Here is a 69,508-nt window from a genome sequence, read left to right as displayed (position 1 = left end):
CAGTGTCACTCATTAGCATACTAATTAAAATACCATCATCTCCCACAGCATACAGATCCTCCCAGTCCTCCCACTCACTTACACGGCTCCCTCTGGTCTCTCGCTGACCTCTGACCCCTCCACGCTGCCACTATGACACTGATTTCATTAATCCTCGCTGCGCTCAGATGTAATTAACAAGCTGGCGGAGCGGCTGGAGGTGAATATCAATCACTGAAGTGTTGACGATGTGGGCGGCAGCTCCTTCATCCTCCCACATGTTCAGACGTGTCCGTCAGACGCAGCAGCAGCAGCAGGAAGCTGCAGGGTGTTCACGTTAAAAATGAACTGCCAACTAAATCTGAGCTGGTTTTATGATGTTGACGTTAATGATGAACAGAGTCTCCTCCTTCTGTTTATGATGAATAAAGTCATTTTATTTAAGTGCTTTTAATATTTAGCCTTTTTCTAAAGAAACTGCTGCTTCCCTGAGATGAACATCGACATGTAAAGATGACTGAAAACTAAAGTTAGTCATAGTTTTGATATTAAAGGACGAGTTCACAATTTTTTAAACAAGTGTGTCTATAACCAGCAGTCAGGTTTCCATAGTAACAGTAATGTAATCATTCCTCCTGTTCATACTGGATATTAAAGATCCTTCAAATGTGCTTTAATGGAAGTGATGGAGGATAAAATCCACAGTGTGTCCACACAGTCATTTAAAAGTCTGTGTGAAGCTTCTATTCAGCTTCATCAGTCTGAGTTAGTCATATCAAGTGGATATCTGACACATTTACAGTCTTTTTAAGCATCACAGTGATTTTTCCCTCTAAACTTCTCACATGCTTTCATTTCAATAAATGTTCAAATGATCCAATATTTCAGCAAAAATCAAAGATTAGAGAAAAAGTCCCAAAACTGAAAACAGATTTGTGTATCAGAACTTTGTTTTTTCTTCTTTCCTCTCCCATTAATCATCTCACCACCCCTCAGATTTATCTGCTGACCCTTTGGAGGGGCCCCAACCCCTAGGTTGGGAACCACTGGACTAAACTAGCTAACTGTATATAAAGTAGTGTAAACTAGCTCCACCTCCAGCAGCTACAACAGTAACATGCTGCTCTAACACTGATGCTTCACTATTAATAATCTAATGATGTCATATATAATAATATATCAGTCAGAGGGACCAAACCACTACTTTTACTGCAATACTTTAACTACATCAAGCTCATAATACTTATGTACTTTTACTGCAATACTTTAACTACATCAAGCTCATAATACTTATGTACTTTTACTGCAATACTTTAACTACATCAAGCTCATAATACTTATGTACTTTTACTGCAATACTTTAACTACATCAAGCTCATAATACTTATGTACTTTTACTGCAATACTTTAACTACATCAAGCTCATAGTACTTATGTACTTTTACTGCAATACTTTAACTACATCAAGCTCATAATACTTATGTACTTTTACTGCAATACTTTAACTACATCAAGCTCATAATACTTATGTACTTTTACTGCTATACTTTAACTACATCAAGCTCATAATACTTATGTACTTTTACTGCAATACTTTAACTACATCAAGCTCATAATACTTATGTACTTTTACTGCAATACTTTAACTACATCAAGCTCATAATACTTATGTACTTTTACTGTAGTAGGATTTTTCATGCAGGACTTTTACAGTACTGTGTTGGTACTTTTACTGCAGTAGAGGATCTGAGTTCTTCTTCCTCCACTGATGATGATGATGATGACAGAAGTCCTTCAGCAGCAGAATAAAGAGTCTTTGCTTGTGAACAGAGTTCAGTGAGTCTGCTTCACCGTCTCACCTCTGAATCATCTTCGGTTCGACCTTCGCCGACATGAACGTGATATTTTGACAGATCGTGAACGCGGCGCGGCTCGGTTTGGCCTCAGAGGAAAACAGCTCCGGCTTCATCCGACTTCCTGCCGCTCGCTGCGTTAAAACGTCAGGAAGTCGACAGGAAGCTCTTTGTTTCCTCTTATTACCCGTCGGCAGAGTATCGCTCTCTGTTTCTTTGCGGCCGAGCAGCAGTACATCCTCTTCTCGTGGCACCTTTTGGGAAATTAATTCATTTTTTGCTAAAGTGTCTTAATAATTACAGTGACATTGAGGTTAATTGCCTAATCTCTATTGCCATGGAGGCATCCCGTTGAAATCCCCACGCAATCTGTTCCAGAAACAGCAGCCAGAAGATCCTCTGTTACCAGAGGGGACGCTCTGACCTAAATAAAGTTTTTTTTCTCTCCAAAAAAAAAAAAAAAAAAAGCTCCAGCAGGTAGCGAGCAGGGAGCTCAGGTACGCTGTCGACTGTCATTAATTTCCCACTTTGATTTAACGCTGGAAACTTGTTCTGGAGCAGAGGGAGGGAGGCTGTCGGAGGTTTCTAAAATATGGAGGTCCGGTGTAACAAAGTCAGCCAAGGACTCCTGTTAGCAGAAGCAGAAATCAATTTCTGATAACGATGGATTATTCATTTAATAACCAAACTAGTTTTTAGACCTTGAACAGACAAACTCAGAGCAGGTTTCTGTTTCTGAGCCGTTTAGATTACAGTCAGTTATTATTCCTCCTGTTCATACAGCTGGATCTCTGACCTCAGAGTACCAACCAGCTGCTCGGAGGTCTGAAACTAAAGGGGACAGAGTGTTTGCAGTCGGGGCCCTGAGGGGCCCAAGACTCTGGACCGATCTGCCCCAGGACGTCAGGACTGTCTTTTATTTCTTGTTTTTATTTCTTGTTTTATCTGTTTGTTAAAACTTAATGATTTTATGTCTGTTTTATTTTGCTGCCTTTGTAAAGTGGATTTTGAAAAGTGCTCTATAAATAAAGACTATTATTATTATTATTATTATTATTATTATTATTATAATAATAATAATAATAATAATAATAATAATAATAATAAGAGATCCCTTCATGATGCACTTATGACACTATTAGCAGTCGGATCAGTTCATCATTCCAAACATCATTTTTATGTTATTATGTTCAAAGAAATTGTAAAAAACAATCCAAAATTTTCCAGAACTTGTTAGTTTGTTTTGGATGAAATATTTTATCTTTTCAAGTCGTTAAACTGCTTTAAATTACAAAATCATCTGGCTAAATATTCCAAATACATCATTTAGGATCAATAATCTGACTGATCAGAGACATACGTTAAACAGAAAACCTTTCTGGTGGTTTTATTAATGCTTCAAGTGATGCAGCCTGGTTGGACTGATGTGAAGTCTAAGTTTGAACTAAGGATTAAGTTTCTGAACTTTCCTCTTCTGTTACGAGACTTTTTAAAACATCGTAACGTCATCAAAGTTGTTCCCTTTGTCCAGTTAAAGTCCGACTGTAACGGACTCTGTACTGGATGGAAACACACACTCAGGGTCGACATTAGATATTCAGATGACAGGTCAATATGTCTCACACACACACACACACACACACACACCTGACACCCAGAGGGGCGGGGCCGTACCGTCACCGTGGCGCCGAAGCTCCACTGCTGATGAATGCGACCTGCATCCAGAGGTGATGGATGTTGGTTCTCACGGCGAGCAGCAGACCCAGGGTGGAGAGGGGGGCGGGGTCATGGTGGACATTGGCTGGTACTCTGTCCAGGTACTGTGACAGGAAGTCGCCCGCCCCCCCCCCCCCCCCCCCCCCCCCCTTCCCCTCGGGACAGTCCAGCGGGCGTGTCCCCGCCAGGAGTGAAAGGTCAGTAATCTGTGATTAATAAGCTGCTGAGGACGACACTGACCTGACAAACACACACGACTGAACGCTGCACTTGTGAGGACACTCGCTGATATTTCCACAACTAACACACAAACAAAATGTCCTCACTGATCACAATTTCATAAAAATGTCACCAAGCTTCCGGAAATGTTTCCACTTTTCAAAACAGCTGTCAAATAAATGTTGTGGAGTAGAAAGTACAATATTTCCCTCTGAAATGTAGAAAGTAGCATCACATGGAAATACTCAAGTAAAGTACAAGTACCTCTAAACTGTATTTGAGTAAATGTACTTAGTTACTTCAGAGCAGTAACAGTCTCACTCAGCTGTCCGTCATGTGGTCGAACACAAACGGCGGCCGCTGACAGCTGGAGTGTGATGTCATCGCCGGCGAACACTTGCTTACAGTCGGTGACATTTCATTTTTCACAGCTGATCAGTCGGCCCTTCACCCGCTGACACCGCGGCATTCTGGGTTGTCAAGAGTCACACTGTCTACCTCCGTGCTGACGGGCCATTTATCTCCGTTTGAAACGGTTGGCGCTGATGGTGGCGTCGGCCCCTTCGGCGCTCTGACGGCGGGAAAAAGAAGGTGAACAAACAGCTTTTTCAGAATGGAAACGTCGAACGTTCAGCAAAACGTCCTCCGGGGCAAACAACGCATTTAATTTAGTGTTTAATAGGTTGTCATAACATGGCAGACGGTTTGTGACAGTGATTGAATAAACCATTACCTCCCCTCCTGCTGTGGCGGTGTGGATGGGAGGGGGGCGAGGGGGGGGGGGGGGTCGGACTCATGAATACTAAATGTGTCTTTGAATAAAACAGCAGCGTTTCACACCTGCAGGAAAATAAACTGTCACCAGTCTGAATGCATTAAGCTTCATTGATGTTAAACTAACATACAGAGATAATGTCTGAGAGTTACATGTTGCCTTCAGATCAACTCACCTTCAAACAAGGAAATATAAAGATTCAACAAATCTCTCTCTGCTATTGTTCCAATAACTTATACAGTTTACAGGATACATTATAATAAACTAACTTGTACTATTAGTTATTTTAGGAAATGATTAACTCTCAATATTCACAGTTTGGTAGGTTATCAGTGCAGCAGAGAAAACAAAGACATTTGGTCCTTTATTCTGAATTTGAATTGTATTTTATTTCTTTTACTGTTCTATTACCGAAACTGCAGTGGAAAAGGAAACAAGCCTCTGTTTATGCAGGAAGTCAAGACACCTGCTGGCAGCTGTTCTGGAGGGGGGAGAGGGGGAGAGGGGGGGGAGAGATAACGGAGCATGTTTTAATAACAATGTTGCACTCGGTCAGTGTTATGGGAGGATCGTCCAGCTCTGGTCTCTCATTTGTCATTCTGATGGCAGCAGCACTACATGAGCATGGGTAACCAGGGTAACCAGGGTAACCAGGGTAACCACAGTAACCAGGGTAACCAGAGTAGCCACAGTAACCAGGGTAACCAGAGTAGCCAGAGTAGCCACAGTAACCAGGGTAACTAGGGTAGCCACAGTAACCAGGGTAACCAGGGTGACCAGAGTAACCACGGTAACCAGGGTAACCAGAGTAGCCACCGTAACCAGGGTAACCAGAGTAGCCACAGTAACCAGGGTAACTTGGTTAAGCCAGCTAGCATACATCCATGAGCTACAGCTAAGTGGAGAACAAAACATTCCAGGTGGAACTTGCGCTCTAGAATTATTGTTCAGGATTATTAAAGTGGATTATTAACCCTTTCATGCATAGTGGTCACTACAGTGGACAGCTATTCAAAAGCCGTTTTCTTCTATATGCATGGGGTTTTAATGGTATAGTTGCACATCAGCCAACACAGTGGACTCTAGTGTGTCATCCGATATGCTGCCATCCACTGGCCAGCCTTTGTGAGTGCAATACAAATTTCTCAAAACCAAGATGGCCGCCTGCCGGCCAGAAATGCTCATTCCTAAAGAGGAATAAAAACATGACTGAGGTTATCATAATTCATGCATGAAAGGGTTAAACTATTCTGACCGTCATTGTTTGGGTCACAGAGTGCACCGAACCGAACATCCCTATGGTTCAGGATGAACACGTGGACCGTTACGGCCCTGTCAGAGCCAGTGTTGGGCAAGTTACTTGAAAACTGTAATTAACTCATGATCACACATTACTCACTGTAAAAGTAACTTTACTTATTACACAGCAGCAAAAGCAACGCGCCATATTACTCATTACTTTACTTTTGTTACTTACGCTGCATCTTTTGTATTTAACACATGAAACAGAAAATGAGACGTTTGTTTACTGACCATCCAACAGCTAGCGTTAGCGTAGCCGCAGTGATACACGCAGCACTGCAGACGTCCTGACCTCAGCTGCACGATTCACACACCTGAACTCTGAACTAAACCAGCGTCAGGTGACTGCTGAATGTAAGCGTAGCTGTGGCTAACGTTAGCAAGAACACACAACATGTGAATAAGACATTTCTCCTCCGGATCGTCTGTCAGCTGATCTCAGAGACATCAACCCTCCATTCCTGGTGTAAAAGTAACAGCATGTTAATGGGATTAGTAACTGTAATGTGATTAATACATTTCAACTATTGATACTACAAAACACTGACCAGAGATCATAATATCCTTAGAAAGTCAGATGGAATCTAAAAATATGTTAATCGTGTCTGTAAGTTCAGATTTGTGACCCTGATAAGAAGCCAAAGTACAATAATTAACCTTCTGTTGTTTTGTGAACAAGCATCTTTTAGCTCCGTCCCCAACATGGAGCATCAACTGATGAAGATGATGACTACCTGATGTCTACCTGGGACCTGTCAGCCTTCTCTTAACCTTTGACCTCTGAACTCTGTGGATCCATCTGTGTTCAGTAGGTGTAAACTGCGTTGGGAGCAGGAACTCGCTCACTGGCTCGTTCCCACAAATTAGCGGCGACCTCTGAGGTCGACTAACAAGGTCACCGGCGATTGATTTGTTCCCATATTTACTTACATTAACCGATCATGAGCTCAGAAGATGAATTACGCCACAAACTGTTTCAGACAAGCCTGCTGGATATTAATTTATAAGCTCTGATTCATATATTTATAACTGCAGTGAGTTATTAGGCGGCTGCTGAGAGCAAGAAGAGGAAACATGGAGGAGAATGTAAAAGTGGAGCAACGAGGGCGGACGACTCGATGCAGCTCTGAGATTAGATGGAAACTATATACAGTATTTTTTTTATCATACCAAAAATACAAAGTGATGATAACAATCTATATTTAGTTGTTTGTAGGCAGTACATAAAATACATAACTGTGTATTATTATTTTTACATTTGTATAAGAACAAGTATATAGCATGAATTTAATGCTTTAAAATACATAAAACTCAACATTTAAATTGATATGAAGCTGCTCAACAATACATATGCATACACTTTTATTTTCTCATTAAAGTTAAACAATACAGAGAGTTTGTGACCATTAAATTGGATTTAATACATATCAGACTCACACTGTCTTTATTGTCAACCCATATACATAAATATACATACAGGAGCCTTTGGTGCAACAGTTTAACACGTAGACATAAAACGTAAAGACATAAACTGAACAAATCTGTGCCTAATAGTGCAAGAGAGGAAGACTGTAGAGACTGTAACACAGGACAGTAGACAACACAACACAACAACTCACAATCAAACACACCATAAACGTTACATAAGACAAGAAGAACCAGATCATCACTATAATACACTTTAATGTAGTTTCACACAGATATTCTGACATTATGAAGTATTTGTTGATGTATTTGTCAACAACATGTAAAGAATGATTATATGTTTATGGTGATAAACCAGTAGTGTGTCACCAGTATAGAGAATATACTCTGTACTGAATACATGTTAGTGTTTGAACATAAACTGAAGAGTTTGGAAGTGAGGATGTAAACATGAAGGCTGCAGTCACTGAACGCTGTCGCTGTCACAGTTTGATCCAGAGTTGTTGCTGTTGTGTCGACAGTTTTGAAGAAATTATATTTTTTTGTGGGTTTTTTTTTCATAACCTGGCAACCAAAAAAATGATCCTTTTATTAATGCATTACTACATTATGTATTAAAGGGTGCCTTATCAGAAAATGCTTAAAAAACATTGATAAAGTTCAAATATATAAAGTTCCAGTATTTGCCATTGTGTTTTATGTAAATATTGACCTCGATGAAATGCTGAAGGAGTCCAGCAGACTATTGACAAGCTGCATACAAACACACCTGATGACTCCATCTACACTTCCTTTACTACATTTATATATTTAATATAATTCTAACACAGGGGGGTCCAGATATCAGATCTGCAGAACTGGTCTTCTCCATCTCTCACAGCGTGGCCGTTGGGATTGACACTGGCCAGACAAGCCAGCGGTGCTCTCAACCCCGGAGAGACGATGCTTCAACCAGATAAATAAATTAACACTTAATGACCTCTGTGGGTCGTCTGAGCTGTAGCTCCACTGAAAGGACACAAGTTAAGAAGAAATACGTTCACGTCACAACAAAGAAAGATCACCAGAATTAAAAAAATAACCTTCAGTCACACACACCCTGAGTAGCCTGAGATAAGATAATAAGATATTCATAAATTGTGGAGCCTAAGTGTCCAACTATTCAGTAATCCAGCTAATGTTACTCAGCAGGTGTTTTCATGAGAAATAGTTTCATATCTGTACGATATAAACTGAATAACTTATTCAAATTCAGATTTAATGAATTGTTTGCTGTGTGACCACAGACAGCTGATCTCTGTAATACTTAGTATAGAGTTATTGTGTAAGACTGTATTTTATTATATTGTGTGATCAAATTAGTTGTTTAACTTTCTGTTCATCTATTAGCAGTACAGGAAGTCATCCCACCATCTGTTCTGTGTCAATGTTTGACTTAAAGAAATTGTCTCAGTTAATGTGTATTAGAGCTGGCGGGCCGGGGGGGGGGTTAAGGGTCGGGGTCTTCCCAACAGATAAATCTGATCTGAGGGGTCATCAGATTAGTAAACGGATAAAGAAAAATACATGTAACCGATTATTAGCATTAAGTGACTTTAAGGTATGTGTCCTTTGATCCTTCAGATACCAGATAAGGCATCACTGGCTCATTAACATCTTGCCTGATGTCAGTGAACCAGTAGATGCAAAATAACGTCTTCTTAAAACTAAATTATTTTTATTAGTAAGCTTTATTTATGCAGGAAATTATTATTGAGATCAAGATGTCTTTATCCAGAGAGACCTGAGAGGTTCCATACACACAAGAAGACAACAGTCATCAAACAAACTGAAAACCATCACAAACACGATGAAGAACAGCAGCTAGTTAAACTTTAAAATCTCTCAGAGGAACAAGTGTCTCTAACTTTAAGCTGTGTCGCAGTTCATCTCAGTAGTGAGGTGCATATTACTGGAAACCAGTCTCCCCCAGTCCAGAGTTTATTCTCTATTTAGAGCACAGATAGGTGTTAGAACATCAATAGTTAGTTTTTTTTAGTTTAGAACAAGTTTTAAATCAGTCATTCAGGTCACATGTGTCAGCACCTTTATGCAGTGAAGCACCTGAGCTGTTTTCCTTATTCAGGGGATTTTGCCTGAATTAAAGGTTAATTAAATGTGTGAAAGAGGTGCAGTAATAAAATGATCTTCACCAGGAGACTCTCTTGTGTTTCACTTTATCATTACATCATATACTTCTGAGTATGTGGCGGGTCTGAGTTGAAATTTGCTAACATGGTTCATGTCTTTGCCAGTGTGTGTAGACGGGTTATCAAACAGGTTACATGATGCAATGAAATGGCTTTTAGTAACAACGGGCTCAGTTTCAACATGAATTACTGGTGGGAGCAGTGTGGCGACAGAGTGTGGTTCAGTTACTGCTGCACTTTGAGAAGGCAGATAGGTAACATTAATATTAATATTCATATTCATATTCATATTCATATTCATATTAGTAGTAATAGTAATAGTAATATTAACAGTAATAGTAATAGTAATTTAATAGTAATAGTAATATTAATAGTAATAGTCAGATTTAGCTTTTCTTATGAAAGTGATGACAGGGTTCCTCTGCCGTCTAAGTCTCTGCCAGAATCTCTTTAGTTTATTTCTATAGTGAGAGCAGGTTCAGGAGAAAACTGAAGCTTTGATGTATTTTTTATTCTAAACATTTTGTGAAGGGCATGACTGTCAGCAGGGTGAATACTGTAGGTTTGAAAAATAATGCAGCGCTGAGTCTGGCTCTTGAAAACAACATGTTTTTCCAATAAATCATTGAGGAAATTCTGTGTTGAAATGCTCGAAGTTTCTCTTATTAATAAATACGGATTGGTTTTCTTTATTTGTGTGTTTCTGACACAAACTACTGGTCACTGATATTCAGAGCAAGAACGCCAGAGGCAGAGTAACATGCCAAGAGAGGATGTTGAGAGAAACGATTCTTTACATAAATTAATACACCACCTCCTTTACTTCTCCCATCACATCTAAACAAGTTACTGTAGAGAGACCCAACGTTCTTCCATGAGCAGCACCTGGTGACAGCAGCCAGGAAAAACTGCCATTTAACAGGAAGAAACCTCAAGCAGAACCAGACTCTGGGTGGACGCCATCTGCTTTGACTGGTCGGGTTGAGAGAGAAAGAAAAGCAGAATAACAACTAATAATAATAATAATAATAATAATAATAATAATAGCAGGCGTTGGCAGTAATGGTTAACTCCACATTAGGAACCTTGGTACTCAGCCAGGTTTCTGGAAGAATAAAATGTCTGGTGTGGTTTCATTTAATACTTTTACAAAGTCCTGATATTTAAGTGCAGAAGGCAAAATCCATGACAATTTTTAAAAATCATTTCAGTAACATTAGACGTGTTAGCAGAGGCGGTGAGTACTGATATATGTTAGATTCTCCAGTGTAGCACTATCAGGTCTGTAGTTGTGGTGGGACAGTTGTACAGAGCTGTGGATAGTAGGATGGATATATTCAGGTGAATAACTGTAGTCATTTGCTGGATATCACAGTAAGATGCATGTTGAGAGAAAGTAGTCCGGCTCCGTTCCTGTTTGGGTGAAGTCCATCTCTGCAAAACAGGTCCACACGAGGCCCAGCGAAGCCACATGTGAAACTGTTTTCTCTTTAACAGAGGGCAGGTAAAAACAACACAGCTCCTACTGAGTCCAGGACAGTGTTGGCCAGAGACATGTAATCCAATTTTAATTTGTCTGATTGTTGCAGTGAACTCTCATTTGATCCACATGCAGGATAACAGACGATGCACTGGGACGGTCAGTTCAAGATTCAGTACTTTATTGACATAGAACTTAGTTATTAGGAATTTGCATCAGTTTGCTCATAACAGAACAACAAACTATCACAACATAACAGTTAAGACAAACAATAAGAGCATAACCCCCCCCCCCCCCACCCCCATGAAACATTACATACATCTGTGGATGTAAGATATTAACAGTCCAACAGGAGAGTCTAGAGCAGAACAGGAATAAAACATCAGGTGCTTTGCTTTCGTAAAGTGCTGATGCAGAACTGGGGAGCCATTTAGTAATTGAATGGTTCTTCAGTAAGTGCTGTTGAGGAAACAGGATGTCTTAGTTTCAATGTCTTTTTCCTGAGGGGAGAGTTATTAAGAGGGGTTTGGCAGAGTGCGTTGAGTCCTGTAGTATTTTTAGACCGTTGCGCTGAATGCGGGTCCCGTAGATGTCAGAGATGGGGGTGAGTTTGTAGCTGATGATTGATTGATGAACTGCAGCATCTCCTCTCTGGACACCCCAAACTTTCTGAGCTGACGCAGGAAAAAAAAAAAAAAAAAGAGTATTTGGTGGACTTTCTTTGATCATCCCATTTCAGAGAGCAGGAGATTGTTGTTCTGAGAAACTTAAGGCTGTCCACTCTTTCCACCTCCAGGTTGTGATGGTCAGTAGCAGGAGAGCCTTCACATCCTGCTGAAAGTCGACCACCAGCTCTTTAGTTTTGGAGACGTTCAGTTCCAAGTTGTAGAGACAGTCAACCAGAGACAAGACCTCATTTCTGTATGCTGATTCACTGTCGCATGAAATCAGCCCTACCACTGCTGTGTCATCAGCAAATTTAAACATTTTGACAGAGACACGATGTGAATGCAGTCATTTGTGTACAATGAATACAGGAGAGGTGATAGTACACAACCCTGAGGGGCACCAGTGTGTTTATGTGCTGGGCTTTAGAGAGCCTGTTGTTAATTTTGACTACCTGTGTTCTATGCTGTAGAAAGTCAAAAATCCAATGACATAAAGAGTGATGAACTCCTAGTTGCCATATCTTATTTAAACATTTTGTAGGTAAGATTGTATTAACAGCAGAGCTATAGTCCACAAAGAGAAACGGTGCATAAGTAGCTCGAGCTTCTGTGCTGCAGGATGGAAACAGAGCGACACGTCTTCCTCTGAGTTTTCCATTTCCATGATGTGGGCTGATAGCTGCTGGGCTGCATCAGTCACTGCTGCTTGCAGAGGTATGTAATGAGCGACTAATATGATAGAAGTGACATCTCTTGGCAGGTAGAATGACTGTATTTAACAGTAAGTGTCTCCAACACCGATGAGACAATGAAGTAGGGCAGGCTATCAGCAGCAGTTTGACAGCTGTAGAGCAAAGGAAGTCGACAGATGATTTGTTTTTTCTCTCCATGCATCTCTTACCACCAATTCAGTCCAAGGAGTTTCAGTAGTTGAGTTGATCAGATGGCAGAGCCATATCGCGCTGATGGGTTCCAGAGAATAGTGTCTGAGCCTGAGAGTTTAATCAGTGATAGTTGTTTGGCTTTAGCCGCTGCAGTGTCCATAAAACCAGAGAGAAGTTTATCTTTCATGTGAGTTCAGCAGACAGCTGTTTGATATCGTCCCTCAGGGTCTGAGTCTACCGGTTAACCTTCTTGAATCTGCTGCAATCCAAGCAAGGCATCCTGTTGCTGTTAGCTTAGAGGCTAGTTTGGCTAGGCTAGCGAGGTGGCTAACAGCTGGTGTTTGTTTATGTTAGCGGCTGATTGGTAGCGCTAGCAAGCAGTTCCCAACACCAGTTTCATACCAAAACAATGTAATCCAATGTGCAATCTCAGAACCCATCAGCTATGTGTAACGATGATATTTCGGGGGTTCCAGTATTGCAAGTGGATAACCAGATATCGGATATCCAGGCCAAGACTTCCTCTCCCGTGTGCTGGTCGTTATTTACAGTCCAATTAGCAACTTGAGATGGTCCAGACGACATTTCAGTTAATCCCCATAAACAGATGTTTACCGTCTACACTTGTTCTGTCTTATTAACGGCTCTTAAATTGCACCAACCTGGATGAAAGGTGCTATACAAATAAAGAAATTTAAACTTAGTTGCTGCTCGGTCGTAAGACACGTTTTAAAGATATTTATTAGTTTTATGCAAGACAGCCTCAGTGTGTGTTAGAAACCTTGTATAACCTTATATATATATATATATATATATATATATATATATATATATATATATATATATATATATATATATATATTCTGTCTGAAAGTTGATCGTCTGTCAGTCTGTTGTCAGCGACGTCTCAGGAGGAAACATTTTTATTTCAGATGTTAAAGCAGCAGGACAGACTTTTTCTCTCCTGAACTCTGACTGACAGATAAATGCTTCTATAACCTCCACCTCTCTCCTCCATCCTGGGCGGCTGGTGATTGAGCGGGGCGGCTGCAGGGGTCAGAGGTCAGGTGTCTTATCAGTCTGAGCAGAGAGGATGAAGCCAGAGATCAGAGTCCCAACAGAGACAAATCTATTAGAAGGAGAGAGATGGAGGGAGGAGGAGGTAATACCATCTCTTAACTCTGACTGCATTGACCGAGTGTGAGGTGAATTTTACAGGCGGTGCGACTGCAAACGCACTGGACGTTCTCTGTAGCCGCTGTAGATCAAGACAAAGACAAGTCAAGTTCAAAACGTTTCAGTGTTTGGAGAGAGCGCTCACTGGAAGATTCAACTACGATTCTTTCTGCCAGGCGATCACATCTTCTCATTTCCCTTCATTCATTCATTCAGACAACAGGCCTCCTGCTAGAAGCGCTCGTACGAACAGATTCATTCTTAAGAGGCTTTTACGAGTGATTTAAGAACATTTCATTCAAGCGGTCCAGATCTGTCAGACGAGACATGAACAGATAGTTTCTGTGTCTCTTCAGAGGGGGAGAAACACTTGTTTGATTGAGTTTAAATATGATGCCAAAATAAACTAAAATATTAATATTAACTAAAACAAACATGCAAAATGTATACTCTGTTCACCTTATTATCATCTTCATGGCTGCCAGTTTACTTTACTTACTAGAGTTTGTTTTTTTTAAGGTGAGTGTTAGTGGCATATTTTGACAGTGTAACATCAGCTACTGTAGGCTGTAATATTCTCTCCTCTAATATCTCTAATATATGACGCCTCTCATATTAGTCATGGAGCGCTTTGCTTTAGAAAGACGTTTGAAGCATCTAACCTCATGTTTCATGTCGTCTAATGACTGCTGATTCTCCTAAATAAACTTAACTTGAAGCTCTGCAGTGTGAAAAACATTTTTGTGAATGAAACTCGCTCACAAACGGAGCAGAACACGGAGACATTTTAGGGCCGTCAATGATGCGAATGATCAGTTCTCATGAACAGGTGACGTTCATCAGGCTGAAATGAACAATTTATGACAAGTTCAGGCAGTTCAGGCAGAGAGTTTGTTGAATCCGACTGGGAACACGTACGAGTTTTAGGACAAAAATATGAAAATGTTCATGAGTTTAAAATGGTAATTATACTTTTTTGTGGAAAAAACATATCAGACATTATTGGTCCAAGCAGAGTGTTTTTATATGTCTTGATACATGTCTGGAGGGGATCTTTAAACACCTTGTCATTGATTGATTGTTATATTTTGTTTCCTTGTAAAGCACTTTTGGCAGGACTTGCTGTGTTTAAATGTGCTCTTCATATAAACTGTCTTGCATTTTTTTGTTTCATCAGACTTTTATTAATAAAAGTCTCTCTGAGTTTATGAGTCTGCTGATTTCTGGGAGACAGAAAAAGACAACAACAGATGCATCAAACTGAGAACTGAGAATGTCAACTTATATTAAAGTACGATATCTGAAGTAATGAACGGGATGGTCGTTATTTACTCCTCAGTTTTGAGAGGCCAGATGAACATTTGACAGGCGGCTGAAAGGAAATTATGAACAGAGGGTTGGAGGAGGAGGAGGAGGAGGAGGAGGAGGGAAGAGGTGAAAGATGGAGAATTGACAGAGAGAGTGTTGCACAAACAATAATCAGTGAAGGTCAGTCTGAGGCCGAGCAGCTGACAGAAGCTTTTTAAATGATGAAAGAAAATGAAAAATTGAAAACGAGCAACTTGATTATCCTCTCGTCAGCGGCCTCAGTGATGCATGGAGAGGACGGACGGCCTGTTTGCTTTTCATTTCATTACAGAGGGAAAAAAAAACCCTAAACCAGCTAAAGTGAGCAGGTTCATGATTGAATATCGAGAAGATGACATGACTCTGGATCTGACCTTGAGTTTTTTTCAGACGTCAAAAAGAAGTAAAGTTAAGTGGGACGTTTTGATGGAGGAGCAATCAGTGGATCAAACCTGCGAGAAGATTCAAACTGAGAGATAATCTCCATTTATAGAGAAAGAAAACATGAGAATACTCGGTCGCCGTGCAGCCATGTTAGTACATCTGACACTCATCAAAGAATTAATACAACTTCACTTATTACCATAGTAACCAAAGTTACATGTTGTAACTTGTTTAAGTTGCATACAAACAGACATGTTAACTCCCAGAAGAAGTACTCAGATCCTTTACTCAAGTAAAAGTACCAATACAACAATGTAGAATACTCCATTACAAGTAAAAGTACATAAGTATTATGAGCTTGATGTAGTTAAAGTATTGCAGTAAAAGTACATAAGTAGGAGTCTGTGTTTAGTCTGGTGTCAGAATCGGTCCTGACTGTTTTCACAACATCAATTAACAGCCACATCGTCAACCTCTCCAGCGTAACACCTCCCTCCTTCACCTCAGAGCTCGGTTGGCATGACGGCGGCGGCGGCGGCGGCAGCAGAGATGGTGTCAGGCTTTCAGCAGCCTGCCTTACAGTCATATGTCACCCATAGGTGTCCAGCACGGGTAGGGGAGTGGGGGAGGGGATGGGGGGGGGGGGGGGGGGGGGGGGGGGTTGGGGTCTTGGTTAACAGGCTGTCTCGGCTCTGGATGGATTTCTCTGCCCCCGTTTCTGAAGTCACAACACATCCGTCTGTCACGCAGGAAATGGATGCAGCCGGGTGTTGATGTTGTGTTTGTTGGTTGTTGCTGTAAAACAGATTCATGTTTGTGTGTTATTGTCTGTTTTGGACAGAAAGCCCATAATGCAGATTTAATGATACATGAAATACTGACACAATAGAGTGAGAGAAACCTTTTCATGATAACAACAAGATATTCACATGATGAGAATGTTCAGAGATGAGAAGAGAAAAGAAACTGATGGAGTTATGAAGAACAGATTATAAGAATAAAACTAAATTCTGTTCATAAAGTGATATTTCTTTTGCATGTGGACTGCATTTATACAGCGCTTTATCAAAAGTGCTTTACATTTGTGCCTCTTTATTCACCATTAATGCCCAGGGACCCCAGAGGCCAATGTTTACTCATCATTTAGGTCATCTAATCTAATCTGATTAATTGTAAATTAGTCAGAAAATTGCACCACTGGAGAAATTAACATTTGTTTTAAGACTTGAACAAGACAAGTTTGAAAGCTGCTGGGAATCCTGGACTGAGTATGTATCACCATTGAACTATTGAACTATGTAGTACTGAACTGTGCAGATTAGTGCATTAAACTGTGTTTGGGTCTGAAAGAACAGCTCAACATGACACAGAAGAGAAGCTAATTCAGGCCTCTGGATCTGACAGGAGCCCAAAAAGCATTTTTCCTGCACACAATCATGGGAAAAGGAGCAGATACGTTTATTTGAGCATCACAACCTCTGCAGAATGACTTGTTGCACTATCAGAATTTGATCCGTTCAATCTGATCTCATTTGGAAAGTCTAGAAGAGCTGCATGATTGAATTGTTTTATCACCATTCAAGTTAGCCGGAGGGCTAAATTGGAAGTTAGTCGTCTCAGTCGGTGGAAGTCTCTAGTGAGCATGCTCCACACAGTGAGCCCATTGAGCGTGCTCAGTATGTTTTCATGCGGGTAATTTCTTTACAGCAGGAAGTGGCTTTTTTGGCTTCATGCTCTGCCTCTGATGTCGTGTCCAGTTCTCTTCATACGTCCATGAGGTGGAGTCGTCCAAACACAGGAAACAGTGGAAACTGCATTCTTCAAAATAAGGCTGTGCTTCGATCCATATTAGATTTTACTGAGATGTACAGTTCGCTGTTCATAATATAGCAAAACAACACACTGCTATGCTAACAACTCAGCAAGCTAGCTGACTAGCATGGTAGCTAAAATCTGCTTTTCACTGAGTTCAAACAAGATAAAAACTGACTTTAATTGGTGTTTGTATCAGTATCATTCATAATTGTTCTGATAAAATAATCAATTTGAATGTTTCATTTTGACATTTGATGATCTTTCAGCTCCTTTGACTTCAGTCACAGAGCAACAAGTTTCAGACTGATTTTTGAAATCAAACCTTTTCTTAAATTTTAGGGCCAATAATACAAAAATTCAAGAAATAAATCTAAACAAAATGTTAACATCTGAAAGAATAGTTTCATGTTAATTTTTGACAAAAGGGTCAGATAAACCGGATCATTCCGAGGTAAGTAAAGTAAGTAAGTAAAGTTTATTTATATAGAACTTTTCACAGACGATCAAGTGTTTTACATGAACATGATGCCACAAAGAAATACAGAGAAAAAACAATCTGTAATAAAAAATAGTTAAAAAAAACCCCAAAAAAACCAGAGAAAGTGAACAGAAAAATACACAATAAAAGATGAAAATATAAAATGTCAACTACTACTACAACAGGAAACTCTCAAGTGCCTGTCTGAAAAGGTGCGTTTTAAGCTGCTTTTTAAATGAATAAGCAGAATCAGCAGACCTTACAGCTGCAGGCAGAGCGTTACACAGCTTAGGAGCCACGGCCTCATAAGCTCGACCACCACGAGTCTTAAAGCGAGTGCGTGGAACAGAGAGCAGATTATGATTGTTTGACCGAAGAGAGCGAGCAGATGTGTACGGGTATAGTACAGAAATCACAAAATATCCCCAAAAAACATTATAAAACCCTTCAAACCTTCACTGTCAAAGCTTCACTTGGTTCAACTGTCATTTTCTCACTGAATCAGCTGCTTTACATGTTACCTGACTGCAATCACACACACACACACACACACACACACACACACACACACACACACACAGACAGCCGGTAACCTTGTACAAAGATTTATTTTTTGCAAGCTCAGTAGCCAATCATGTCAGAGCTAATTAAAGGTGTGAAATATGCTAATGAGCCCGCGTGCCAGCTGACAGATATTCAATGTTCATTCCATCATGCAAATGTGATGCAGCTGCATATTCTCCTGCTGTGTTTATGAATCAGCTGATCGATAAGTCGATTCGATGCTGCGTGTGTTTGATTGACAGCTCTGTTGAAAGATGACTTTGGCGTTAATAACAGAAAAGCATCTTAAGCATCTTATCAACTTTCTTAAGCCAACGAGATGTTTTCAAAAAGCATCGTAACTCTTTTAGAAATGATCATAAATTAATAGCAGTGCTGGAAACTAACGAAGTACATTTTAATGTTGCAGTTCATCAATGTGGAGCCAAATTTAGATACTTTGGGTAGATTAATATTAATATATATGATGCAGTACTGTTACTATTAATGCAATTTATTAGTGTATTTAATTAGTGTATCATGTTTTTATAATAATAAACTTTATTTAATAGTGTGTCATGAATCTCCAAATCAATGATTCAATTCAATTTTTGATTGAAAACTTTTTTTTTTTTCAGCTTTGCTGCTGTTAGACCATCAAGTCTTGATTTGTAAAGAACAGATTATTGGTTTTATGCCTTATAAACTGTCATTTACATTTTCAAATTCTTCTTTAAAAATACAGGCTACATGGTATCAGGTTTGATATAAACTGGGAATGTATCACACTGAGGCCATATGGTCAAATTTAAATTATTTATTTAAATGTAAGAACAATAATTTATTTCAGCAGCCAATCGGGAACCAAATGTTCAACACAAAAACAAAGAGAAGAGCCAGAAGATGGCAGAAGGATCATTTACAACAACAGCTTGAGTTAATCCTGGTGGGTTTAAGTCGTGTTGCACTTCGCAGACGAACCCTGAGGACACGTCTCCCAGACGTCATCAGTCCGGCGGGGACGACGTCTCGTTGTGGTGAAGATCAGGTTGTAGCTCGTTGTCTTCCTCACTACGGTAGGAAAGAGATGTCGTTTGTGTTTTAACTTATGAGTTATTGATCCGGGCAGTTTGAATCTGTATCAATATATTTCCAACTTTAGTTTTTCTGTTTGTTGTTTATACAACTCACAGGAAGGCAAAACGTTGCCACACCAGGAGGATTTCAAACTTCTGTTGTTTCTCCATCATCTCCGACTCCGGCAGCGGCCATGTTGTCCCGAAAAGTCGCACAAGCAGGCGGCGGGAGATTACAGGGAGAATCTCTGATCCTATTTTTGATGTCGAAGGTTGAAATCGAACGTCCGTTTCAATCAATTTTCAACTTATAATTGAGATCATGACACACCTTTAACACCTTTCACACAAAGTGCATAACACATTTTTAAAAAAGAGCAGACAATTTAAACAAGTAGAAAGTACAATATTTCCCTCTGAAATGTAGAAAGTAGCATCACATGGAAATACTCCAGTAAAGTACAAGTACCTCAAAACTGTACTTAAGTGCAGTACTTGAGTAAATGTATTTATCTACCGTCCAGGGCAGGATGGGAAACTGGGAGCCGACAGCTGAGCGTCGCTCTGATCTGCAGAGACACATCGATCGATCAGGCCGCCTGCAGGTTCGGACAGAACTGACTCAGGTAATTGCTGATTGAAAAGCACCTCCAGTCTCCCGCCTGTTTAAAGGTTATGTTGTCATAAAGTCACACTGGGCTTCACTGTGTGACTGTAGTTTAGTTGCTCGATCCATAAAATGTCTGAAAATAGTGAAAAACGTCAATCAGTGTTTGTCAAAGACCAAGACGACGTCCTCAGATGTCTTGTTCTGTCCACAACACAAAGATACTCAGTTTACTGTCACAGAGACTGAAGAAAGCAGGAAATATTCACATTTAAGAAGCTGCAATCAGAGAGATTTGACTTTTTTTTCTTAAAACAATTAATTATCAAAACAGTTGCTGATTACTTTAATAGTTGACAATCGATTCATCGACTCTATGTTGACTGATGTTCGTTCTGAGGCTCATTAAACATGAAAACAGTTAACATGAAGTTACAGCAGTTAGCTATAACACTGAGCTGACTGCAACAACATGCTAACATTTAGAAATATTATATCTACCATGTTTACAGGAACTTGGTTATAAACAAAAGTATCGGACAAATCAGGATTTTGATCTCCAACATTACTACAACTCATCCTGAGATGGACACGAACACGTGCACCAAATTTAACAGCGATCCATCCAATAATATGAACCTCGTGGTGCTACAGGCATCACCAAAATGATTAAGATCCAAACTCTTAGAAACATGAATGTCTGAGCAAAATATCATCACAATCCATCCAGTCGTTGTTGAGATCGACTGACTGGCTGTACACGTAATTAATTAATAATTCATGCTCTCAAATGACTCTTTCATGCTCTTGAATCAATCAATCAGTTTTTTCTAATTAGTAATTAGTGGGGAGGCCTCTGAGGAAAGACGGTTTGTGGTTTGTGCTCTTGAATTAGTAACTCTTTGCTTTCAAACTCTCAAATTACTTAATTTGTGCCCTAAAGTGACTTAATTCATGTTCTTGAATTTATAATTTGTTTTTCAATTAGTAATACAAATTCATTCATAATTTACTTGATCCTGAATCACTAAACTTTGCTTTCAAATTAAGAAATTAGACTCCATGAATTAATTAAAATAAAATAGCAGTAATAGTCCAGACACGTGTTCACATCCTCAGATAGTTTTTCTGTTAACATTGAGACACTAAAACAAGAAACCTGAGAGATTTCTTCATATTCTGCTTCTTTTATCGGCAGTAAAAACAAAATGAGAACTTGGGGAACTTTCTTCTGTAGTTTTTTTATGCTTTGAATTAAAAACTCTTCACACATCTCGAGACATTAAGCTCTTACTCTCTGCTGTCCCATCCATCTATTGACGCCTCAGCAGCTGTTTCCATCACTGCGAGTGCTTATTAAGAGCCTCTGGGTGACTCTGTGATTTGGCAATATCAGCACCGATCGACCTCATCGCTGGCAGGAGGAAGAGTAATGGAGCATCAAAAGTTTGGACATTTAGAGACGGGGGACCAACGAGGTCGGAGCATCTCAGCTGAAACCTGCAGGAAGTTTGACTGCAGATCCCGTTTTCCTCTTCGCGCTACAGTCTGAAGGTTCGGTCCGTGTCTGCTGTGATGTAATATGTAAATGTTTTTAGATTGTGATTATTCTGTTTGCTGCCATTTTACAGGAGAACTACCAGTCCTCCTTCAGCGTAACCCTCCACTTGGGCATCTTCCTCCTCCTCCTCCTCTTCCTCCTGTTTCTCCCTGTCGAGAGGATTCTGATGATGAGAATATGATGGATATGCAATTTATTGATGTTAATATTGGACAGAAGAAGTCGACTGAAGCTGTGGTCATTATTTTCAAAATAAAGTTCTTGTTTGTTCTGAATTATGGGTGTTTGTGTGTGACGGGCAAATCCTGAGTTACTCCAAAAAAGGAGTAAAGAGCCGTTATCTTTGTCGTCTTGAAAATTTCGCTCCCACAAAGTGATATTATGTATCTCGAAGGGATGAGCAGAGAATCCAGTATCTGTATTTGTATTCAAATAAAAGTGGAAAGAGGCTTAAAAATCCTGTTTTTGTTTTTATTTCGCTTTTAATTTTAGAAAATTGAAATTAAAATAAGTGTTCATGAAGCGTGTGTCAGTAGTTCAGCTTTATCTCTGTAACACTCCCAACTCCAGGACTGATGTCTAAATCAGGAAATGTGCGTCATGTAGCAGGTGGATGTGACTCCCCTCACTGAGACCTGCTGATAGACGTCACAGCGTAGCAGAGGAGAGACACTGAGATAGTGATGTAACAGACCTGCTCGCTGGTATTTGACATGGTTTGTTTTTCTTCCTGAAAACAAATAACTTTTGAAATATTTGTATGAAACAAATGTTCATAAAAACCCCACTAATTGTGCTTTGCTGAATAACGTGTTTGTATTCAGGCACACCCCTAGTATCTCGCCTACTGATGGTCTGGTTGATTTCTAAATGCTTCATAGTTGCTTGAAGGCCCCCCCCCCCTCCATCCTCCTCCTCTCTAATGAACTGCATGTCATCACCACAGTATGAAGGGTCGCTCTAAAGACTTAGTTCTACATTGTTCTACATTGCAGGTTTTTTTCGGTTTTAACAACACAACCTGGGAGCTCGTCCTCAGTCTCTAGTTGATCGAAGCGTTTAGAGACTAAACTGTGAGTCTCGTGTGTTCATGACCTTGAAATATAAACTCAAGGTCCAGTTTTTATCTGAGCTTTTATCTGTATTTCACTGTCTCGGCTCACGTGAAGACACTATTCACTGAAGGAGACATGACACGCAGTCGAAACCTCAGAAATCCAACAAGGGGACCTTTGAGGTGAGATTATTCGTCACACTGTGTTACTGAATCACTCTTCTGTTGGAAATCTGAGTGGAAAAACTTCCCAGATGAGTAAGAAGAGAATAATTTAATTCAATAAAAATATAATAAAGACTAATTTAATTATGCCGCTGTGTCTTTTCATCATAAATGAGCCGAGAGGTGATTGTAACTGGGATAATACGGCTGGTGTTTCTCCAGGAAATAGGTCCCTGCGTGCCCACTGATGATGCAAATCTCGTCTCATGAATCATCGATGTGAAGCGGCTTCAAGGTAAAAATACCCTCAGCTGACTCTCAGCCCCTCTGGAAACATTTCAGCTATGGAGCTTTTTTAATCTTTATTCAAGAACGTTGTCTTTCAATTTGAGAGCATGATTTATTGATTTCACGTTCTTTCCCTCAAAACCGTAACGTTCGCTCTCAAACAGCCTGTTTGAGCTTCGATTTGCTCAAACTGTGCGTTTCTGTCAGACATGTTGTTTCCTGCTCCAGCTTCAGCTCTTCTCTTCACACACAGATTTTTTTGTGCAATAATCCTGTCAAGTCCTCGACCAACAGAATGCCGTGTAGTGATGTAGTGTTGACCAATCAGATGATCTCCTGCCGCCTTGTGGATGCGTTTGCTTTACTTCTTAGAGGCAGGCAGTTACTCTCCGACAGGTCCATCTTTATTAAACACTTTCTTGTACGACTTTTGGAATAAAAGAACAGTTAATGTTTATACCAACGTCTGTTCTTTTTACTGCAATAGCAAGCGAGCAAAGTTTATTTATATAGCACCTTCACAGTCAAAGAAATAAAATAAAGATAAAGTGAAATAAAAAATAAAATCAGAATAAAGAAAAGCAAAGACACCAGATAAAATACACAAGTAGAGCAGTTAAGATAAAATAGCACATGCTACCCAAACGCCCGTCTGAACAAACATGTTTTTAGCTGCTTTTTAAAGGAGTCTATATTATCCAAGGACCTTAAGCTGGTTGGGGGCTGCTGACTGGAAGGCGTGATCCCCCTCAGGTCTTAGAGAGCCCTGCATGGAGGATCTAACAGCTGGACTGGTGCTGTAGGGATGCAGAAGGTCACTAATGTACTGTGGAGCCATGTAGGACTCTCTATAAGTGAGCACCAACATTTTAAAATGAATTCTAAAATTTACTGGAAGCCAGTGCAGTGAGGTTAAAATAGGAGTTATATGTGACCATCTGTTGGATCGTGTTAGAAGCCGAGCAGCAGCAGCAGCGTTCGGACAGTTTGTAAATGTTGTATGAAAGATTTATTAAGACAAATAAGATAAAATCATGTATTAACATCTCCATTTCATTTCTTGACACCACAGACCAGAGTTTGACTGTTTCTCAGGTGAAAGAAACATGATTTAGTCAGCGTCTTAACATCCGCTTCAAAACTCATTGATTGGTCGAAATATTACACCAAGATGGCGCAGACAAGACCGGGAGGATGAAGATGAGGCACCGAGGTTGCTGACTGAAGATCGTCAGGGCCAAAGATCAGGACTTCAGTTTTGTTTGCCATCCAATTCCTTCATAATAATAACAGCTAAATAATAATAAATATAATAGCAGCTGTGTAGCAGACTGGACAGAGTCAACTTCCCTCCACACCTGCCCTGCATTCAGGCTCGTCAGCCCCGCTCTGCTCCCGGTGTCTCCTCAGCCAATCAGCTCCCAGCATTGCCCTCGTGTCTCACCACCTGTTCCTTGTTGTTTCATTAGTTCAGTTTTTATTTAAGTCCTGGTTTTCAGTTCAGTCTTGTTGGATCTTCGGCTCCGTTTGTCCGGAATAAAGATGTTAATCTTCAGCTTTGTTCTGCCTTCGGTCTCGTGTGTTTGGGTCGAACTGCTCTGCTTCTCCTCACAGATATTCAGTTTACTGTCACAGGATCAATAAATCACTATCCTAAAATCTAACTCTAACTAAACAAACATGCATAAAACAGCAGCTGTGTACAGAGATCTGGTGTGATGACCAGAACCACAGCAGTCTTTAACGTGATGGAGGATTCTCTGTTGTTTCCAGTGTGTTTTGCAAAACGGGCATCAGATAATCAAACTTAAGAGGTTAAAGGATAAAGCTGATGATTTTCTATATTTATTTTTAGTGTGTGTGTGTTCAAAGCCTGATATCTTATTCCTCTGAGCTGGAGACCTCCTGTTGTCCAAAAACTATTAAAAACACAAACTATGAAGTCACAGTGCTGCACTGGGTGACATGTTCCTTTGGTCACTGCAACGTTTAGAAACAGCGATCAGATCGTAACTCTCAGGAGGTTCTTTGTACAGCAGACGCCACTGAGCGTGTGCAGGAACACGTAACACAACCTCTGCACTTTTTTACTACATTTATACATTTCTCAAAGAACTTCAGTACCAGATTTTAAAATAATAATCAGAATCTCGGCTGGATTTGTGGTTTTTCAGAGCGGTCGAGTTTGAGCAGGTAAGAGAACCTGTTGGGAGATGAAGAGGATGTGAGAGGAAGATGGAGGCAGCAGCTTTTCTTGCCTCATCGCTGGTAATTTCTTGTCACGGTTAATGTTCGCTGCAGTCTGCTGTCATTTAGCGGCGGGGTGGAGGTTATTGTCGGAGCTTTCCCACAATCCACCGGTCCAGAAATAGTCACCAAACAATTGAATCAAAATGAAGTTTTACTCTTTTTTTTTTTTTTCCCTCCGCTGCTGCTGCTGCTCGCCGTGTCGTCGTCTTCCATCCCTTCCTGTTTTGAATCAGTTAACCTTTCTGTTCGGGGCAGCGCGGCGGGGTCCTGCTCCGCAGATTAGCTGCTGACGCATTTATCAAGGGATGACAAATGAGCTGTCCTTCCAGATGCCTGATTACTTGACCTTTATTCTGCAGGAGCGGGGCGGTTAGCAGGGAGGGGCGGGGGGTCCTGATGGAGCTAAGTGGTGCCAGTCTCGTATTCGCCGGCCCGTTGTGAGGGGGAAACGCCTGGATGCAACACCTCAACGCCGACGTGAACACGAATTAAGAAAGAAGTTATTAAGATTGGCCGCCGCTGCGGCGAGGTAATTGAAAATCTCACATTCCCCTGAAACAGGCAGAGACCCGACACATCAGTTTCTATTTGAGGCAGAGAGGCTGATGAGTATCACACATTAAAGTCTGGGCAGGAAAATTGTCCATTTAGTCGCCTCTGATTGGAGATCATTACAGCGGTAGAACTGCGACGGGTCCCTGAATGTGGCATTTCTTCTTTTTTTTCTTCTCCAGCTCATTTCTGGTTTTGTCGGGCAGCAGATTGTCATTTACAGCTCTAATTGTGTTTTTTCCCCCCGTTTCTGCACACAGTGAGCAGGCCTGCTGGTTATCATGGAGCCAAACCACAGATAGATTCATTAATGTCTACGTCCACATGTGCAGGCTGCTGTTAACGCCGTCCTGCTCATCACATCAACAAACCGAACCTGCAGAGCATCACAAAACCTCCTCGACTCTGCCGTCTTTACACAATAAACATCGAGCCTCATGCAAGAACACTTCTGTATTTTTACAGTCGGATTCAACAAATATTCTAAACTGATGAATTTGTGGTAAATCGTTCGTTTCAGCCTGATGAACGTCACCTGTTCGTAGCATAAATCACGCCCCTAAAATGTCCATATAAGGCAACATGTTCCACTTCCCAAACAGTAAAAACACTGCTTCAAGTCAGTGTCCGTAGTTGAATAAGAGCTGAAACAGTTAATAAACATGAATTAGAGCAGCTGCACTGTGACAGAACTGAAGAGGGAACGTTTGACATGAAGGTAGATGCTGCAAAGCAAAACGCTCCTAATATATTCTAATATACTACTATACTAATAATACTAATAATACTAATATGAGGCGTCGTGTGGTAGATACTGAAATGTTTCTGTTGCTGCACCAACATACAAATCTAAAAAAACTGGCAGCCATGATGGTAAACAGAATATTAATCTTTCATTAAGTTTGTGTTTTTAGTTATATACTTAATTTTTGTTGATTTTGGTATCTTATTTAAACTCCAAATGAATTCAGACTGTCTTAATAATAATAATAATAATAATAATAATAAGTCAAACAAATGTTTCCTTGTGAAGGAAGTCAGACGTCTGTTCAGGACTCGATTGCTCGTACCTCAGAGAAAATTTAATATCACAAATGTTCTTAAATCATTCGTATAAACATCTTAAGAACAAATCTGTTAGTTCAAGTGTTTCTTGCAGGAAGTCCAATGTGTTAGAAAAACACAACTTTACATTTTGAAGCTACTAAAGATACCAAATCAGTCAGGCTGAGATTTGGGAACTTTTTTATTTAAAAAAACAGTTTTGTTTTTTTTATTAGCATCATAGAAGACATTCAAATCTGAAGTCAAGTTAAGTCAATTTTATTTGTCGCCTCATATTACAAATCACAAATTTACCTGAGAGGGATTTTAATCTGTGCAGCGATATAACTTCCTCTCATTAAGGTCGTTGTCCGACCACGTCGACATTCAGATGTGTTTATAGTTTGTCATCTTTATTAATTTAAAGATGTTGGTGTTTAAGCATCATTTAACAACTCTAAAGAGAGAGAGAGAAGGAACTGGAGCCCAAAATGTTCCTTCCTGAAGCATCGTGTGATGTGGCTGCATTATAAGTTTGTTTTCTTCTTTTCTCGCAGTGTTTCTATGATTTAAGTCAGATTGTGTTTCAGTGTTTTTATCTCTAAGTTTCATTTTTAAAGTCCAGCGACTTCAGAGTCACGTTTCTCATCTCAGTATAAAACTTTCTAATTTGTCTGTCGACTAACTCGAGCAGCCGTCTCCACTACGAGCAGGAGGAGTATTTTTTTTTTTAATCCTGTGGGTTCTGGAGAGCGAGGTCAGGACTTCATCAGGGGCCTCCGGGGCCCTCGGAGCCCCTCTCTCGTCTCTGCAGCAGATGAGGGGATCAGCAGGGTGTGAAATGGCCGTGGTGATTGCTCCGAGGCCACGGGGCCTCCAGCCCATTCACAGCCCTGTCAGCCCCCTAATAGAGCCGGCGGAGATTGGAGACGAGCCCGCGTCACGCCGTTAAAGGCACAGTCCAGGTGTGATGCTCCTCTGTTCCAGTGTGCAGATATAATATACTGTGTGTATATGTGCAGATGAATTAAAGGAAAACCTGGTCCAGGTCTGAATGCTGGACCCCTACAGTGAGGGGGTCTGGGGGCTCTGTTATGCTGGCATGGAAGAGTCACTGCTAATCAATACAAAGTAGTTGTGAGTGATGTCTATCCTGATGGGAGTGGTCTCTTCCAGGATGACTCAGAGATTTAGGACTGACGTGTTAGACGGCGCTCTGCATCATCATCATCATCATCATCACAACACCACATGACGAAGATCTTGATGAGCAATGATGTTCATCCCTCCAGAAGAGTTCAGAGACTGTAGGATCAATAACAAGGCTGCACTTATTCTGCTTTTTGTGGTTTTCTGTTATTTTACATCCTGTTCTGATGTCGAATGTTAAACACAGTCAAAGTTCCAAAACTTGAGGTGAACGTATGTAGAAATGCTGCCTGCAAGTCAAAACTCAGGGCTTCAACCTGCTCTCAACGCTTCGTTTACAACAGTTTGTTTTTTTTTTTTCTACCTTGCTGACGAGCTGATGTCGACTCGTCGCACATGCTGTTCTTTAGCCTTGGTTGCTGAGGCGGTTGCTAAGGTGGTTGCTAAGGTGTTTCCATGTGTTGTTCACTCTCATACTTCGGATCTGATTCAGCTCCGACATGTATGTAAGAAAAAGTGGTGAAATCCTGCTTCTATAGTTTGTTTCATGGTTTGTTGATGAAACCTCCTGAGACACAACTTGGGAGCTAAAACAGCCAATAAAATATTAATAAATAGTTTTTAACTGTAAAGATATTCCAGCAGAGCTCCAGAATATAAATATACACCTGGAAATGTGCAGAATGTGTCCTTTAATGAATCAGAAGTGTTTCAGCTGTTTCATTCCACCACATCAAAATAGTGAGGAGACATTTAATTTAACTACATTTTTATGCTTAATAGCTTAAAAGAAAAATGAAGTTCTCGATCTATGTCGATGAAGAACACATCACATCTCACATCTGCTGTGAGGTTTTTCTTGTCATTAACAAGAGGAAACTTTATCTGACAGTATTTAAAAGACTGAAATACTTATTATTATTTATTCTAATCATCATTTTCATTTCAAAGCAGATTTTCTGTGTCCTTCGCAGACAGGAGGTGAGGTGGACAGTAAAGTGGGCCAGGCAGCTTTTTGATGTGTGGAGTGTAAATATAGCCCCCCCCCCCTCTCTAATTGTGTCTGTGTTGTTTTCATATTGTTGAATCTCAGAGATGTATAATTCATCACGCAAATAATCTGGAACAAAACAAACTCTCCTCTGAGCTCCCGAGAGGCCAAGCGTCTAATGAGTTCACCCCATAAAATATTCATACCTTTGCACAAAATATACTGTCACTTTCCCTGCAGCGCGCACACACACACACACACACACACACACTCACACTCACACACACACACACAGTTGTCTAATATGCCATCAGGTCTAACGGCAGGTTGTAGGACTGTAACAGCCCGTTAATCACGGTCACCAATAAACGACTGAGAACACGGCAGACTCTGTGTGCAGAATGAGACTCTGTACACCTGGTTCGGTTTCTTTTCACACGTAAAAAAAATGTAAGTGAACCAAAATGTGTCACTACAAGCCAGGTGAGAACGTTGTGTCTGGGGAACGCCAACGCAGGAAGAAAGTCCTGAAGAAGCTCCTGATTCAAAGAGCCTCAACTTCTCTCTGGAAATACTGAGTCTGTCTTTGTTTTCAACAAGTCGTTCTGGTCTCAACCTCTAAATTCAGGTCCTCTAATAAGTGAGCTGGTGGTCATTTTGGAAATTGTTGCTCCATTAATAAGATTTGAAGACTTACAGTAGCTTTGATGTCTGCTGTGTGGACGTTGATTGACAGAGCTGCTCTCCTCGGCTCCGGGACTCACACTGAGTCGGACTATTGTCACAATATTTCACTAAGTTTAATGTGACTTAATGATGATACCTGCCCTGTTAGCACAATTCAGCTAAAGTAGCTAACGTTAGCCCAAGTGTGCCATGCTCAATATCCCCAGTAAGCTAACGTTAGCCCAAGCACGCAGTATCCCCAGTAAGCTAACGTTAGCCCAAGCGCTCAGTGTTTCCAGTAAGCTAACGTTAGCCCAAGCGCTCAGTATCCCCAGTAAGCTAACGTTAGCCCAAGCGCTCAGTATCCCCAGTAAGCTAACGTTAGCCCAAGCGCTCAGTGTTTCCAGTAAGCTAACGTTAGCCCAAGCGCTCAGTGTTTCCAGTAAGCTAACGTTAGCCCAAGCGCTCAGTGTTTCCAGTAAGCTAACGTTAGCTTGGGTTCGAGGTAGCAGGGCGTGTTTCCAGACCATGAAAGGCAACACCTCACACTCCTTATTTGGAGGATCTTGACTCCAAACAGAAAAAGACCAGAAGCTGCAACTCTGAGCTTCAAACCGGCTTCAATCAAACCAACAAGTGATGTCACACCTCGCTGCATCCATCTTTATATACAGTCTGTGAGCGCCACCTGGAAGTTGTTTTGATGTCCACCTGATCATAGTCTTCACATATGTTTTATAAGTATATAGAAGCTGCTTCGCTCTACTCTGTACACACACGTCTGTCCATCTTGAGGTTTAATGTTTTTCTCCTTATTCACATCAAATCAAAGATGGAGGATGTCGTCTCTTCTTATTCTGCAGCATCTGGAGGCAGATTTGTGATGTTGGGCAACGTAGAAAATATTGACTTGATATTGAGTTCAGGTGCTGCTGTTTAAACTGCACATAATAATGCTGTTGTAGTTCAAAAAAGATGATCCAAATTCATTAATAATCTAATGATGTCATATATAATATCAGTCAGAGGGACCAAACCACTACTTTAACTACATCAAGCTCATAATACTTATGTACTTTTACTGCAATACTTAAATAAATCAACTATTTTCTGGATATTTTGGAGATACCAGGTTTCGTCTGGCGTCCAGCAGGACAGTCAGGTGAACCCGGCGGCTTCATCCAATCACGTCCCATAATGACCTGGGGATCGAGAGATGAGAGCAGTTTTCTCATTTCGTGCTGAGAGGCAGCCGACTGGTTTCTGTCTCAGAGGAGAGAATTAAGTCCAGTGGTCTCATCAGGAAATCATCCGTCCTCTTTAATATTCACCGACGCCATGCGGCTTCTCAGCGAGCCGAAAGGTCGAGGACCGGCTTCATGATCAGCGGCCACATCATGAGGGGGGAGGGGTCGGCTGATTTTCATTATGATGGACTCTGGAGCGCTTGTCTTATTAGCGGGTCATTAGGCTCTCAGTGGCCGACAGATTGGCTGAACAGGAAGCAGGGGAGCAGGCAGAAGGTAATTGCACTCGGAGTGACCACACAGGTGCCGCGCTCGCCCCCGCCGCTCCTTGATTGGTTAATTAGTGCGTTGTCAATCAGCCCCCTCCGGCAGCTCGCTCTCACAGTAGTTAAAAGGTGAGAGAGTGTTTCTAATGAAGCCTGAAACTCTGCTCTCTTCCAACTCGTTACAACTACAATTAAAATACCAGCTCAACTAATGAGTCTGACACACACACACACACACACACACACACACACACACACACAGGCTGCAGGTTTCAACAGTCACAGGATGTTTGTTGTTGGGGTTGTTTCCAAAAAAAGAAATTCAGAAATTATAAACCTGTAAAGAAACCTGGTTCTACTTTTTTATATTTATCAAACTAAAATACAAACACAGATATCTACACTTAAATATAAATCAAAGAGCCATTTATTTTTTAATTCTATAGTGATTTTCTATGTTATTTGCAGGTACGTGGGCCTTTCAGGACATTTTGGTAGCGGAGAGTCGCCTTAAATGTAACGCGTTACAGTTGTAAAACACACGTTTTTCTCTTGCTATGTGAACGCCATCATGACCTCATCACGGCGGCATGTGGCCAGGGCAGGACCAAACATCCCTGAGAAATATCAACAGGATCTGTCCACGCAGCGGCTGAGAAACCGGTTTAGCTCAAAGGAAAGCAAAAAGATAAGATACGGTGCTACAGGAGAACGCTGAAGGTCAAACGGGTAGATCTTCATGATCTACCTGTTTGATGAGAGGGTCTAGTGGGAGGATGATGATGATGATGATGACGACGAGGGTTTTGGAAGGAATGATTGAAGGGAAACGAGGAGTGGAAAGAGAACGCATGATGTGGCTTGATGACATAACGAGGCTGAGAGGAGAAACAGTTGAAGGACCATGAAAGCCTCACAAATGATTAAAGTAAAACTAAGATCCAAGAGATATTTTTCAAATATGAAGTTGTGTTTGTATGTTGTGGAGCTGAAATCCACGCAGTTGTCTGCATGTATCTGTTCTTCATCAGTTAGCATAGTCTTCATCGTCATGCATGCTGGTTCTGGTCTGTAACGGATGCAACCAGCAGCTCGTTTCTAACATTTGTATCTGCACAGATTCATTATTTTTCTCCTTTGTTTGATTTTCCAGAAAGCCTCCGGGTAGGAAGAAGAGAAGAAGAAGAAGAAGAAGAGAGGGTTAGTGACCAGCTCACAAGAGCATTTCTGGATGACTTGTTGTTGTTGTTGTTGTTGTTGTTGATGTGTCTCATGTTATGATGTGAACACACATGATGTTAAAGCCACTGTGTGAGTTCACAGGAGCAGCTTCAAATCCAGATGAAATACTGTTTGTACGCTTTTAAATGTATTTTGTACTGTTTAATGTTCAAAGTTTTTTCATACCGTGGTCTTCTATGTCTGTTTTTCATCAATAAAACTTATATAAAACAAATATAAACGTGAGGTTATAGCATAAACTCCCAAAGATCACTGTACTGGTCAATACTCTGTGTTCATTCAGATGTTATTTTAATTATATTCTAAATCTGATTAGAGTTTTATAGTATTTTTACAACTTCCATCAATCAAATTTGCTGACTATGTAGATGTAAACAATGAACGGTAAGTTGTAATAATAATATTATGTTTTATACATTATCTGATCACATCTTTTGTATGAAATCAATGTAAAAACAATTGCTTGACTGAAATATTGTTGATTTGCCATGAAAAGTAGAAGTTGTTAAAACTGAGACTCTCAGCGCTTCAACTGTAACGTCAGACAGCGTCGACTTTCGGTTTCATTCCTCACGACTTGTTTTCTCAATTTGAAAAAGTAATATTTTCAGGCAGACGTCCTACATGCGTCTGCCTGAAAATATTACATATATAGATTTTAAAAAAATCTGAGTAAAAGAGTGAAAAATGTGACAATTTCGGCAAATCTCCCCTACAAATTATTTTAAAAGTTGTGGGTGGATATTAGCATATTAGGTTGTTTGTTCAACACTCATATAGTTTTGGTTGCCGGGGTTGTTGCTAAGGTGTTTCCATGTGTTTATTACTCAGACCTGCTCGGACTACATCAGGTCGGAGTCTCTGTGGACTCTGATGTTTTGCAGATGACATTGTGATGTGTAGTGAGAGTAGAGAGCAGGTGGAGCAGAGCCTGCAGAGGTCGAGGTCTGAACTGGACAGAAGAGGAATGAAAGTCAGGAGGAGAAAGACAGAATACATGTGTGTGTGAATGGGAGGGAGGACAGCAGAATGGTGAGGATGCAGGGAGTCGAGGTGGTGAAGGTGGATGAGTTTAAATACTTGGGTTCAACTGTTCAAAGTAACGGGGAGTGAAGAAGAGAGTGCGGGTGGAGTGGATGGACGATCTGCAACGGAAGAGACCGGCAAGAGTGAAAGGAAGGTTTATGTTGTCTGGTTTGTATCGTGGCGCTGATGAAAAGACAGGAGACGGAGCTGGAGGTGGCAACGTTGAAGGTGCTAAGATTTTTTTGTTGGGACTGAAGAGGATGGACAGGATTAGGAATGACTATATTAGAAGAACAGTTGATGTTGGATGGTTTGGAGACAAAGCGAGAGAGGTGAGATTGAGATGGTTTGATGTACAGAGGAGAGATGCTGGTTATACTGGGAGAAGGTAGAGCTGCCAGACAAGAGGAAAAGACGAAGGAGGATATATGTTGAGGGAGGACATGCGGGTGGTTGTCATGACAAAAGAGGAAGATGCTGAGGACAAGAAGAGATGGAAACAGATGAGCCGCTGTGGCGACCCCTAACAGGAACAGCCGAAAGAAGCTGTAGCACTCAGACCGCCTTAAACAAAACATCTTACCAGCAGCTCCTCCAGGCAGCCGATGTTCCCGCTCTGACTGAAACCTTTTTGTTTCCTCCAGCTGATTAACAGCAGCTGAGCGCGGCCTGAGGACACCGGTTTTCTTTTCATTACGAAGCCATAATTGCTGTGTAATTACTTCTCCATTGTGGTGTTTTCAGTAGAGAGAGCTTTGCTGGTAATGGCATTAAAACTTCAAAGGTGACGAGCCGTCATGCATTAATATTCACGAGGACGGAGACGGCGGTGAGCTGAGGCGCTCACAGAAACACGGTGAACAAGTAAACCTTGTTTGTTTTCAGCTAAACAGACATTTAACAACCACAAAGTCTCCATGAACAGAACAGAATGAAGAGTTTTTTCCTGCAGGTGAGTCTCCACAACATCAGAGTTACCAGGTTTCTGTCCACAGACCCGCCTGCTGTGGTCCAACACAGGACTGATGCTGCAACCTGTAGATGATCCTCTCCAGCGTGAGACAGCTCATGTTCTTATCTGAACTTTCTTGGATCATGTGACGCTGCATCCATGTGTTGTTCACTCTCATATTTCAGATGTGATTCAGGTCCAACATGTACGGATGGATTTGAGAAGTTGACATTTGGAGTAAAGAAGGAGAAAAAGAAGTGAAATCTTGCTTTTATAGTTTGTTTCATGTTTGCATAAAGGGTGTAAGATAAACAAGGATTTTTTAACTGTAAATCATGCAAAGATATTCCAGTATAAATATACACCTGGAAATGTGCAGAACATGTTCTCTTTAAGTTTGTGGCCACTGCTGGTCAAACGGACTCAGACTTCCTCAAATTTCTGAATGTATCGTCTCACTGATCTTAACCTTAAACGTCACATTACGTCATTAAAACTGTTAATGATTATTATTATAAGCGCAGACTGAGCGGAAGCAATGTTTAAAGCCTTTTTTAAGAGGTTTAGAAGTGTACAATTGAGGAAATATGTTTCTTTTTTTTAATAGTTAATGTTTCACTCAAAGGACATCAGAGATCTGATCATTAACAGACTGTGTGGTTTAAATGAAAAACTTCAGTTCAAAGACAGATCTGAGGCTTGTTTCTCACTGTTTCATTCACTTCCTGTTTATCTCCAGCGCTGTGAGTCTGAATCCAGGATTAAAGGACCAGTGTTTAGGATTTAGTGGCATCTAGTGGTGACGTTGCAGATTGCAACCAACTGAATACCCCCCCCCCCCCCCCCCCCCCCCCCCCCCCACACACACATACACTTGTAGTGTGTAGGAGAACCTAAAGTGGCCATGAAACTTGCAAAAATTGCAAAAGGTCCTCTCTAGAGCCAGTGTTTGGTTTGTCTCTTCTGGGCTACTGTAGAAACATGGCGGCTCTGTGGAAGAGGACCCCCTCCCTCTGTAGATATAAAGCTTCATTCTAAGGTAACAAAAACACAGAGATTCTTATTTTCAGGTGATTAAACACTAATTAAAACATACTTATGCATATTATATCAATTTCTGCCAAGTCTGTAGATGCCACTAAATTCTCAAACTGCACCTTCAAACCACGTTGTAGCACTCAGACCGCCTTAAACAAAACATCTTACCAGCAGCTCCTCGAGGCAGCCGATGTTCCCGCTCAGACTGAAACCTTTTTGTTTCCTCCAACTGATTAACAGCAGCTGAGCGCGGCCTGAGGACACCGGTTTTCTTTTCATTACGAAGCCATAATTGCTGTGTAATTACTTCTCCATTGTGGTGTTTTCAGTAGAGAGAGCTTTGCTGGTAATGGCATTAAAACTTCAAAGGTGACGAGCCGTCATGCATTAATATTCACGAGGACGGAGACGGCGGTGAGCTGAGGTGCTCACAGAAACACGGTGAACAGTAAACCTTGTTTGTTTTCAGCTAAACAGACATTTAACAACCACAAAGTCTCCATGAACAGAACAGATTGAAGAGTTTTCCTGCAGGTGAGTCTCCACAACATCAGAGTTACCAGGTTTCTGTCCACAGACCCGCCTGCTGTGGTCCAACACAGGACTGATGCTGCAACCTGTAGATGATCCTCTCCAGCATGAGACAGCTCATGTTCTTATCTGAACTTTCTTGGATCATGTGACAGATCGTATTTTGATAAAATAGAAGTTTATTCAGTTTAACTCAGTCTCGATTATCTTCGCTCACCGAAGTTTTCAACTTCAAAAGACTTTTTTTGATATTTGAACCTCATTCTGGTGATTTTTTAAATAATTTTCTTCATGTATATGTTACACCTCCCAGGCTCGGGACAGCGTTGACAGTAAAAGTATCCTGAAACAGGATTAGTGCTACCAGTCAGTGTGGCTGCTCTCGTCAGAATGACAATGTTTATTAAATGTGCTCTTCAGCACAAAGTCTGTCAGTCTCTCTTCTGTTTTACCCAAAAGGCAATTACAATCTCAGACAATAAACACGTTGATCATGAAATACACACGACAAAATCAATACAACAGACTGTGAGATGCTCATCCTCACTTTTCACTTAATGCACATGAGAAATATAACCCTTCAGTTTACTGATTTACTGTTATTAAGAGATCTGGACAGCTCTTACTGATGTAAAACAAGTTAACATCACATTGAAGACCATGAGCTCTACCATTAAAGGTTTTATAACCAGTGAGGAACCTAACTGGTCTGTAAATCTAACTCAACTGTAACACAAATAAACAAACAAAAACAAGCTCTTATTAACACTTATAATTCAGAAACCTTCAGGCTTGTAACACAAACGTACAGGAGCAGAGAATATGATTACCCGAACGTGAGTCTAAAAAATAGCAACACAACAAAAGTAGCCCTGACGTTGATTCACTTCCTTCGTAGCTAGCATAACTTCACTCGTTCGCACGTACGCAAATTTATTCACTAACACTCAGACAAGTAGTAGAACATGGTAATATGCTGATTTCATGACAGCTAATGTATTTATACACTTAAATACATGCCTGAAACAGGATTAGTGCTACCAGTCAGTGTAGCTGCTCTCGTCAGAATGAGACACAACAGCAGCTCAACACAATATAAAGTCTTAGTATCACATAGTCTCACACTGCCACCTATTGGCATCACTAGTGTAGTGCACCTAAATTAAGGAAGTCAACAGGGGCTGCCAACTGTGACTATACATGTTGTGTATGTTACATTTGGATCCAAACCAACAATGAACTGATCTACTAACGAGTGTTGCGTTTGTATCAAAGCTGATATATCTGATTAAAAACACGTCGGTGAGTCTCACCGCTGCACTGGGTCACATGTTCCTTCATCATGAAGAGTTTAGTCATGTTAGTTTAGGAAGTTATTGTGCTACGTATCTCAAAGTCTTGACTAAACTAAATGGAGATGGTTTACTGTGGAGAGAACCGCGTCCTCATGCGTGAACGGTGGCTTCTTCCTGATGGGGGCAGTCATGTAGGTGGTCACCCAGGACGCCAGATGAGTGGGAAGTGGGCTTTCTTTTTGTAATTTTCTTACCAACAGGTGTTTTTTTTTTAATACAGCTTGTGGGAATGTGTACATGTTCTCCCTTTTTCCCCCCATTGACTTTTATGGGTTTTCATCTGGTTTGATTTTCCGAAGCTTTACTGGTCGGTCAGTTTTCACTCGACAGCCATCAAACACTCACTGAATGGTGCCTTGACCCCCACTTTCCCTTTTGTCTGGAGGACTGGGAGGACTTTGTCTGGGCTGCAGGTATTATTGTAGTACTTTTTGGGGGGATCTAGGGCACCAACAAACTCAGGGCCGGTCCTGCTTCCTGACACGGAACTACTCTCCAGAGACTGAAAACGTGATGCTGTTATTAGTCTTTGGAGCCGTTTCTAAACAAACTAACGTGACCAAACTCTTCATGATGAAGGATCATGTGACCCAGTGCAGCGATGTGACTCACTGCTGTGTTTTTAATCAGATATATCAGCTTTAATACACACACAATACTGGTTAGTAGATCTGGGCTACACAGTGTGTGATGAAGCAGGAAGTGTGGTATAAACATGGATAGCAATGTGCTGACAGTCAGAGCGAACACAGTTCAGAGCTGCAGTTCTCACAGAGCAACCGTGCAAAAAAAACTGAAAACTGATTATGATTGTAAAACAGCACTTATTAAAACTGTCGGCTGTAATCCACCGATCAGCTTTCCTGCTCAAAATCTGATCAGTCTGTGTGAAATTTGAAAAAATGAGAGCGAATCAATCTTGAAATGTGATTATCCAAAGCCTTCATCGATCTGCTATTACTGACGAGTCCCAGTACAGTCATCACACACACACACACACACACACACACACACACACTAAAGCTGTTTCAGGGAGGAAAAATACAAATACACCAAGCTGAAATAGAAAACATATAAACATAAACATAACAAACACAGAAATAATGATAAAAAATAGAAGAATAACTTAATTAATATGAGCCAGGAGGGTTTGTCTGCTGCATTAACGCTGTGTGTGCAAAGGAAATGTGTTTATCTACGAGCTGGACACTAAGTTAATTACCCGTCTGCAAGGATAATTACCTCCAACTTCAAAGACATTATTAACCCTCGAGAGACCAACAGAATGTGAGAGGCTGAGCTGGACGAGCCCCCAAAAATATCTGCTGCTGCTGATTGGAAGATAACGACGAGCAAAATATTCCCAAGATAAACACGGCAGCTACGACACCAACAGCTGATACAGATTTTAGTCATGAAAACGTTCCTCAGAGGCAGAAATCATCTTATCGGTTTAACGACATGTTGAGTCTCCTGCAGGAGGAACTTTAACCTTCTTAAGAGACACGTACGAGTGATTTTAAGAATATTTGTGGCAATCATCAGTTTTCTTGTACTTAGAATTTTCTCTGAGTTATAAATGAAATTCACGAGAAGTCCAGCAACACTTCAGCATCATAACGTCTTCATCTGAATTAATGTGAAGTTTAATTAATAGAGAATTAATATAACTTCATTCTAACTTCATGTGAAAGCCTCTTTATTTCTGTCATGAGGTGTTCACAAAGCTACAAAACGGCTACAAAAAGTGTTGCCGTGATGTCGCTGAGTCACCGTTGAAGTGTTGCTAGAGCCTTGTTGACGTGGTTGTGTCGTCATGGGAACATATTAAATATGTAGGTTACATACCTGGTTCTCCTGCAATAGTTTCTGCTAAGCTGCAACAGGGATTCAGTAGAGAGAGAGAGAGAGAGAGAGAGAGAGAGAAGGGCCGTAGAAATGGTGAAACAAAAATATGTGATTGGTTGACGCTTCACTGCGTCACTGGAACGCTGCTGGACTACTGATGGATTCATACTCGCTGATAGTTTCAGGTCCTGTAATACGACCACTGACTTGAAGCTCGGCGGTCTTTCTTGTTTTGACTCTTTGGGAACATTTTTGTGAACGTGTACGAACATTTTTTTAAGGGTGTTGAAGATGCTGATGATCAGATCTGATGAACAGGTGACGTTGATCAGGCTGAAACACGTCTGAATCTGACTCTCACACTCGTACGAACAAAGCTCACAGATCAAAGTCAGATTTGGGGGAAGAATGTGAAAATATTCTTGCATGAGGCCCCAAAGTCTGACTGTAAAAATCATTCATTCATTTTTTTTTTGCTTCTTATGAAGGTCAGAGTTGACAGCAGGATAAAGGACGAGTTCACTATTTTTCACGTGTGTCTTAAACCAACAGTCAGTCATCAAATGAACATTAAAGCTGTTTTTCTTGCTGTAATTATTCCTCCTGTTCATACTGACCATTAGAAGATCCCTTCATAATGACCTTACAATGGAAGTCCACAGTCCTCCTTCTGTGCAAAAAATATTTCAAAGTTTATCTGAAGCTAATATGAAGCTTCAGCGTCCAAATGAGTCAAATCAAGTAGATATCTTTCAATGTTACAGTCTTTTTAGTGCCAAAGTCCCTCTTTTTGTTACTATACTTCCACCTGCAGCTCAACAGGGAAACACTGTCCGAGGAAACACAAAGAGGGAATTTGATGCTAAAAAGACTGTAAATGTGTCAGATATCCACTTGATATGACTAACTCAGACTGATGAAGCTGAATAGAAGCTTCACACAGACTTTTAAATGACTGTGTGGACACACTGTGGATTTTGGCCTCCATCACTTCCATTGAAAGCACATTTGAAGGATCTTTTAATATCCAGTATGAACAGGAGGAATGATTACAGACACCTGACTGCTGGTTTAACTGGAAACACTGGGAACTCGTCCTTTATTGCTCACTGCCTGACCCCTCAGATTTATCTGCTGACCCTTTGGAGGGGCCCGACCCCTAGGTTGGGAACCACTGGACTAAACTAGCTAACTGTATATAAAGTAGTGTAAACTAGCTCCACCTCCAGCAGCTACAACAGTAACATGCTGCTCTAACACTGATGCTTCACTATTAATAATCTAATGATGTCATATATAATAATATATCAGTCAGAGGGACCAAACCACTACTTTTACTGCAATACTTTAACTACATCAAGCTCATAATACTTATGTACTTTTACTGCAATACTTTAACTACATCAAGCTCATAATACTTATGTACTTTTACTGCAATACTTTAACTACATCAAGCTCATAATACTTATGTACTTTTACTTGTAATGGAGTATTTTCATGTTGCTGTTTTGATACTTTTACTGCAGTAAAGAATATTTCTTCCGCTGCAGTTTTCTGGATCATCAGTAGTTTCAGACGGAACAACGGCTCCATCTTGTGGTCAAATACTGATATACAAGTCTTGATTTTTAACATCTTCAGGTCCGTCTGGATTCGTTTGTTTTTCTTTATTATTTATCCACATCTGGAGCTCCGACCTCCTACAATCATGTGAGCTGCTGTCAGGAGAGTTTTCCCTCCTCTCAGTCCAATAATCAAAAACAACATTCATGAAGGTTTCTCAACTTTGTTTGACTTTTTCTGATTTTATTTGTATTTTATTCTTTTAGGATTGTTTCTATTAACACAATTAGATTTTTTTATTGACTTGAATGAAAAAAGAACAAAGATAATAGAAAATATAAATAATAGGGAAAAAATGAACAGTTATGAAACACTTGTTAAAATCGGTGAATAAAACCAGGACACCATCAGTCAGTGATTCAATAACATATTTTAATTTTTCAGTGTTTTAGTATAAAAATCCCACCGGCCTGCTGTCGGCTGGTTTCCGCTCCCGTTGGCTATAACTGTGGTTTTTCCCAGAGAATCAGCTAAAGTACCAAATCTATTTACACACAACATCCACATCCAGAAGGGCCGAAGAAGAAAAACAGGAAGTCTACCCACTGCTACCCTGCCAAAATAAAACATCACAACACTATCGCCTCACCGCTCAGATTTAATGCTATTAATCCAAAAATAAAAAAAAACTCATAAAAAGAGCTGAGGAAGAGGAGAGGCCTCTACGAGTGGCTCCTAGTGTGCCCATAGTATTTTCTTACAATACTCTCTCTATAAAGTAATGCATATACATTTTCTGCTTTACAATAAATTAGTACAGGCACATTCTCTTCTCTCCTACAGCTGACTGTAGTTCAGTTCAGGTGGAAAAGATGATTCTGTGACTTTAAAAGAAGACTTGAACTCATCACAGCACACACAGAAAGGCTGAAAAACACAACTGTAAAAAAAAAAAAAACATTAGTGGGAAACTTGTGGGCAGCAGAGTTTTTGGTTTTGGTGTGAATGATGCACTTCAGGCATTTTAAACTTTGAGAGCATCTATATAGATTTTATATAAATATGTACAAACAAAAAAAAAAAAAGTAGTCCTGTAAAAACATTCAGGTAATAAAAAAGATGCACGCACACAAAAAAAAATTAATGCCAAAGACGAAAGAGAACTTGAAGCTTGAGAACTCAATAACTTACAAAAAAAAACCGTAAAAAAAGGATCTGAAATCAAACTGTTGAAGACAGTATGCATGTTTGTTGTTTCTCTGTAGAGAGATAGCACCAGCAGAGAATCATCACCTCCCACTGTAGAAATATCACAACATCGTGTACCAAAACAAACTGAGGGAGTGAATAAATTAGTGTCAGGCCTTGTTACAGGATATTTACAGGAGCTGCTGCTGTGTCACACACACACGCACACACACACACACCGACGCACGCACTCACACGCACGCACACACGCACACACTGATGGACATTTTCATGGCAGTGAGATTGTTGCAGCAGTCTTGCAGCACATTTAAGGAGGTCAGAGGTCAAACTGACACATTCAACAGGTGTAGACCCGTGATTTCAGTCCTCACAGCGCAGGTTTGATTTGTTTTTTTTTTCTCTGTTCAGCTTTGTGAACCCGCTAACCAAGTCGTTTTCATTGCATAGCTCTTTGACAAAACAAGATGGCCGTCACAAGCTACAGTATTTGAGACGGGGAGGGTGGGGGGGGGTTTTCCAGTTTGCAGGAAATGGTAAACATGACACCTACAGTATATGTGTGTGTGTGTGTGCGTGTGTGTGTGTGTGTGTGTGCGTGTGTGTGTGTGTGTGTGAGGGTGTTGTGCGTATGGGCAGAAACGGAGCGTCTCTGCGGTGACGGAGTTCAGAATAAAAAGGACAAAGAGGAGAGATGGATGATGGGAGGATTTCAGAGGTGGGGAAGGGGGAGGGGGAGGGGAGGGGGGATTTCACGGACACGGTTCAGGTGGTCGACGGCTCGGTCGAAGGCGAGCTGCACAGTTTTTCGGAGGCCGGTGGAGCGAGGCTCCGTCAGCTTGACTCTGTCGAGCGCCTGGATCCCGAACGGAGCCATCTTAGATCTAGGAAGCCATTGCCTGAGAGAGGGGGGGGGGGGGGGGGGGGGGCAGGGAGAGAGAGACAGAGAGAGAAGGAGGGGGGAGAGATCATTAATATCTAAACTAGAGCTGCAACAACTAGTCGACTGTCTGAAAATTAATCTGCAACTATTTTGATAAATTTTTTGTCTTTATTTAAGAAAGAAAATCAAATATTTGATGGTTCCCTTCAGTTAACTGACATTTTAGACAAATCAAGTCATTTTCAGACGTCACTGAGAAACTGTGAATTCCATTTTTTCACGTTTTGAACATTTCAGTCTAAATAATTCATCCAGAAAATACTCGACAGATTAATGATGATGAAAATGATGATTAGTTGCAGCTCTAATTCAAACTTCATCAGACTGAAGAAAACTCAGCTTTGTCATCTACTCATGTCAACAACAACAACAACAACAACAACAACAACAACCGAGCAAATGTCCTAAACACCTAAAAATGTTTCTGACAAAATCCAATTTGATCCTTTTTATTCTAATATTTATCATATAAGAGCTGGGAGGAGACGAGATGAGAATATATAATATATAATAAATAGATGAATGGACAGAATATCAAAGCAGAGTTTTTACTATGAGCGAGACTGTGTGTGTGTGTGTGTGTGTGTGTGTATATTGTATATTTTGACGGCTCTGGTTTCATAATGTAAAGTTATTTCTTCCACTGAGAATTGCAGCTTTTGAAAAAGTATAAAAGAGAGACAGAGGTAGAGACTGAGAGCAGTCAGTCTACAGTTGATGAGCTTCATGGTTTTACGCCACTAAATACTGCAGCCAACAAGAGGTGATTAGACATGTTTGAGTTATTTTAAAAAGGACGGTTCACATGTTCCCAGTGTGTTAAAGCAGCAGTCAGGTGTCTGTAATCATTCTTCCTGTTCATACTGGATATTAAAAGATCCTTCAAATCCACAGTGTGTCCACACAGTCATTTAAAAGTCTGTGTGAAGCTTCTATTCAGCTTCATCAGTCTTGAGTTAGTCATATCAAGTGGATATCTGACACATTTACAGTCTTTGTGTTTCCTTGGACAGTGTTTCCCTGTTGAGCTGCAGGTGGAAGTATAGTAACAAAAAGAGGGACTTTGACACTAAAAAGACTGTAACGTTGAAAGATATCTACTTGATTTGACTCATTTGGACGCTGAAGCTTCATATTAGCTTCAGATAAACTTTGAAATACATTTTGTCCTCCATCACTTCCATTGTAAGGTCATTATGAAGGATCTTCTGATGGTCAGTATGAACAGGAGGAATGATTTCAGCTTTCATGTTCATTCGATGACTGACTGCTGGTTTAAGACACAGTTGAATAATTGTGAACCCGTCCTTTCACTTCAACTCACTTTAATGAGCACACAGCTGGTGATTCAGATGGATTTGATTTGTTAAGATGCTACTGAACAGTTTTCAGCCTCTTGTTTCTTTGCTAACAGTGACGTGGCTCGGTGAGTTCCTCACCAGCTGCGCTTGCTGTCGAAGAAGTGGACGAGGAAGAGTTTCTCTGCGGACCTGTACTGCATCCGCTCTCCGGCTTTGAGAACGTCCAGCGGCGGCCGGGGAAGCTCCACCCCGTTGTGCTGATACCTCATCCTCCGCACTCTGGGGTCCATGATCTGTGAACCGACAAACAGAGCGCGGTGGACACTGAGTGAGCCGGTTCTGCCTTTTGACAAAACAGCCTGGAGTAAAAAAACCTGGAGGCAGCACAGAAGAAGCCCGCACTCAAAAGAGACACAAGCATGCAAAGGCCGAGTCGAGCCACAGAAGCTCTGAGCGAAGCGGTCGACTCCACCACACACACCAAGCAGTCCACGACCGGCTGTGAGCACAAATCACGAGCTACAGCACGCACAATGACAGAGAGGCAAGATGGGTAATGAGACATCGAGGGGACTCTTTGACTAACACTCACTCACCAGGGCGGGGAAGGAGGGATATCCACTACATTTAGCCCAAACTAGTTTAAGAGGCTCCAGAACAAATGGAAAGGCAGCGGTGGGCTTCCACACCTCTACAGGAACAACGACAAGCAAGTTATGAAGGATTCACTGCAACAGACAGAGAGCACACGAGTCTGAACACACAGCCACGCACACAGGAGAGGAGGATTAAACACACACACACCACTGAAAAGATGACATTTAAACAGTTTAAGAGACTCCTGATGGCTTATAGATAGATTTAAAGGATATATTCTGCACATGTCCAGCTCTGTATTTATAAAAACTCCTTATTTATCTTCTACTGGTCCTTTATGCAGCCCCTCAGTTCAGCCTCTGTCTGAAACAGGCCGTTTTAGCTCCTGTCTCTTTAAGGCCCCGCCTCCCGATGAGCCACCTCTGTTCTGATTGGTCAGTTTTCAGGAAACTTCCTCCGGCTCCGGAGGCTACGTAAACAAACTATAGTAGCAGGATTTCACTTCTTTTTCTTGTTCTTTACTAGAAATGGAAACTTCTCAAATCCATCCGTACATGTTGGAGCTGAATCACATCTGAAATATGAGAGTGGACAACACATAGAAACACCTTAGCAACCACCTTAGCAACATGATGGATGGCCGTTTATGAGCATGTGCGAAGAGCTGACGTCAGCCCAAACGAAGCGTTCAGAGCAGGTTGAAGCCCTGAGTTTTGACTTGCAGGCAGCATTTCTTCACACGTTCACCTCAAGTTTTGGAACTTTGACCGTGTTTAACATCCGACATCAGAACAGGATGTAAATAACACTAAAAGCTGAATACGTCCCCTTTATAACCCGCTTTTGGGGGGGGGGGGGTCGATATGAACAAATAAAAAACAAGTGTTAATAATAATAATAATAATAATAATAATAATAATAACAGCAGCAACACTGCGCTACCCTGCCAGGCTAACTTGGCTAAGCCGGTATTTCCATTAGCGTGCTGCAGCTAAGTGGTGCGCTGCCAAAACGTTCCGGGTGGAACTCAAGCACTAGAATTATTGTTCCACATGTCGGAGTACACGGATTAAATCGAGGGGGCTTCGTACTAAAATATGAGCAAATATACTGATCAATTAGAAATAAAGGCGGGGGGGGGGGGCTACTATTTGAGGACTATATGTACAGAATTTCACTTTTGAAGAGTCTCTGTTTTTTATTGACTCATTTGCACATGAAGCATCTTATATATCTTGTATATCTACAACAATTAAAGTTATTATTCTCGTAACAATTTCAGACGAGTGTTTCCAGACTGAATAACTTCATGTGCCGGAGAGGAGAGTCTACCTTGCTGTGATTAATCCCAACGTGGCTGCTTCCAGTCAGTGTGAATGTGTTCAGTCTCGCTCTGACTCTGCAGTGATGGCGGCGGAGCTTTGGATCTGAAGAGGCGGGTAATTATGGACATTTAACAGCAGCGTGTCTGCTGCAGTACAATCTCAGTTACCTGTTTATATGTACAGACGTGTGTTTGTCCATGTGATATGTCTGTACCTGATGTCTGATTTACATTATTACATGAAAGTGTACAAGTTATTTTTCTCCCCGATGGACCCTGGAGGAGTCGTTGCTCTGGTAACAGCTAATGAGGATCTAAAATAAACTAGAAACACACACACACACACACACACACACACACACACACACACACACACACACACACACACTGGGCTGGGTATCATTAACACCTGAGAAGTGTCTCAGGTTGATTTTCATGGGATTTTGGAGAAAATCAATCTTTCAGCATATTCGATGGTTTAAATAAAAGGGCAGGAATGGACAGAACTTTGGATGTGTAGTTAATAATCTAAAACACACACACACACACACACACACACACACACACACACACACACACACACACAGAGAAGTAGAGGATTTTAACCAACAGACGAACCAGCAGGTTCTGGTTCAGTGTCATTTCTGACTAACTTTTAGTTTTGTTCTGGGAAAATTGATCAGTGTATCGTTTCAGTTGTTGACTGCAGGTGTGTGTGTGTATGCAGGTGTGTTGGTGTGCAGGTGTGTGTGTGTGTATGCAGGTGTGTTGGTGTGCAGGTGTGTGTGTGTATGCAGGTGTGTTGGTGTGCAGGTGTGTGTGTGTGTATGCAGGTGTGTTGGTGTGCAGGTGTGTGTGTGTGCAGGTGTGTGTGTGTGCAGGTGTGTGTGTGCGCAGGTGTGTGTATGCAGGTGTGTTGGTGTGTATGCAGGTGTGTGTGTGTGTGTGTGTGTGTGACTGAGGTGTGTTTACTGACTGGACTGAGAGTAGTAGCAGAATGAAGGCTGCTCTCATATTTCTATTATCCAGCTGATAAGTTTACGGCTCGTCTGGTGAAGACGGCAGAGAAGATTAGAAAAGACATTTTAGAGACTTTTCAGCAGGCCAACAGTGTTTCTGCCCCCCCTCATGTGTTGAGTGTGTACTGATGGATTCCCCTCATGTAAACACAATCTTTATAAATATTCATTTATTATATCACTTCAACTTATTAACAGACATGTTGTGGAGGACAGACAGACTAACTGCTGCTCTCCACTGAGCTCCTGCTTGTTTGTGAGCGTGTAAAGTGAGACGAGCCCGTCTGTAATTTATTGATGAAGGTGAAGACAATAAACGGGACCTCTTTTATTTATTCACTTAAGACTCAGAACTTCTTGGTCTGCTCAGCACTATTACCACATCCTTGTCAAATGATGTTAAATATTGTTTACTATAAAGTTCTCAGAGTCAGTCAGACATGTTTTGATTGTGACGGTTCATCAGATGAAGCTGTTCACTTGATTTCACTAACAACAGTTAAATCAAAGATAATCATCACGTCAGCCAAAAGACACACGGATGAGATGTTGTTTGTTGGGTGATATCAGCCTGATGACTCACTCTGAGCGTTACACAGTAGGAGGAGATATTTCAGGCGCTCTGTTTGTTTTTTATGTCTCTTCTGTTTGGATCAACATGAAACTCTCCTGTTGTATCATCACAAGAGAAGATGAACAACTGCGTTAGAAAATATCTGAATACTTCAGTAAAAAGCCGAAGCTACGAGACAGAGGACTTAAATACAACTCCCAAGGTGCATTTCAGCAAGAAACAGCCAATCATCAGGCTTAAAATACGGCTACGTGCAAGATCACGATTAAATCAGTTCACTTTTCATTTCTGGGTCACCATGGCGACACGCTTTGTTTACAACTTCAGTGACAAAGCGTTTTAAAATCATTACACTCTGATTTGAGCCTGTGGCTTCTTCTCCATGGCAACAGCAGCTGAGGCTCTTGGGTATTGTAGTATTCTTAGCCGTCCGGCAAAAATCAGGGTCAAATATTATGTTATTTTATCAGAAACAAAGTGTGAATAATGTAAACTGGTGTCAGAATATAAAGCTGGAGGATGGTTACATCATCAGGAGAGTCTGAGTTTCTGTGTTCAGGACTCCTCAGGAACCAGCAGCTGCTCACCCTTCACCTCCTTCAGAGATCTCATGTTTCTGAACCTCAGTTTGAGGTTTTGTGGCAAAGAAATTCAAGGATGTCTCAATCAGAAGCCTGGACGCTCAAAAGAACTTGTAGAAACAGTGATTTAAGGGAGAAATAAATCAAACCGATGCATGCTGGCACATAAACAGCTTCAGTAAACGTACAGAGAAGGAGTTTTTTTTTAAATATGTTGAGTCTTCAGCAGACAGACAGCTTGCCATGCAGTTTCATTCACATTCATCAGAAAACACTTGTTGCTGACGGACCAGTACTCACCTGAAGAGATCTTGGCGGCTTTGGTGAACTCTCCGTTCTCGATGCAGGTCATCAGATTGTTTTTGTCGTCCACGGTGCTCCGTCGAGCCGCCGCCGGCCGCCCTTTCCCGCTTTTAGACACGATGACGGTGCTGGAAGAGACGAGATGAGGAAAAGCGAGATGTTCAGAACTGGATTGATCCTGATCACCGAATCACTGGGTTCGGGTGTTCAGATGGATGTTCTGGACCTGAACCCACCTCGTGCCACAGAGGACGCTCCCGCTGGAGGAGATGCTGGACTCGGAGGCACAGCGGCGGCGAGGCTCCAGCAGGCGAGGTGAAGGCGAGGTTTCCTCTTCCTCCACCACAAAACCATTCGCTATTCCTGCAGGAAAAACACAAAACGTGTCAGTGTAGTGAAATAATCCCAGATTTAATCCCAGAACTGAAACACGACGTCTTTTCTACCTGTGCCGAGACGTTTGATCGGCGACTCCTCGTCCTCTTCGCCGTCAGCGCTGCTGCTGCGTGTTCTTTTCTTCGGTAAGAGGAGCGTCTCCAGGCGAGGGATCACCACAGACAGGAAGGTCTTGGCGCCCAGGGGTGGCGGGGACACAGCGGATGCCTCTTGGGTCTTGGGTGGTTTCTGCGGACTGGCGCTCTTGGACTTGCGGAAGAGGACGTTGTTCCGTCGGTTGCAGGCGCCGGAGGCTTCGGTGCGCAGGTCGCTGTCAGGGAGCAGCGGGTCTGGGGTGTGCCCGTTGATCGCTTCTTGGGGCACTGAGGTAGACGTGTTGGTGTCACTGTCGAGCTCCATGGGAGTGTGGTCCGCGCTGGGTTTGACTGGTTTCAGAGGGGGCGGCTCCGAGTTACTGGGCGAGGTGTCGAGCTGCGGCGGCGAAGTTAACGGCTCTAACGTCGGTGGAGGTAAAGACTTCTCCTGTGCTGTGGAGGGCTCTGTCGGGGGCTCAGGTAGTGGTTTCTCCTCGGGTTCGGCGGGGGCGGGATCAGGCTCCGGGGCGGCGGCGGGGGGCGGAGGTGGGAGCGACTTCTTTAGGCTCATCTCGCTGCGGACCTCCATGATGGTCTTCTTCAGCAGTTTGAGCCTCTTGCTGCGAGACGGACTGTGCTTCATCGCCGTACTCAGATCCAACTTCTCCAGCAGCTCCTTCAGCTGATCCTCCAGAGGGGTCAGCTTACGGTAGGCGGGGCTAAGCAGGCGGTCCACTGAGAGAGAGAGAGAGAGGGAGACAGAGAGTCACGTGACATATTCACACATTATTGATTTTATGTAGATGATTGATCTACGTACCGTCCTCCCAGGAGAAAGGGGGCGGCGCCTCCAGTTTTGGGGCTTCAGGCAGATGCAGCCCGCTGGGGAAGTCGAAGCCGATCCTCTCGGCCTCTCTGCGGGACCTGCGGAGGATGGCTCCTCCGTGGTCCTGCATCCGCTGCGCCGCCTTGTAGAAGAACGTGTCCTTGGCGTTGTACTTCATGCAGTTGGCGATGATGAGGTTGAAGTCGGCCTCGAAGTCCTCCAGGCTCCTGTAGTCGTGGCTGTCGATGCGTTTCCTCATGGTGGAGAAGTCCATGGGGTTCTTGATGTGGTCCAGGTAGTCCGGTACCTGTGGGGGGGGGGGGACAGAGGAGACACGTCAGAGGCTGCAGACTGTCTGAAGAGAACATTTACAAGGATCATAATCTTTATAAATGTCAAGAATTACATTCAACGTTTAAATCACCAGTCGGTTCACGCCTGGTCATGTGATAACAGACGAGATAAGCAGTCCCCCCCTGCAGCCAATCAGATGTAAGCTGAGTCGGGCGCTTAGACCTCTCAGGCAGCCAGAGACGCCACCAGAAATAAAACCTCTCTGATTCTCTATTACTCAAATTTCCGTTTTTCTATCCAACATTCCACAAATAGAAAATGAGAAAGACGACTCCGAAGTCTCCGTTACACACTGATCGACGGTTACAGACCTCCTTGGTGCTGACGGGCTGAGCGAAGATACTGTACTGGTCCTTCTCCTGCAGCTGACTCAGCACGGCTCTCAGCAGGATGTTGAAGGGGGTCAGCTGGACCTCCAGCACCGACTGCTGCAGCTTCATCTGACACAAGAACACACAGAGAACGATATCATGTGATCAGGATCAGACATCGTCTATAGTCTCAGGTCAGCGTTCATACTCCTGATGTGTTTACTGGTTTAACAGCTGATGTGTCTAATCTAATCTAACCGTCCCACTCAGTTTGTAGTTCTGATATCATATCTGTGACATCTGACTCTATTTGGACTTTATTTTCAATTTGTGTGTAAATCTTTAACCCCGTCAGTCCCGGGCCATAAATATCCTTTTTGTATTTATACAGTGAATTTCATATAAAGCCAATATAAACACATGAGAGGCTGTGAACAGTCAGCGGTTCATCCAGTCAGAGGCTGTTTATGACAGACGGCGGTACGATGGGCGAAATAAAAGGACTGACAGCATCACGATGAATAAATATGATTATTATGTATTAACATTATTTAATTAACTGAAACATGCACCCTTCCATAAAACTGTATGTTCAACTGTGTGTAAATAAAGCGTCTGTTTTCTTGATTAATCAATTAGTTATTTGGTTTATAAAATGTCAGAAAATGGTGAAAAATGTTTATGACTGTTCCTCAAAGCCCAAGCTGTCGTCATCAAATGTCTTGTTTTGTCCACAAAGACTAAAGAAACCAGAAAATAGTTGACAACCGATCGATTAATCTCCTGATCACTGCAGCTCTAGAGTGAGAGACGGTTGTTGTTATTTGTCTTTGAGCTGGAGAAGCAGCAGCAGCAGTAAGTGACGGTACCTCCTCCCTCTTCAGCTTCTCTCTCTTCCTGATGAGCTCCAGCAGCAGTCGAGCTCGCTCCAGGTCGTGGCGGAGGCGGTGCCACTCCTTCAGCTGCTCCTTCAGCGCCTGGTTCGTCTCCATCCGCTCCTGCAGAAATCACACGGTTCAGTAAAAACAACAGTAAGAGGTTAAACGTCCGAGGCTGTTGCGTGCGTGTGTGTGTGTGCGTGCGTGCGTGTGTGTGTGCATGCGTGTATGTGTGCGTGCGTGTATGTGTATGCGTGTATGTGTGTGCGTGTATGTGTGTGCGTGTATGTGTGTGCGTGCGTGTATGTGTATGCGTATGTGTATGCGTGCGTGTATGTGCGTGCATGTGTGTGCGTGTGTATGTGTGTGCGTGTGTATGTGTGTGCGTGTGTGTATGTGTGTGCGTGTGTGTATGTGTGTGCGTGTGTGTGTGTATGTGTGTGCGTGCGTGTATGTGTGTGCGTGCGTGTATGTGTGTGTGTGTGTGCGCGTGTGTATGTGTGTGCGTGTGTATGTGTGTGCGTGCGTGTATGTGTACGTGTGTGTGTGTGTGTGTGTGTATATGTGTGTGTATGTGTGTGTATGTGTATGTGTGTGTGTGTGTGTGTGCGTGGCGAGCGCTGACCGTCTGCTTGGATTTGGGCGGCTGAGGGTTGGCCTGCAGGCGGCGGATCAGCGGCACGTTGTTCCTCGACTGTCTCTTCAGCACCCAGTAGCTCAGCACCCGCTCGACGAAGGGACGCTTCCTCTGAACCGCCACCTGGTTCAGGATGGTGTCGTAACTGAACCACAGAGGGACAGAAAGAGACGCTGATGTTATGAAACAACATTCATTCTGTCTCTGCGTACCTGTAACAGCTTCTCAGTAGTGATTTCAGTGACTTTAATATTATTATTAATAGAAATGATGAACAAATCTACCACAGAAACATCCATCTGACTGGCACTAATGTACAGAATCACATATATAACAGATCATTGATCAGTGTCTGATCACTGATTAGCAGATTACAGTGATATCTATAGTTCTTCTATATATATTATAATCAGAATCAGTAGTTTTTGTATTGTGATTCATGTGGAGTGGCTCTGAGATGAATACCTGCCTGTCAAATAAGACCCAAGTTGTAAAAAGCCAGAATTTACCCAAAATGCAGCTGTGATTCTGTTTGTTACACATGTTGACATATTAGTGCACATAACAGATCTAAAAGGGTATAAAACTGTGGACCTGATCAAAAAAAATCCTTGTGGAAATCTTTCCTGAACACGACATAAAGAAATTAATTTTAAAAACCTCCTGGATCTGGACCCGGGTCTTGATAAACTTGTGAGGACCACTAGAGTACAGCAGGATTAAAACCTGGATCAGGATTCTTGGAAAATAAAAAGATGTGATAAACTATTTTATATTCCCTTCAAACAGATTCCACTGTTTGTTTTAAAATGATTTCTATGGATGTGATATATGTATGTATGTATAAATATTTTCCTTCTGACTGTGGATTATAAGATTCATTGATCATCTAGATCTGATCAGTTATTGATTTGAGTTCATCACCTTCAGAAACTATTATCCAGAATCAGGACTGAGAACGTTCTTACAGATGAAGACAAACACAGAACGTACAGACTGTTAATTAATAATCAAAGAGAGAGATGCATTGTGGGAGTCCCAGCTGTCCCGTCTACCTTGAAGCGGTGATACTGGGCCCAGGGTTGGTCGGGGTCTCGGGTTCCGGTTGTGGTTCAGGCTCCGCTCTTTTACTCTTCTTCTTCTGCCAGCCCTTGGCTCGGGCCTTTCCCCTTTTGTCGGCTCTCTTGTGACAGGCTCCGTTTTTCGGGTGCGGCTCCTCGTAGATGTTGAGCGGCCGGCGGTCGCAGCCTTCGGGCGTGTGGCTGCAGCAGTACGCCGTCTTTTTCACAGAGAAGGTGGTGCCGGACGCCGTCACCTCTTTGACGGGCTCCATCTTCATGTAGAGGCCGGCCTTCTGGGCGCAGCTGACGTGGAAGGCGGTGTAACAGTTGATCTTGTCGCACTGGATGCACGCTCCCGCGCACTTCTCCTTGCACAAGTAGCAAGTGAGCTTCCAGCGTGCCGGCGGAATGTTGCGGACGCCGTCGATGGGTTCGATGAAAACCGTATCGGAGAACCCCACCTCGGGCACCCACAGAGCGCACGCCACGTGGCCCCAGCGGTCGTCGTCGGTCTTCTTCAGCGCTCCGCCTCGGTTGGGGCAGAAGACGCACTCGGCGGGCCGCGACGGGGACTGCAGGCAGTGGCGGCACAGCCACTGGCCCTCCGGGATGTACGGCACGCCGTAGCACTCCTGGTGCACGGCAATGTTGCAAGAGTCGCAGAAGAGGATGACGTTGCTGTCGGCCCCGTCTCCGTCCATGCAGATGCAGCAGACGGCGTCCTCGTCCACCAGCGACTGCAGGTCGCTCTGACCCTGCGTGGCTGAGTAAGACTCCTTCTCGAAGCGGTCCATGAGGAACTCAAACAGGTTGTTGGACACCTGGCTGATGCCCTCGCTCTTCCTCTTCTCGTTGATGAGTTCGAGCCACGCGTAATCCTCTTCGTCCATGTCGTACTCCACCTCCTCGTCCAGCTCCTCTGCTGTCCTCTCTGTGTATTTGTAATACGCCACCGGCCTCCTCGGCACCACGGGCAAATTGTATTCAACCGTTCTAACTTTGGGCTCCAACAGGCCGGCGGTGCTGCCGTGGCTGCCGCCGTGAGAGGACGTCAGCGCCGCGTTCTTCTTCTGCTGACTGTTTTTAAGGCGCACGGAGCGCACCAGGACCTGCTGGGGCTTCTCGCTGTTCTCCTTGTTGCTGTTGCACTCCATGATCTCCTGAGCCGTGGGGTCGTCGTCGGTGATGACGTCCAGCTTGTCGTAGATGCTGAGCCGGTGCACGCGGCCGTCCACCTCCAGCTCCACCATTCGCTGAGCCTGCGCGTACGTCAGCGTCTCTCGGTTGGGCGACGGCTTGATGGGCGAGGACGCTCTTTTCAGCCCCGCTGGGCGTTGATGTCGACCTTTTTTCCTCATGCCGAAGCCGTAAAGACCCTGAAAAGCAAACGAATGAAACAACATGTTACAGTTTGACACCGACTGATGAACGTACATCAGTTTTTCATGTCATTAACTCTCCCTGTGAAGCAACGACCGCCACACAGAGCCGTGTGTGTTGGACCTATTGGAACCTGCAGCAATGATTAACAGCCTTTTCCCTCAGCGCTGCCTTGCAGGAACAAAGTTGGGCAGTTAATGTGATGTCACCAACTCTTCCAGCCTTCAATCAAGGAGGAGCAAAGAAATATGTAAATAATAATAAAACACACAACTTATTATCTCTGTGAAGGTGTCATTTTAGGAGTAAACAACTGAGCGTGAATGAAGATATATGAGCCCCAAAATACAACATAAAACAACCTAATCAATGTATTACCAACGCAGTGTGTCTGTCATGTGGTGCAGCCGAGTCTGATCTGCTTTCACAAGTTTTACACTCACAAGTCTTTCTCAAAATCTATTTGATGACGCATGTTTAATCCTCTTCCTCGTGCAAACAGCTGAATGCATCCGTGTTAAATACATTCAATAAGAATCCAACCAGACTCAGAATCTGACCAATGCAAACTTTTGATCCTCTGCATGTTTCACTTCTCGTGGCTACAGACACATTTCAGTGTTCAGGTTTGATACCCGGCTGTAAAGAAAACACACAATCACTGAAAATAAAAACAACTTATCTGCACCTTTCTACAGATTAAGAGTCCAGCTCTTGTCTGAAATGAGCAGCTTCATGTTTGTGTTTGTTTATCTTTGTTTATCTGTATGTTCTCTGCACTGTGTTTATGTATACTGAGAACAACAGAGACCAGAGTCAAATTCCATCTTTGTGTCAACATCAGGGTCGCAACTATTTTCATTCATTCTTGATTTTATCAACTGTGAGAATATAATGATAAACTGTCCGTCACAGTTTCCCTGAGCCCAAGTTGACATATTTAAATATGGTCCAAAAATCACAATATAATATAATAACTATGACTGATCATCTCATCTGTACGTGTTTGTATCTGGATCCTCTTGTGCATGTGTCTGAACTGTGTGTGTGTGTGTGTGTGTGTGTGTGTCTATATTAAAGGACGGGTTCACCATTTTACAAGCATGTCTTAAACCAGCAGTCAGGTTTCCATAGTAACAGTAATGTAATCATTCCTCCTGTTCATACTGGATATTAAAAGATCCTTCAAATGTGTTTTCAATGGAAGTGATGGAGGATAAAATCCACAGTGTGTCCACACAGTCATTTAAAAGTCTGTGTGAAGCTTCTATTCAGCTTCATCAGTCTGAGTTAGTCATATCAAGTGGATATCTGACACATTTACAGTCTTTGTGTTTCCTCGGACAGTGTTTCCCTGTTGAGCTGCAGGTGGAAGTATAGTAACAAAAAGACTTTGGCACTAAAAAGACTGTAACGTTGAAGCTTCATATTAGCTTAAATCTATAGTGTGATGAAATCTGATTTGAGAAGCTGCCTGAAAGTCCATGATAACCTGAACTGTTTTTATTATTCATGCACTCGTTGCAATAACACAGCCTGCACCACAGAGTTCAGGCGCCCCCCATCACTTCCATTGTAAGTGCATTATGAAGGGATCTTCCAATGGTCAGTATGAACAGGAGGAATGATTACAGCAAGAATACATGTTTCAGTGTTCATGTGGGCCCCTGACTGTTGTTTTAAGACACACTTGAAAAACTGTGAACCCGTCCTTTAAAAGCCACTGAGAGCAAATTCCTTCTACGGATCAGTAGAGTTTATTCTAAGCCTTTTCTGTCGCTCAGCTGGCTGCTGTTACTGTAAAGCTTCACTGTTTGTTTATTTGGTTTTTAATGTAACAGTTCAACATGTTTTCGGTTCGCAGCTGAGTGTAAAGCACAGCAGGCGAACACAGCCTGACCGCGATGAACCTTCACTGGATGAATGAAAGAAAGCAGCACACATCCACACCGACCACAGCGAGCCTCCGGTCGGCTCAACCAGCGGGCCTGAAGCCGATGAGAGCTGCTTGTTGGTCGGTCTCTCTCTGGATGTTCCACGGTAACTGCTGGCCGCGGCTACCGTTAGCTCCGCTTAACCGACACACAACTACATCTGTGTGCTTCATCCTATCTGCTTACCGGTTATCGACCAAACGGTAACAAGAAAGCACGGCCCGGTAGTGCCCCCCGGCAGGTGACGGCCTCTCCGGTCGCCGGATAACCGCGTTAGGACAGTCCGTCCACTAACCAGGCTAACGTTAGCCTGCTAGTAACCGAGGGGGGGAGGAAAGATGGCGACCAACACAACAAGAAGCTGCCTCGATTGAAGAAGTTGTGTTTTCCTCGGAGCACTGCGGGCTGGTTTCGGGTTTAAACCAGCTCAGACTGCAGCGGACAGACATTAAAGGAGAAGTAGACAGAGAGAAGCTGAACTCACCGCGGTGCTTCCAACAATTCAGCGGATAAATACAGCAGCAATGGCGGCGCGGCCTGCGGAGCGAAGCAGCCGTTAAATCCACATTCAGCGCGGCTCGCGCTCAACCGACTCACACCTGCACGTGTCCGGCCGGTATCCAGGGCGACGGAGCTGGGCTCAGGTGTTCCACTGTGATTGAGATAAACCGTGATCGATCAGCCCGATCGGGAGCAGTTCGGAGCGGCGGAGCTTCTCTTCCCCCAAAAACAATGCGGTTGTGTGAGCCGTTATGCCGTGACGTCACCACGTACAACTGAAACCAGGAAGTCGCTTCGACTCTTTTTTTTCTTCTTGAGCAAAAAACAGAAAGTTCAACAGAAGTCAGTTTATTATTTTTACTGGTAAAATTTCACATCCATAAAAACAAGTTCTTGAGGTCACGTGTCGTTTGAACTTGTCATGACTGAATTTAATGAATGAATCTGAACTTAATCAATGAATGAATTATTTTGAGAACTTGTAAACAATAGGAAATGTGCACTTACAGTTAGTATGCTCCAAAAATCTTTTAAAGAAATCTGATTTGATTGCCTACATGTTCTGTCATTTTTCTGTTTATTTATTTATCTATATTGCTCTTACCCTTTGTCCTGTTAATATGTTGACTGTATCAACAAACTGAAAGTGAAGTCATGTCCTTTATGTTATCTTTATTTCATTATGATGCCTAATTGTTTTCTTATTGTCTTAATGCTGTAAGTGACGCTTTCTGTAAATAACGTGATAGGGGGAAAGACTTTTTTCTTATTTTGTTTTTATTTATTTATTTTTCTGAACACATTACACCACGATTAGTACTATTTGGATCAATACATGTATTCTAACCAAACCTCGTTTTTCCGAACTCGGATGTTGAAAGATGTTCAGTCTGAACATTTAGTCAACGTTAGGAAATGTAAAGGAACAGTCAGCTGCTATTGTCCACAAATCCCATAAAAACAACCAATAATGTGTCGGTGGAAGAACTATTCAGATACTTTAAAAATTAAAAATACAGGCAGACAAAATATCCATTAAATGACTTATCAAAACCAATTATTTATCAGTTTAAGGGTTAATTTAAAGGCTTGTTTCCTTTCCATTAAATAAACAAACATCAAAATTACTGAGTAACTTGAATTAATCTTGAATCGATTACTGCTACTTAAATTCTATGAAATAACACTAAAAACAGCATTTTTAGTGTAAATCTGGAGATGGAAATATCATATTAATGTCTTCTGTTTCATAAAGTGTTAACAGTAAACGAACAAATGTAAAAAAAACAAACATAGGTGTAGACGTAGGAGTAGATATAAGTGGCGGCTTAAAATACAGTCTCACTTTCAATAAGTTCTTTTGTCCTCTGCATTTTTTTAGTATTTTTGTTTAAAATGTAAAAAATGTAAAATGTAAATTAAAAAAAAAATGTTTCCGACTGTTTTTCTTTTGTTTGGTGCTTCTTTCATTCAGAAAAAGGGAAACTACAGTAAAAGTATCAATACAGCAATGAAAAAATACTCCATTACAAGTAAAATTCCTGCATGAAAAAACCTACTACAGTAAAAGTACATAAGTATTATGAGCTTGATGTAGTTAAAGTATTGCAGTAAAAGTACATAAGTATTATGAGCCTGATGTAGTTAAAGTATTGCAGTAAAAGTACATAAGTATTATGAGCTTGATGTAGTTAAAGTATTGCAGTAAAAGTACATAAGTATTATGAGCTTGATGTAGTTAAAGTACTACAGTAAAAGTAGTGGTTTGGTCCCTCTGACTGATATATTATTATATATGACATCATTAGATTATTAATAGTGAAGCATCAGTGTTAGAGCAGCATGTTACTGTTGTAGCTGCTGGAGGTGGAGCTAGTTTACACTACTTTATATACAGTTAGCTAGTTTAGTCCAGTGGTTCCCAACCTAGGGGTCGGGCCCCTCCAAAGGGTCAGCAGATAAATCTGAGGGGTGGTGAGATGATTAATGGGAGAGGAAAGAAGAAAAAACAAAGTTCTGATACACAAATCTGTTTTCAGTTTTTGGATTTTTTCTCTAATCTTTGATTTTTGCTGTAATATTGGATCATTTGAACATTTATTGAAATGAAAGCATGTGAGAAGTTTAGAGGGAAAAATCATAAGTAGCATAAAATGGAAAACTCAAGTAAAGTTCAAGTACGTCCAAATTGTACTGAAGTACAGTACTTGAGTTTTTGGATCATTACAGAAAATGGTTTTACAATGTTTACAGTATCTTCACTCAAAACTTTGACACAAAGTGTGTGAGACAGTGTTTTTTTTTTTTTAAGATCCAGGTAGTTAAATTCTCATTAGGATAGAACATTTATAAAAAAGTCAATAACTCCAAAAATAAACAAACTTAAGATTCAGAATCAGAAGCATTAAACAGCAGATGGCAGCACAACAAAGGATTTTAATTTTATTTGCTTACAACCTGATAATGTTTACCAACAACAAAAAAACATTCGGACTTAAATTACTGTTAAAATTTTATTAATGTGAACCATAAAGATGCAGTTGCACCCCCCCCCCCCCAAAAAAAAAATCTCTTATTTCTAAAATATAACATTTCTACACTGATCCGTTACAAAAACACTCCACATAAAATCAGATAAAATCATTTCCCAGACTGCCGGACTGCTGTTTTATCGTTGTTCAGTCAGACCGGTCAGGTGGACTCGGCCGGCGGCTGCTGGTCTCCGCTCTGGTCGGGACCGCCGGACGGAGCGTCCTCTCTGGACAGCAGGTTGTTTCTGCGGAGGTGGCAGGCCTGCTGGTAGGGGGGCCGGATGGGCGGCTGGGTGGGGGGGGTGTACTGGTACTGTTTACCAGCGTCCAGCTGAGGAAAGACAGTAAGAACTTATACACTGTTGGTAAACAGTCAGTAAACAGCCAGTGCAGTCAGAAAACAGTCAGTAAACAGTCAGTACAGTCAGCAAACAGTCAGTAAACAGTCAGTAAACAACCAGTAAACAGTCAGTAAACAGTCAGTACAGTCAATAAACAGTCAGTAAACAGCCAGTACAGTCAGTGAACAGTCAGTACAGTCAGTAAACAGTCACTAAACAGCCAGTACAGTCAGCAAACAGTCAATAAACGGCCAGTACAGTCAGTGAACAGCCAGTACAGTCAGTGAACAGTCAGTAAAGTCAGCAAACAGTCAGTACAGTCAGTAAACAGTCAGTAAACAGCCAGTACAGTCAGCAAACAGTCAATAAACGGCCAGTACAGTCAGTGAACAGCCAGTACAGTCAGTGAACAGTCAGTAAAGTCAGCAAACAGTCAGTACAGTCAGTAAACAGTCAGTAAAGTCAGCAAACAGTCAGTACAGTCAGTAAACAGTCAATAAATAATCAGCAAACAGTCAGTACAGTCAGAAAACAGTCAGTAAAGTCAGCAAATAGTCAATAAACAATCAGTAAACAGTCAGTAAACAGTCAGTTAAGTCAGCAAACAGTCAATAAACAATCAGTAAACATTCAGTAAACAGTCAGCAAACAGTCAGTAAACAGTAAACATTCAGTACAGTCAGTAAACAGTCAGTACAGTCAGCGAACAGTCAGTAAACATTCAGTACAGCCAGTAAACAGTCAGTGAACAGTCAGTAAACAGTCAGTAAGTGATTTTAGCCCTTTAACATGCAGATATTCCATCTTATATTCCTTTATTCTATCCCATTAAAATTCCATCATCATTACGGAGTAAATTAATGGAATTTAGGTTAAAAATGAGTGGATTCAGTTTCATAGTGAAGATAATTAGAGCAGCAGGTACAGTAGAGACTAAAACTGATATTACAGCTCTTAAAACACAAACAAATGACTGAAGCAGATTTATAGTAGTTTATAATAGTTTTAAGGTTTCAGTTTGAGTGGGTGGTTCAGGAGGTCCGGTCCTCACCTGCAGAGGGTAGGTTCTGTCTGAGTCGAAGGCGCTGAGGTCACCACACGCCAGGAAAGGAACGATGACACGGTTCGGACCCTCTAACTGGTTAAAGTCCACATCTGAGGAACAGAGACCAGACTGAAGAGAGAACCAGGACCAGGACATACCCATCTATACTGGATTTATGACACTGAAACCAGTATGACTATTCAAAAATAAACTGTTTCCTCTGAGAGAAGAAATAACACACACAATCCTCTTACAGATGATAATTGATTGTTCAGTTCACAGTTTACAGTGATGGAAAGTAACTAAATACATTTACTCAAGTACTTAAGTACAGTTTCGAGGTACTTGTACTTTACTTGAGTATTTCCATGTGATGCTACTTTCTACATTTCAGAGGGAAATATTGTACTTTCTACTCCACTACATTTATTTGACAGCTTTAGTTACTTTTCAGATGAAGATTTGACACAATGGATAATATAACAAGCTTTTAAAATACAACACATTGTTAAAGATGAAACCAGTGGTTTCCAACCTTTTTGTCTTTTGACGTCTTACAAAAAGCAGTGTGTAGTCGGGGTCACATTTCACATGTCTATGAGTTGTTAACAGCTCCACCAAATAGTGATTTTTCCCTCTAAACTTCTCACATGCTTTCATTTCAATAAATGTTCAAATGATCCAATATTTCAGCAAAAATCAAAGATTAGAGAAAAAGTCCAAAAGCTAGTATTTTTATCAATCAATCAATTTTTATCTATATAGCGCTAAATCACAACAAAAGTCATCTCAGGGCACTTGAGCAGCACTTGGCGACAGCGGTAAGGAAAAAGTCCCCTTTAACAGGAAGAGACCTCAAGCAGAACCCGGCTCTTGGTGGGCGGCCATCTGCTTTGACCGGTTGGGTTGAGAGAGAGAGGGGGGGGAGGGTTACACTATAACAAATAGAATTGGCTGTAAGGTTTGATGATTAGGCTTGAGTTGAAAATGGCTGCGACTCCTCCTCCTCGGCCAGTGTCTGCAGGAATGTGAGTATTAATATGACTGGGAGGACTGGATTCATTTAGACTGACATGTTCTTCATGACACAGCCAGGTTTCAGTAAGACAATCAATCAATATGATGATCTGAGATTAAATCATTTACTAAAACAGCTTTAGATGACAGAGATCTAATGTTCAAGAGTCCACATCAGACACAGTCTCTATGTGGTTTTGGGGACAGACGCAGTCTTTATGTGGTTTTGGGATCAGACACAGTCTCTATATGGTTTTGGGGACAGACACAGTCTCTATTTGGTTTTGGGGACAGACACGGTCTCTATGTGGTTTTGGGGACAGACGTGGTCTCTATGTGGTTTTGTGATCAGACACAGTCTCTATGTGGTTTTGGGGACAGACGCAGTCTCTATGTGGTTTTGGGGACAGACACAGTCTCTATGTGGTTTTGGGGACAGACACAGTCTCTATTTGGTTTTGGGGACAGACACAGTCTCTATGTGGTTTTGGGGGACAGACGTGGTCTGTATGTGGTTTTGGGGACAGATGCAGTCTCTATGTGGTTTTGGGGACAGACACAGTCTCTATGTGGTTTTGGGTGGGTAACTGCTCTAACGGAAGTGCAGAGAAGCGTGTAGGACTGCAGCTCTGCCTCCTGGTCTCAGCTCTGGGTTGTCATGGTTTTGGTCTACTAATAAACTCAGCCATATTTCTAGATATGAGAGCAGCTCCATCCAGAGTGGGATGTATGCCGTCTCTCCTAATCAGACCAGGTCTTCCCCAGAAAGTCTGCCAGTTATCTATGAAGCCCACATCGTTTGCTGGACGCCACCACGACAACCAGCGGTTGAATGATGACATGCGGCTATACATGTCATCACTGGTCAGATTAGGCAGCGGTCCAGAGGAAACTACAGAGTCCCACATTGTCTTTGCATATGTTCACACGGATTCAACATTAATTTTGGTGACCTCCGATTGGCGTAATCGGGAGTCGTTGCCGCCGACATGGATGACAATCGTACCATATTTACGTTTATTCTTAGCCAGCAGTTTTAAATTTGACTCCGTATCGCTCGCTCTGGCCCCAGGAATACATGTAACTATGGCTGCTGGTGTCGCTAACTTCACGTTTCTGACTATGGAGCTGACAATAATCAGAGTTTGTTTCTCAGCAGGTGTGTTACTGAGGGGTGAGAACCAGTTAGAAACATGAACCGGTTGGTGGTGAACCGTGGGCTTCTGCTTAGGGCTCTGCTTCCTTCAGACAGTCACCCAGCCGCCCTGGCTTCTGCTCGGGAGCTACCGGGGGAGTAGGAGCTACGCTAGGTCGGCCCGCACCGGATACTGGGGGCTGGCTAACTATATTAGCTACTGATTGGTTTTCCCATGGTGCGGAGCCGCGCTTCCAATTCACTAAGCCTTGCCTCCAGTGCTGCAAATAAACTACACTTATTACACTTATCACTATCACTAAAGGAGGCAGAGGAATAACTAAACATATGACACACCGAACAAGAGAGAGCAGGAGAATGAGAGGGAGAGAGAGAAGCCATCGCTAACCGCTTAGCTTAAGTTAGCTGCTAATGCTAGCCGCAGAGCTAAAGTAACTAACAATTGTGCGATTAGCGAGAAAGTCACAAAGAGAGAAAGCGCTGAGAGTTCTTGTGTAGAACTAGCGAAAGTTTAAATATACAGCAAGTATTTATCCACAGTAATGAGAAATATAGCAAAATCAACTGAGTTGGGAGCAGCAACAACAGTAATCACAGTCGACAACCGGAAATGACACAGTACGCTTACCGTAGCACGTAGCATGTGGCCACAGGGGGTCGCTGATCAGTATGTATCTGCTGATATTATTATATCTTTGCCTTTGAATTGTCCACTTTAAAAACAGAACAGGCAACAAAGTTAATAAGGATATTTACCGTAGGAGTGATCCAGCAGAGGGTTGGACATGTTGGGGACGTAACCTTCAGGAGGACAGTAATTCTGACACACCACGAACGCCTCTGCACACACACACCACAGGTTCAGATGGAAATTAATGAGGTAAAATATGATTGAATTGGTTTTTATTTGATTATATTATCAAACATTCTGCAATCTCCACCGAATAAACAGCGACTATGTGAGCTCGGGGGTGAGGTTTGTCTCCTCCACCTTTCGAGCCGTGTGATTGGTCGTCGGTGGCGGTGGCTCACCGATGCTGGAGTTCCTGCTGCTGCGAGGCTTGGCGCAGGTCACACCACTGAAGAAGATCTTCAGCTGAGAGTACAGCAGAGTCACGTCTTTACCTCTGAAGATCTGCGGCACACAGGACAACGAGGGGTTAATACAGTCTATAATTTACACTATTTACTATTTTACACTGTGGTGATTATACAGAATGACATCATGTGTTTTCAGTACTATGATCTGGCTAAGTTTGATGGTTTGACTGCTTGTGTTTCTTGGTGAGTTCAGTGTTATTGCTAACCTACTAGAATAATACCAGAACGATCCTTTAAAACAATATTAAACAGAGAAGTTTGTTTTGTTACATGAACAAAAAAGGCTTTTTGGAAAGAAAGTGACACTGAATCAAATATGTAAAGGGAGCCGTCGGGGTTCAGAGACACAAAGACACAACAGGAAGCTGTACGTTTATCCAGATTCTTGGTATAAGCGTGAGACTTCCCTTCTTAAAAGGATAATTCCAGTTTATTTCAACCCGATGTGTTTCCCATAAACGTGGCTGTTGTGTCTCTATGTGTCATGGTAACTTTGATCCGTTTTATAGATTCGGGGGAAGCTGCTGAGCCTCAGACAGCTGTCCAAATAAAATGATTTTGTCATGATCGTGAACGTTTGTCTCTGAGTCGACCTGAAACGAGGACAACTGCCCGCAGCACACTATGGCTCGTTAAAGATCTAAGTTCGAGACAACTTGCACGTCAGTTTGTTCACATGTGTGAGAGAAAAGCAGTTTCAGATGACATAAAACTTTTTGTGCCTCCAAGGTTCCAAATTGTAAGAATAAAATGAAAAGATACAAACTGGATGTTGTCACCAACACTAGAAGGCTCTCGAACGACCTGCCCGAGGAGTTCATCAGATTTACAAAGAAGTGTGTAAACATGGTTCAATCTCAGTCATTGTGGAAGTAGATGCACGTGCACGAGTCTCATTTCTACTCCCACAATTATCCATAAATGGATGAAGATGCCCTCTGTGATGGCCGCACTTGCAGCCACACAGCCATTTTGAAGTTTGTATCCCAGCTGGCACTCACACTTTGGTTTCTTTTACATTTGTAGTTAATTCTTTCCTCAGTTAGCTAATTTAATTACATTTCACATTACATACAAATAAATAACAACACACTGGATTTTGTTTCATACATCATACTCATTTTATTGTACAGTTTGGCAGTACATTAGTTTCTATTTGTAGCGCGCATATTTGGTTAACTTTTGTGCAGTCATTAGTTTAAGTTCTAATTTTCCTTTTTTTGAGTTACCAGTGTTGGGGTGCTGCTCCTGGAGGACATCTGGCCAGGCCTGGGCAAAGGATGTGCACCAGGACATGGAATGGTTAAATACAGGAAGTGGCCAATTGGGTCATACCAAGTCCTGCCACCTCATAGGGGGGGAACTGTTTATTTCAAGTTTAGTCATATCGTTTGTTTCTCTTTATTGAATGTTTAGTTGGGTATTTTTGGTTTAGTTGATTTAGTTGAGTTAACCTGTGTTGGGGGGAATTCTGTTGTTTATTGCTTAGTTGGTTGTCATTTGTTAGTTACCCCTCTTCTGTTATGGTCTGATCGGCCAGTATATATGTTCCCCTTTGTGTTCATTTAGGAAGGTCTGTTAGTAGGGTTAAGTTCACTTTAGTTGAGTTCTGTTTATTTGACCTCTTTTATGGGCCCTGAACTTTATTTACATAGTTTGTTATTTGTACCTTTTGTTCGCATTTTTTGGGTAAAATAAAAACCCTCTTTTTTGAAACCACCTGAGTCTCCTTTGTCTGCCAGCTCGGTCCCTTACACCCTCAATCAGCTGTTTTCATATTAACATGCTGCCTGCTCCACCTGTCACCTGTTCACCTGTCAATGAGTGTGTTCACATGTGCACCAGTATCCTGGTTATGTGTTGCGCATTTAAACATCTTATCCTGGTTTCAGAAACCAGGATACTGTTGCCTGTGAACACCTGATCCAGGTGTCTTTACTGGTACAGAACATAATGGCTGAGATGGTGAGAAATAAAGACACGACTGCACACAGATGATTGTCATTATTTCTACATCCATCTACATCTATACAGACTGAATTATTAATAAAAAGAGTATTATCAGTAAATCATGTGGATAAAAGTCGGACTCACCTTGGCCACAAACGTCCCTCCAGGTTTCAGAACGTGTGTTGTGATGTTCAGCGCCTGAGAGACAAACATCTGTCAGTGTGACATCACAGACCGACATGTTGACACAAACACACCTCTGTACTCACAGCCAATAGGAGCTGAGCCTGGATGTACTCATCCACGTCATGGAGCCCGGTTACTATGGAAACAGAACAGGAAGCTGAATATAAACATCAGCAGGCCAACACAGAAGGCGATTTTTTTTTCCTAGGATGGTGAAGTCATGACCCGCCCTTCGCTGCGTCTGATTGGCTTACCCTGATATGCTGACACTAACCCTAACCACTCTCCCTCCTCATGCCTAAACCCAACCAACCCAACCAACGAAGGCAACCAGTACTGGCCAATCAGAGGCAGAGTAGGGCCGGTCATGACTTTGCCATCCTAGAAAAAAAAATCTAGTATACAGGAGATGTCGTGAGGATAAGGTGAGGACAGACAGGAAGTGAGCGTCTCACCATCTGGAGCTCCGTCACACACCACCAGGTCGGCCGGCTGACCCTCAAAGTGACGGATTATCTCCTGAGCTGTCGACACCTGAGAGGAGGAAGACGACGCAGGTCATGTGACGCATCGCTGCACTGAGAGGAAGGACTGTTTCTGGAGATATTCTTCACAAGCTTTTTTTTTTTTTTTTTTAAATTGCTGCAAAATGACTGAATGTGTAGCAGGTTTTCCAAAATCCACTAAATGTTGCACTAAAAATATCAACAATATTCTTGTTATATCACCACAAACTGCAATAATTATTAGTTGCAGCTCTAATCACTTCCTGAGTAGCGCCCCAAACTTTAGTTCCAGGATTTCAGCAGAGAACAGTGGAAACAAAAGCAGAACAACCACAACGGTTCCGTTTCATGAAGTTCCTGCAGTTGAAAAAGCTCCCATCACAGTGACGTCATGTTTGTTCATCGTGTCCTCACCTTGGTGATGTCTCCCTGAATCTGAGTGACTCCTGGAAGAGGAGCCATGGCCTGCAGGTCCACCGCCACGATCTTCACCTCCTCACCGCCATCACCCTTCTCCTCCCGCCCTCTGAGAGGAAACACAAAACCATTAAGATCCGTTTCATGTCTGAAGCTACACATGTAAGTGAGATGCAGAGCTGCAGTTCTTTAACTTCAAATCTGATATTTTATCGTTTTAAAGGCTGCAACTCACAATTGTTTTCATTAACCTGCTGATTATTTTATTGAAAGTAGTGAAAAATGCACGTTATAATTTCTTAGAGCCGACGGTGGCGTCTGCAGATGTCGAGCTTTGTCCGATCAACAGTCTTAAATCCAAAGATATTCAGTTTACTATCATGTATGACGCATAAAAGATTCAAATCCTCACATTTCAGAGCAAATGTTTTATACTTTTCCTTCAAAAATGACGATTATCAAAACAGTTGCTGTTTAATTTTCTGTCAAATCGACTAATCGCTGCGGCTCTAATTGTTTTATAAAAATACTGTGAAATTGCAGCCACGCAGAGGATTTTCTGTCCAGGTGACTTAATGTTCCTGTAAATTAAATCAAAAACTGATGAAGGCAACCTGAGTTTCCGACTGAGGACCTGACTCCAGCTGCCGGGAGCTGCACACAGATCCACCGCTCTGTTCACACCTGAGAGAGAAAAAACCTTCATAAATACATTTTGACAAATCAGACATTTATTAAAAGACAGCAGAAGAAGACAAGCAGGGACAGAAGCATGAACGGATACTGACGGAGCCTCCTGGGCAAACAGCCGAGGGCCCAACACATCAGCAGAGTCATGACTGTTACAGCTGGACAGAGACTCAGGTGTCTCAGGTGTCTCAGGGGTCTCAGGTGTCTCAGGTGTCTCAGGTGTCCTCTGCTTCTCACCTGTGAACAAGTTGAACTCGTGGTCGAGCTGCAGCAGCTTGAAGGCGCTCCTCGCTCTCCAGCCCTCCTCTTTGGCCAGACGGTAGTAAATGTCCCGCTTGTCTTTGGAGGAGCGACCCATCCTGACCTCTGACCTCTCTGTGATGGACAACACACACACACACACACACACACACACACACAGGACCAGTTACAGCAGACACATTTATACTGGTTTCCCTTCTTTCACTTAAATCACTGCTATGATGTGATTACAGGTTGATACACAAATCTGTTTTCAGTTTTTGGACTTTTTCTCTAATCTTTGATTTTTGCTGAAATATTGGATCATTTGAACATTTATTGAAATGAAAGCATGTGAGAAGTTTAGAGGGAAAAATCACTATTCGGTGGAGCTGTTAGCAACTCATAGACATGTGAAATGTGACCCCGACTACACACTGCTTTTTGTAAGACGTCAAAAGACAAAAAGGTTGGAAACCACTGGTTTCATCTTTAACAATGTGTTGTATTTTAAAAGCTTGTTATATTATCCATTGTGTCAAATCTTCATCTGAAAAGTAACTAAAGCTGTCAAATAAATGTAGTGGAGTAGAAAGTACAATATTTCCCTCTGAAATGTAGAAAGTAGCATCACATGGAAATACTAAAGTAAAGTACAAGTACCTCAAACCCCAAACTCCATTTACAAAATGGCTTATTTTATAATTTCTTATTTCCTGTAAAGCATCACCGTGATAAACGACAGTATGAACTCAAGTCAGGATTTTACACACGAGTCATGTTTGCTTTGTTCTGTTACAGCCGATTGGAAGAGAACCTCTTAATGAATGTAAAAACGTGTTAATTTATAATTTAATAACATCAGTATCGTGCTGGAGGCGGACAAACCAGAACTTGTACTTTTTAAACGGAGTCTGGCGTCTAGCGCACAAGAAGCAGCGTCTTTCTGTCTGAGCTCACAGCCTGATGGCAGCTCTGTTTCTAGCTTAAATATACACACAATCATCATAAATAATAACATCATGTCTCCTTTTAAAATCCTGTTTTACTCACAGCTGAAATGTGTTCACGTTTTGCTCTGAAGGACCCCTGCAGGAAGCTGTCCGTGAAGCGCCTGTTCAAAACAACGACGTCACAATAGAAATAAACGTCCATGAATAAACATTAAAGTCTCCACTCAGAAACATGTTTATTATTGCTCCTTCAGTTGGATGGGGATGGCAACTTTAAGCTTTTAAAGATCTTTAAAGATCCCCTCCGAACATGTTTTAAGATCCATATAAAATACTACTACTTTGATTAATAATTTGTGTCTGATATGGTTTTTCCACCAAAAAACTTAAATTATCATTTAAAATCCTTTAAATTACATCTTTTATTTATAATTTGCTTTGTTTTTTTGTTTTTTTAAATATATAACAGAA

At 41.9% G+C, this 69,508-nt stretch overlaps 3 protein-coding genes and 1 long non-coding RNA gene across 8 annotated transcripts; 1 reads left to right on the top strand and 3 right to left on the bottom strand.

Annotated features, from left to right (window-relative positions):
- Positions 1-19,011: 19,011 nt before the first annotated feature.
- Positions 19,012-21,658, top strand: LOC121896817. The gene is made up of 4 exons (XM_042410846.1): positions 19,012-19,309; positions 19,427-19,581; positions 19,834-19,935; positions 21,548-21,658. Exons 1-4 carry the CDS (start codon positions 19,012-19,014, stop codon positions 21,656-21,658), a joined length of 666 nt encoding a protein of 221 aa, XP_042266780.1.
- On the bottom strand, positions 19,036-21,297 carry LOC121896827. Of its 2 annotated transcripts, none has more exons than XR_006096113.1 (4): positions 21,211-21,297; positions 19,805-20,052; positions 19,425-19,563; positions 19,036-19,304 (listed from the first exon to the last, which is right to left on the bottom strand). It is a non-coding gene; the product is annotated as an uncharacterized LOC121896827 (long non-coding RNA). The 2 variants fall into 2 exon arrangements; XR_006096112.1 differs by having other exon boundaries at positions 20,262-21,250.
- Positions 21,659-42,669: 21,011 nt separating the features above from the next.
- LOC121896767 (bromodomain-containing protein 1-like) lies at positions 42,670-58,272 on the bottom strand. 3 transcript variants are annotated; one of them, XM_042410767.1, is made up of 11 exons: positions 56,888-58,272; positions 53,084-54,465; positions 52,017-52,173; positions 51,383-51,511; positions 50,514-50,642; positions 49,843-50,155; positions 48,999-49,757; positions 48,789-48,915; positions 48,550-48,680; positions 44,344-44,447; positions 42,711-42,809 (listed from the first exon to the last, which is right to left on the bottom strand). In XM_042410767.1, the coding sequence occupies exons 2-11, from the start codon at positions 54,445-54,447 to the stop codon at positions 42,795-42,797; spliced, it is 3,228 nt and encodes a 1,075-aa protein (XP_042266701.1). In that variant the 5' UTR covers positions 54,448-54,465; positions 56,888-58,272; the 3' UTR covers positions 42,711-42,794. The 3 variants fall into 3 exon arrangements, with proteins under 3 accessions (XP_042266703.1, XP_042266701.1, XP_042266700.1); XM_042410766.1 differs by having other exon boundaries at positions 44,293-44,447; positions 56,888-58,271; XM_042410769.1 differs by lacking the exon at positions 44,344-44,447 and having other exon boundaries at positions 42,670-42,809.
- Positions 58,273-59,320: 1,048 nt separating this feature from the next.
- ftsj1 (FtsJ RNA 2'-O-methyltransferase 1) lies at positions 59,321-69,236 on the bottom strand. 2 transcript variants are annotated; one of them, XM_042410837.1, is made up of 11 exons: positions 69,138-69,236; positions 68,082-68,219; positions 67,769-67,838; positions 67,152-67,263; positions 66,687-66,765; positions 66,315-66,367; positions 66,190-66,243; positions 64,027-64,129; positions 63,751-63,834; positions 60,828-60,931; positions 59,321-59,766 (listed from the first exon to the last, which is right to left on the bottom strand). In XM_042410837.1, exons 2-11 carry the CDS (start codon positions 68,200-68,202, stop codon positions 59,596-59,598), a joined length of 951 nt encoding a protein of 316 aa, XP_042266771.1. In that variant the 5' UTR covers positions 68,203-68,219; positions 69,138-69,236; the 3' UTR covers positions 59,321-59,595. The 2 variants fall into 2 exon arrangements, with proteins under 2 accessions (XP_042266771.1, XP_042266770.1); XM_042410836.1 differs by lacking the exon at positions 69,138-69,236 and adding an exon at positions 68,985-69,109.
- Between the last annotated feature and the right edge of the window lie 272 nt (positions 69,237-69,508).

This window comes from Thunnus maccoyii, chromosome 5, assembly GCF_910596095.1.
Source record: "Thunnus maccoyii chromosome 5, fThuMac1.1, whole genome shotgun sequence".
NCBI lineage: Eukaryota > Metazoa > Chordata > Actinopteri > Scombriformes > Scombridae > Thunnus > Thunnus maccoyii.
This window is presented reverse-complemented; position numbering and strand designations above follow the sequence as displayed.

Bases quoted from the DNA above. Each gene is read 5' to 3' on its own strand.
- LOC121896817 (XM_042410846.1), top strand. From the start codon at position 19,012: ATGTATCACACTGAGGCCATATGGTCAAATTTAAATTATTTATTTAAA. The intron at 19,310-19,426 runs GTAGGAAAGAGA...TACAACTCACAG, and splicing joins TCGTTGTCTTCCTCACTACG to GAAGGCAAAACGTTGCCACA. The intron at 19,936-21,547 runs GTAATTGCTGAT...GCCATTTTACAG, and splicing joins TTCGGACAGAACTGACTCAG to GAGAACTACCAGTCCTCCTT.
- LOC121896767 (XM_042410766.1), bottom strand. From the start codon at position 54,447: ATGAGGAAAAAAGGTCGACATCAACGCCCAGCGGGGCTGAAAAGAGCG. The intron at 52,174-53,083 runs GTAGACGGGACA...TCTGTGGTTCAG, and splicing joins CCCAGTATCACCGCTTCAAG to TTACGACACCATCCTGAACC. The intron at 50,643-51,382 runs GTACCGTCACTT...TTCTTGTGTCAG, and splicing joins AGAAGCTGAAGAGGGAGGAG to ATGAAGCTGCAGCAGTCGGT.
- ftsj1 (XM_042410836.1), bottom strand. From the start codon at position 69,108: ATGATGTTATTATTTATGATGATTGTGTGTATATTTAAGCTAGAAACA. The intron at 67,264-67,768 runs GTTGCCTTCATC...GTTTCCTCTCAG, and splicing joins GTCCTCAGTCGGAAACTCAG to AGGGCGGGAGGAGAAGGGTG. The intron at 64,130-66,189 runs GTGAGTCCGACT...TGTGTGCCGCAG, and splicing joins GAGGGACGTTTGTGGCCAAG to ATCTTCAGAGGTAAAGACGT.